This window comes from Corylus avellana, chromosome 9 (genome assembly GCF_965113065.1).
Source record: "Corylus avellana chromosome 9, dhCorAvel1.hap1.2, whole genome shotgun sequence".
Taxonomy (NCBI): Eukaryota; Viridiplantae; Streptophyta; class Magnoliopsida; order Fagales; family Betulaceae; genus Corylus; species Corylus avellana.
The window spans coordinates 11,967,244-12,039,332 of NC_142498.1; the positions used below are offsets into that span (position 1 = coordinate 11,967,244).

The window sequence follows — 72,089 nt, forward strand, 5'->3', positions numbered from 1 at the left end:
TCAATGGTTGAGCGGTAGATTCGGAGAAAGAGAGGAAGTTAAGAGATCCGGTGGCCTGGGCGGTTGATGAGAGGGAGAGATATATATAACTTACCGGCATGGGTGGTGGCGTCCAGCATCTAGTTCACAGCGGTGGCGGCGTCGGCGTGGTGGGTGGTGCAGCTTGGGGGTAGATGTGTGTGTGTGTGAGAGAGAGAGAGAGAGAGGATAAGTTGCCAGCATGGGTAGTGGCGCAGCGGCGGCGTGATGGATGGTTAATGTGAAAAGTAAATGAAGAGTTTTATTAGGGTTTAAATTTGGTATGATCAAGTGTTTTGTTCTCATTTTATTATCTTGTTCCAAGATGAGGTGTCAGCCTCTTATTGGTAGGCACAAAGGTCTTGGTTTGTGCCAAAACCTTATAAAAGTTATTCTCTTCGTCATGACATTTTTGCAACCGTCATGAAGAAATTCCAAAATTGAATTTCATCATCATCTCGTAAGGAAATAGAAACTAACATCGGAAATAAGGCTCACTAGCTACACGACCCTTACACGGAAATATGACTCGTACATGGAAATAGAATTAACATAGAAATAAAGTCCAACATCGACTACAACCCTTTTCATGGAAATCAGAATAACATGAAAATAAACAAAAGACGAACCCAAATAAGAGAGAAACGACCCTAGCGAAGCGTAGTGCCAATTTCTGTAATTGATGCGGCAGCCAAATTCCATGTTCAACTTGGCTGCGGCATAAAAGATCCACTCCAGTTCTTGAAATTTTCTATCTCAGCAACATCAAGCTATATATAGCCAAAACCTTATGGCTTCTTCCGTGAAATAAATATGTTCTCATATGGATTTCTTACGGTCATCTAGTATTTTAAGTGCTAAATCACTACTTTTTTAAAAAGCTTAAGCTGATAGAAAGAGGTAAATTTAATTACTTAACCATTATTTTAACACTCTCCCTCACGTGTGGGCTCAAACTCCCTTTTAATAGGTGAAATCCAACATGTAAAATATTTAATTAAATGGGGGGTGAATTGACGGAGTCAAGGTTCAATCCAGGACCTTTGACTCTAATACCATGTTAACTACCATTCATCCTAAAAGCTTAAGCTAGTAGAAAGAGGTAAATTTAATCACTTAACCATTACTTCAACATTAATTATGCAGAGATAATATTTTACAAAGTTTTCTAATCTGGGTTGTAGAAACTTCTTCCAATTTAATTTATAAAAATGTCATGTGTCCATTTACATATAAGATGCACATTGAAAATCACATTTTTTTTTTAATAAATTTTATTTTAGTTTTTGTATTGCTATTAAAAATGCATGCGCATCTCACATACAAATAGGCACATAACATTTTTATAGGCTAATAAACTGGTACAAACTTTCTTTATATTCACCTTAACGAAAAATAATAATAATAATAAATAAGTAAAATGACTTCAGACTGATTGTCGTATTCTTCAAATTGAAAATTCAGTGTAACTCCTTCTAGATTGAAGCCAAAAATATTAGGGAAGGTGAGGAGAAGAGAAGAGTGACCGAAATCGTAGAAAAGTTGTGCCTTCTCTTTAGACATTTGATTGCGTAATTGACACTTCTTTTTCTTTCTTATACTTTATATTTCTTTTCTTCTTCTTTTTTTCCAACTTTATATTAGTTAAATTTGACTTTTGGATCCATGTGGAACCCATAGCTGCGACTAAATTTAGTCGGAACCTAACTCTTGTCTGCTTTGAAAACACAAAGTAATACAAGACCATCCACCAGAATGAAGGAGGAGAAATAGTGATTTGCTATTGCTGGACAGCTAATTGGGATACTGCTATAGATATTCATAATAAGAAAATGGGCATAAGAGTGATTGTATGAGATTCAGTGAGAGATGTGCTAGTTATTTTGTAATCCCTAAAAAGTAATATTATGGGAAAAATATAAAAATGCTCCCCAAACTACCCGTTGTTTGTAATATAATCCACTAATGTTTAAAAAGTACTAAAGTAGTACCCAAACTACTAAAATGTATCAATAAGGCCACTTTTTTTTTTTTATATTCCTATAATACCTATATTCTTTAACAAATAAAATAATAAAATAATTGTAAAAAAAAAAAAAAAAAACAACAACAATTTGTTTAAAATACAAAAAAAAAAAAAAAATCAATGAACGAATAAATAAATAAAAAGTTTTTGGAATAAATAAATAATTTAGGCCAACTACAGTGATTATTCATATTGTATTAAAATAAAATCAAAAGTACGGTTCTTGAGATATTCCAAAAAAAAAAACAATTTAGTCCCTGGAGTCAAATTCTGTTAAAAAATTGTTTTTATTCGTCCATTGATTTTACTTTAATATGTCATGAAGCAAATTTTAATTTAGACCAACTATAGTAACTAATTATTTATTTATTTCAAAAAACTTTTTTTTTTTTTGTATTTATTCGCCCATTGTTTTTTTTTTGTTTGTATTTTTCACTAATTTTTTGGTTTTTTTTACAATTATTTTATTATTTTGTTTGTTAAAAGAATAGGGATATTATAGGAATATAAAAAAATAAGTGGTCTTTTTGATACATTTTGGTAGTTTGGTGGCTACTTTAATACATTTTAAACATTAAGGGGCTATATTACAAAGAGCTGGTAGTTTAGTGGGCTTTTTTATATTTTTTTCCTAATATTATTGATTCTCCTGTTGTAGATGAACAAGTATTAAAAACACTCCAATTAAAGGAGTCTATTATCCGTAATTTGTGTGAACCGGAATTTACCCTTTTACTAACACAATGAATTTTCTCTTTTAGGTTGTATTTGTTTTCAATAAATGGTTTCCGAAGAAAAATATTTTTACATGATAGTGCCAAGCGGAAGGGATGTTTGGATTCCTTTATGTGTCAACCTCCGGTGTGGGGATTGGGATGGATTTCGGGTGATAGGAGGTGAAAGACAAATGGAGTGACACCGGAGAGACTGGGGGACTGAGTTTCTTTGTGAAAATAGGTGAGGTTGAATGAGTAATTTTAAAAGTTCTTCTTATTCTTAAATGGACATAGGATAAACTTCTAACATTACTCGAAGTTGAAAAGTATAGAAAAGAGAAAAAAATAAAAAAAAAACAAGTTTCGAAAAATGGTTTACACCTCTTAATGGCTTATACATCTTAATCATAAGCCTTTTTTTTTATACCTTGAAAAAAGTATTGTTGACCCAAAAATTATTTTTCATTAACTAGTATTTTTTGCCCACACTATATATATATATATATATATATATATATATATATAGATAGGGACATAAGAAAAATTTCTAACATTACTCAAAGTTGAAAAGTACAGGAAAAAGAAAAAACAAGTTTTGAAAAATGGTTTACGCCCCTTAATGGCTTATACATCTTAATCATAACCCTTTTTTTCTATAACTTGAAAAAATTATTGTTGACCAAAAAATTATTTTTCATTAACTAGTACACTAAAAATGTATTTTACATAGAAACAAACACATCCTAGGTTTAAAATCTAGCAACTTGGGACCTAAATGCAATATGTACGAGAGATCCTGATTTTTTTAATTTCAATTTTCAAAATATAAGAAGAGGAGGACCCTATATATGGAAGCCGATTTGATACGAATAAAGAAAACTAATTTGTCTATAATTCTCTTTTTTTATATTTATTTTAAGTTCGGATGGTGAAGTGCCTTCTAGAGCAACAGGCCAGCGTGGACGATTATTCTTATAAGACAAGTGGTATTGACATACAAAAAGCGGCTTAAAAATTTTCTAGAAGATTTTCTTTTGAAAGTTTGACTGAGGAATAAAATACAACATAGTCCACAACAAACGTTATCGAAATAAATAAATCCAAATCCATTTAAAGAAAGATTAATGCTCAAACCACTTTCTTTTTTCTTTTCGTTTTTTTTTTTATCAAGATGATATGTATTATTTTTAATCAATCTTTGATCAATTTTTGATAATAATAATAATAAATTGATTAAAATAATTACAAAATAAAAATGTTAATTTCTAGCAAGAAAAGAAATTGTAAGCCCAAAATTCGAGCAGGTCTTGCTAGATCTCAGGTCCTAAGCAGGTCCGGTCGGGTCTCAGGCGAGCCACGAGCAGGTCTGGTCGAGTCCTAGGCGGGTCCTGAGCGAGTTTCAGGTGAGTCTCACTCAAGTCCCGAGCAGGCCTTTGCAGGGTATGTCAATTTGATAATGAAATGCTCAAAATCGGAAAATGGTTTACGGTTTTCAAAAATAGAAATCGTTTTCTAAAAATTAAAAAAGAATTTTTGGTTAAAGGGAAAATATTTTCTTTTGACTAATATTTTACGTCGCACCTAACACCCTAAAATACGAAAAACATTTTTTGTAAGTCATTTTACGACGAAATAAACAGAGCCTTAATCTGTAATGTTTTGTCTAACTAGAGATTGCATCAATGTCATTCAAATTATCAAAAATTGCAATTTATCTCAAATGACAACAATACCCTAACAAAATAAAAGTAAAATGGCAAAATGGTTCTCACGAGAAACAGAAAGATCCCTCCGCATGCCCAATATCAACTTTGCCTCTCTGGGACGTCAAAAATCGTAGAAATCAAAATAAAGCCATAATCAATCATTAGCATCACATAAGCATCTAAGACACAAAAATCACTTTGCCGACGAAGAGAGTACTTTTGGGCCTGTGAACTTTGATTTTTACCCAATTACATTTGGTCAAAAGAGATGGCTCAAAGGGGGGCGATTCCACCCTTTTAAATTTATAGTTTTTAATTTTTAATCTCTATCAAAATTAGATTTGGCCCATCATTAATTCATTGGTCCCTCCCAATAAGAAATTATTGTTCCATCCCTAGCACCCCAATGGTCGGTTTTGGGGTGTCCCTTAGACATCTAGGTCTTTTATATTTTGACAACTGAAGTGCAGTTCTTTTTGAACAAAAGGGCAGACAGGAGCGACCAATTATGAACTATATCTACTTTAGCTGGGCATGACCATAGTAATACTTGCCCGTTAGAAATTGCTCAAGAGTAGCATAGACAGCGTGAATCGTAAGCACTCCTTCATGACCAATTAAGACATAGCCTCCTGACCCAACTCCACCTTGATATCAATGGGACTCAATGCATTTAATACTAATCAGGCATGTGTGAGTGATTCTTCATTACGGAGAGTTAAACTCATGCCCTAGTACGTGCTCAACCACTTTAAAGATTTCTTTTAACCACTGGCACTAGTGGTAACTGAAGTGCAGTTTTTTTTTTAGATTGCTCATAATGATGTCTTCACAAATGCACCAAACACATTGAGATCAGCTACCATTTTGTAAGTTACCATCTCTAGCATGAAACTTTTTGCCTTTGACTTCTCAACTAGCTAATGTGTTCATCAAAGCACATCTACTGCTTATTCAATTAAAAAAATAAAATAAAATAAAAAATAAAAAATAAGCACATCTACTGGATGTCTCTGTTATCTTGTTTCCAAATTTAAGTTGGCTTTTACGTTACAACCATGAGTTTTAAGGAGGGATATTAGAATGCATTCATATATGTTCTAAATATATTTTGGATACCTTCCTCTTGGCCTAATATCATAATTCAATTCAGCTGTCATCAGTTGCCATTCATAAACCGAATCATATATTGATTTATTTTCTTCTTGGCCTTTAGGTCAAGAAGATATTGGAATATCAGACCAACTATTTGCCCATTTCCAGTTTTTTTCTTTTTTTCTTTTTTTCTTTTTTTTTTTTTAACACTGTAATATGTTTGTTGTCATCTCCCACCCCTTTCCTATATACTTCTTCTTATTTTATTTGTTTTTCTAGTTTTAATGAAATTTTACTTCTCATTAAAAAAACAAGAGAATAATAAATATATAATTCAAGTAAAGATATGGCACATCAGTTTCTAATTAAGTTTTAGGGTAAGTCTAAATACCATTCTCAGACTATCACCCAATTGACAATATCCCTTCAAACTTTTAAATGTGACAATGTCCCCTCCTAAACTACCAAAACATTGTTAATGTCCCCCTATGACTAACTAGTAAAAAGATAAAAATGTTCATATATAGTTCTCAATAAGACAAAAATAGCCCTATAAATTCGAAAAAAAATATAAAAAATATATATATTTTTTATATTTTTTCGAATTTATAGGGCTATTTTTATATATTTTTTAAAACGAAAATTTTAATTAAAAAAATATTTTTTAAAACAAAATTTTTTAAATTTTTTTAAGGGAAATTTTTATTAAAAAAAACGATTTTTCTTTTTTTTTAATTCTGTTTTAAAAAACGATTTTTTTTTTAATAGTAAATTTTTTTTTTTTTTTTAAACGGAAGTTTTTATTTTAAAATAAAATTTTAAAAAACAAAATAAAATAAATCTTTTAGGTTTTTTCTAGAAGTTTTAGTATTTTTTTTTGTTTTTATTTTACTAAGAGTAGTTTCGTCAATAGGAGAAACATTGACAATGTTTTACTAATTTAAGGAGGGCATTGTCACAATTAAAAGTTTGGAGGATATTGTCAATTTGGTAGTAGTTTAAAAGGGTACGTGAACTTTACTTCTTTTTTTTTTTTTTTTTAATTTTACTAAGAGTAGTTTCATCATTTGAAGGGATATTGATAATATTTTAATAATTTGGAAGAACATTGTCATAATTTAAATTTTGAAGAATATTATCAATTAAAGTAATAATTTGAGAGGGGTACGTAAACTTTTCCTTAAATTTTAAAAAAATATGTTGATAATTATCCCATATATTTCCTCTATTTCTAGTGTATGTCAAAAAGTAGTCAAGAGTCCGAGTATTCATTGTTTAGGTGGAGTTTTGATAGACCTCAACATGTTTTAAATATGGATCCGTGTTTGAACAGAAAACGTTACCGTTTGACCGCAGACTCCCACTGCCCACCCAATCGGATTTAAATCCCAAGACCCCAAATATCTCTCCGCAAACCACGTTTGATATTTGACCGTTGCCCACCCTTTTCCCGGCAATACACTACTCAGCCGGAGCAACCAGAAATGTCCAAACTACCCCTCACATTTCCCAAAACCCCACTCCTCCTTCTGCTCCTCATCCTCATCCCCGTACTCCTCCAAGTAAATTCACAATCCCTGAACTCCGAACGAGCCACCCTGCTGAACGTTAAACAGCAGTGGGGTAATCCACCGTCCATCCAGTCCTGGAACTCCTCATCCTCGCCTTGCGATTGGCCGGAGATCATATGCGCCAACGGCACTGTCACCGGAATCAATCTCTGTGACAAAAACATCACCGACAAAATCCCGGCAACTATTTGTGACCTCAGGAACCTCAACGTCCTCAACCTCACTTATAATTACATCCCCGGAGAGTTTCCGAGAGTCCTATACAATTGCTCCAAGCTCAAAATTCTTGACCTCTCCCAGAACTATTTTGTCGGCCCAATCCCGGACGACATCGACCGGATTCCGACTCTCCAGTACATAGACCTTGGCGCGAACAATTTCTCCGGCGATATCCCAAAGGCGATAGGGAGCCTGCCGGAGCTACACACGTTGATGCTCTATCAAAATGAGTTCAACGGCACGTTTCCAAGGGAAATCGGGAACTTGTCCAATCTTGAAGTTCTGATCATGGCCTATAATGAGTTTGTGCCGGCGCCGATACCGGTAGATTTTGGACGGTTGAAGAAGTTGAGGTTTATGTGGATGACTATGACAAATTTGGTCGGAGGAATCCCAGAGAACATTTCCAGTCTTTCGAGCCTGGAGCACTTGAATTTAGCAAGGAACAATTTGGTAGGTGCGATTCCTAGTGGGTTGTTTTTGTTGAAGAATTTAAGCTATGTTTATCTCTTTCATAATAGATTGTCCGGGGAGATACCCAGATTGGTTGAATCGACAAATTTGATCGAAATTGATCTTTCTATGAACAATTTGAGAGGTTCAATTCCGGAAGATTTCGGCAAGTTACAAAATTTGAAACTATTGAGTTTGTTTACTAATCAACTTACCGGCGAAATCCCAACAAGTTTAGGCAAACTTCCGGGACTGATTGATTTTCGAGTTTTTAGCAACAAATTGACCGGAAATTTGCCGGCGGAGCTAGGCCTGCATTCGAAGCTCGAAGCAGTTGAAGTCTCGGGAAACCAACTAAGCGGTCAATTGCCTCAACATTTATGCGATGGAGGCGCTTTGCAAGGACTTACTGCTTTTTCTAATAATTTTGGCGGAGAACTGCCGAAATGGGTTGGAAATTGTACTACTTTGCACACGGTTCAGTTTCAAGAAAACAACTTCTCCGGTGAGATTCCTTCTGGTCTTTGGACATCGCTGAATCTATCAAGCTTGATGTTAACTGGCAACTCGTTTTCCGGCGAGCTTCCAAGTAAGTTTGCTAAGAATTTGTCGAGGCTAGAAATCGGAAACAACAAATTTTCAGGTCAAATTCCTGTTGGAGTCTCGTCCTGGGTGAACTTGGTTGTGTTTGAGGCAAGCAACAATCTGCTCACGGGGAAAATTCCAGTGGAATTAACAAGTCTTCCTCATCTTAATTCTCTTTTGCTGGATGGTAATCAACTTTCTGGCGAACTCCCATCGGAGATCATCTCATGGAAATCGTTGACTACTTTAAACCTCTCAAGAAACAAGCTTTCCGGCCAAATCCCTGCCGTGGTTGCGTCTTTACCTAACCTCCTTTATTTGGACTTATCGGAAAACCAATTCTCCGGTGAAATCCCACCGGAAATTGGCAATTTGAGGCTTACTTCACTCAACTTGTCCTCCAATCAGCTATCTGGAAAGATCCCATATCAGTTTGAAAACTATGAAAATAGCTTCCTCAACAATCCCAATCTATGTGCTGATAATCCAATTCCAGGCATTCCAAGCTGTTACACTACTCAACTTGGTAGCTCCAACAAACTGTCCTCTACCTACGTTGCCATGATTATTGTTCTTGCCGTTATAGTTTTCCTAGTATCCGTTTCATTAGCCCTGTATAAGTTGAGAGGCTGCCGGACGAAAAAGCGCGGACGGAATGTGGAAACATGGAAGATTACGTCGTTCCGTAGATTGGATTTCAGGCAATTGAACATTCTATCGAATTTGACGGAAAATAACCGTATAGGAAGCGGTGGGTCGGGGAAGGTATACCGGATTGCCACCGACCGTCCGGGCGAATTTGTTGCTGTGAAAAGAATTTGGAGTGACAAGAAGGTAGATCACAAGCTGGAGAAAGAATTCATGGCGGAGGTTCAAGTGTTGGGCACGATTAGGCATTCGAATATAGTGAAATTGTTGTGCTGTTTTTCGAGCGAGGACACAAAGCTTCTTGTGTACGAGTACAAGGAAAACCAAAGTCTGGATAAATGGCTCCATGGGAAGAAGAGGAAATCAACGGCAGGGATGAATCCAATGCATCATATGATCTTGGATTGGCCAAAGAGGTTGCAGATTGCAATTGGGGCAGCACAAGGCCTATATTACATGCACCATGACTGCTCTCCTCCGATCATCCATCGAGATGTCAAGTCCAGCAACATTTTGTTGGATTCTGAGTTTAAGGCAAGCATAGCAGATTTTGGGCTGGCCAGGATTCTGGATAAGTATGGAAAGCCCCAAACGATGTCCATCGTCGCAGGCTCTATCGGTTACATCGCCCCAGGTAAGAGCAATCTTTAAGTCTTATCTAAAATGAGTATTGTTACATGTACAACTACTTTACAATTGTTGAACGTGTGATTTGCATTGCAGAGTACGCTTATACATCGAAGGTGAATGAGAAGATCGACATATACAGCTTTGGAGTTGTACTGCTCGAACTCACTACCGGAAGAGATGCCAAAAGCGGAGACGAGCACATGAGCCTAGCGGAATGGTCATGGTGGTACTACAAGGAAGGAAAGCCTATTATTGATGCCCTAGACAATGAAATCAAGAAACCATGTTACTTGGAAGAGATGTCGAGTGTTTTTAAGCTAGGACTCATGTGTACTGGGAGATCACCTTCAACTCGGCCTTCCATGAAGGAGGTTTTGCAGATTCTTTGCCGCTGCGGCCCTCCCAGAGATTGTGAAGGGAAAAAGAAGGGAATCGAGTTTGATGTTGCTCCTCTCCTCGGCAGTGTTACATATCTTTCTAGTTACAAGCAGAGTCAGAAGGTATCCGAGGAAGATGCTGATAACTTTGTTTAGAATTGCACGCACTCACTCATACAGTGGTGCCCGGGATTCGAGAGCACGACACGAACTTGTAAAAATCAAGTCATACATCTAAAGGATTTTAGATACTTTGAAGATCCAAGGAATTTTGATATAATACAGGAATTAAAGGACCACTTTTTTTCGCAGAGTCCTGATACAAACTTGGCAAATCAATTGCAGCAACAATAAATCTAACTTCTAGGCACATTTCTTTGTGGATGATGGAATTACATTGCAAAAATCATAGCATCTGGTAAACCAACCTTGAAGAACATCAACAGGAATAGCAACTAGTGCCTTGAGTAGAATACCCAGATAATTACTGATATGTAATTTGCGAGAGGGAGAGAACGTGGTGGCAAAATAAACCACAATGATTCAACAAAACTGTCTTACAAGGCGGCAAATCTACAAACTTACAAGGTTTGGAAAAACTCTTAGAGTGGAAGCTACCCAACAAGTACAACAGTTAATGTAGGGTTATAAATGCCTGAAAAGGCACCCCACCGCCCGCCCCAAAAAAAATAAGAAAAAGAAAAAAAGAGCAGCCCAATTTCCTCTTGTGAATAAATATTTCGAACGATTCTTTCACCAACAGAAGGCTACGAAACATCCCACATCCACAAAGGAAAATAAAGAACAGAGGACCAGTTTTCAGAGCACCTTTGTACTTCATAAATTAGTAGAGCCTTCTGCACTGTTCTCAGCTTCATCGGCAATCCGCAGCGAAAACCTAAAATCTATGCCAAACAGCCAAGCTATGTACACGTCTTTGCATTTCTGATCCGAGCTCCCAGCTCACAAGATGTCTTGTAGCGTGCACCTGGAGAAACCATAAAGAAAGCCAGCAATTAATGTGCCACTTACCAAGGTGCTGGCTCCTTTCATGGAAGTGACTCCCTGTTTAATTATAGTCACCTTCCAAACATTATGCTGCCAAGTTGAGTCAACCTGCCATACAGGAACCATGCACAAGAAACAGAACAGAATAAAGATATAATGATTGCATTAAAAGAAAAATTGATGTTTCAAAAACATGCCTTATCACTGGCTCTTGCATAGATTCTGACCTAGCTCCATCTTCCGAGTTTACAACACTCTCGAGTGCAGCAATATTTGGCTCTAGAAGACAAAGGCCCAAAGAACAAGTTAAAACTCCCAATAAGATATTAGAGACAAGAAACAAAAAGGGAGGGTCATGTATCTGAGCCTTAGACACAAAACTTAGTCAGGTTCTTATGCACAGTTACTTGAAACATAGCACGTATAGTGGTGCAGGACCTGCCACCACATATGCACCAGTTAGGAGATTGTCTGTGCAAAAATTTAGCATTATAAAATGAATATAGAAAGATAGACTTGTGAAATTCCATAAGAATTATGGCATATGAAGGTGAATCGAATGGGAACCTACGAATAGGCTTGCTCTCTTAAAAATGACCCAAGCAGAGAAAGAGAGAGGAAGGAAAAGATTAGTACGCAAGCCAGCTAACAAAAAAAGGTGGAAGATAGGTGTAAGAAAGTTGACCTCAAAACCTCTATTTCCTCTTACAGGTTGTTGGGGCAAAAAAGGGCATGTAAACCAGAAATTATATATCTATAAAGGCATAAACTTAAATCAATAAAGATCAGAAGTTTAGATTCAAAACCTCCAAGTCTTCAGACAAGCCATTTTGAAATACTTCGCTCACATTGAAACACTCATTTTGCAAAAGCAAATTAGGATCTGCTGCACATACATTGCCCTGCAAAGATCCCCGAGTCTCTCACTTATCTCCAGAACATCCATTTTTCTCATTGCCATCCGCTACAATGCCTAATCCAAGGTCTTCAAACGGAGAAACTTACCTCGCAACTGAGGTTCCGTGTATTGCAACTTGGTTCTAATACACTTTCAGCATTTTCTTTACCCATTGTCTGATTACATGGTTTGGCCAACTCTTGATCAGCATCAACAGCATCCTCTGTCCAATTCAGCATTCTGCAGGTAGATCCAGTTTCTGCACTCTCCATGTAAGCTATCCCAACTTTGTCCCCATTCAATCCAATCTGACATGTCTCCCCAGAAACAGAGTTAGGTAGTTTGTATGAAGTAGGTGACTCCTTCCCTGGTGAAGGTTTCTCCACTGCTTCAGTTACCATTACCTCATTCCTAACTTCTGGCGAATTATATGAACTTACAAAAGCTTGTTCAGTCTGGTTGACACGGTTTTCATTAACACCAGTTTCACCCATCTGCACAAGATTTCTTATGATACCCTCTTCACTCCCCAACAGTCCACCGGATGACCTAACCTCAGACTTGCTATCTACATGCCCAGTTAAACACTCTAATCTAACCCCTTCACTGAAGCTGACCTGAGAAACTCCACCAGACCTACTTGTACTACTTTCTGGAGTAGCCAACTCCGGCGGTTGTGGGCTAATAGAGACTCGCTTCTCTGGTTTTTCAGGCTTAACATCTACCATTTCAGGATCATTTTTCCTCTTGAGACGTCTTTCAGCAGACCCAGACCAAGACCCCACATCATCCTCACAAGTTTTTTCAGCCTGCTGGCTTACGTGCCTTGACAATCTAGAACGTTTATGACCATCAGGAAAAACAAAAGCAGGAAGCTGCTTTCGACGAACATGAGAAACAAAAATATCCATCCCTGGTTTCCAAAACATGTACATATTGATCTCTTGCCTGAACTCATCAACTGTTCCACGAATATCAAATTGCTGGCCTTCTTGACCTCTAACACCCTCTTTCCTTTGCAAGCCCATGAAGAAAGCACAATGCGGACACGGCTTGGAGGCGTCCACATATTCATTTGGATAAGGATGGCACTGCAGCATCCCATTTGTGTCCCTTTCTATCTGCACAGTGATGAATGAAAAAGCACTAATAAGAAAAAATAACCATACCTCCCATCTCAAGAATGTAAAATATTTAATGACCAATGAATGCATGAAAAATAGTAGCCTATAACACACTGAAGTTCACTCCTGCATCCTAACAATATCTTAAAGACAGATTTAACCTTCAAGGTAAGTTGTCTAAGCCGAGACTCCACCCATCCCTTCCAAGCTAGCAAATCATCAGCATCTGCGGCAACTATATCCACCTGTAAATAGTTTTTGTATGCCTCAAAAAATAGATATGGCTCAAAGAGAGCGCTCCATTGGGCTTTTTTCAGCTCAATCTCCTATCAGTGGACAAAATCACAAAGGCAGAGCATCAGTAATTAAATGAAGACAAGCCGATAAGAAGGTAGAATGGGGGAGGCAGGAGCAAGTTCAAACCTGACAGATCCTGTGACCATGGTGGAACTGCTCCATTATAACACGAAGAGTACTTGTTGAGACATTGTAGCTAGAATTCATGCAAGGGTATGCAGGAGTTATTATTGGCATGTGATGAAATCGGTCCCTAGGGTTTTTTCGGGGATCCCATACAGGAAACCCAAGTTCATTCTCTTTGATTGAACATAGCATCACAGGATTTGGCCAACGCCACTGGGTATAAACTCTGAAGAACCGAGAAACCAGCATACTAGGAATTGCATTGGGGTAAAGCTGGCATACCCGAGCAACTAAAAGAGCCCAATTTACACCACCAAGGAATCCAGTCACCTACATAAAAGAAAATGAGAAAATGAAAACCATGATATGTAAATTGAAATGCTGATAGCAACGGAAAACATAAAAACATGCATATCTTACATTTGAATAAACACCTCGTGTTTTAGCCCAAAACTTCAGACATCTGAGCGTCATGCGGAAGTGCTACAATTTCATATAGGATTAAAGACAGAAAACAATAAATATATATATACAGGGTGGAGTATAAATCATGTTCACCTCAACATTTGGAACAAGTTTAAGAATTTGATCTGCAACCCTGCAGCCATTAAGACTTCGAACAGTTTGCTCATCAACATTGTACAGCACAGACCCATGTGAGATGTCCAGGTCCTATTTATAAGTTAGTTCCAGAAAAATAATGATAAGAAACCAACACAAGCAACAAATATGCACCCTTTATATCACAAAATCCGAATCAAAGAGTGCAGTCTAAAAGGGTATGGCATAGCAGAGAGCAACTAATTCATCATGCATTAAATGAAGATAGGAGAAAAATTATAGCATTGGAAAATAAGAAACATTTAGGACATTAAACCCCCCCCCCCCCCCCCCCCGAAAAAAAAAAAAAAAAAAAAAAAAAAGTAAGAGAGGAGGCATTTAAGATCAAATTAAAACGTCACATCAAAATATACAATTGGAAGCAAATACACCTAAGATTTTCTTGAAAAATCGAGATTATAGTTATCACATACAACCCAAGTTAGCAATCAAAGTCACTGTAATCGTTGCTTAAGCAAGTGACTATCAGAACTCTAGAAGGCGCAGCTTACCAAAGAAATGAAGAAACCAACATCATGCAACTCATAACGATTAGGTTGCCCTTTTAAAGGGTTATGAGGCATGCAGAGAGATAGAATATATAAACATTACTATGAAATGTACTCAAATGAAAAGAAAGAGAGAGAAAGAGAATAATATAATCACAGCTCAAAAAACTGCAGTCCAAACTTACTTCTGGAACAACCAAAAGGGATATACTTGCATAGAGAAGATCGATCGACATTCCCAGGAACTTGAATTTCATTACTGGGACATGAGCATCTGGGACTGGCTGAAGCTCGGTAACTTCTTCCATTTCAGACAGAATATTATGCAAAATAATAAAAAAATCTTCCTGGGAAAGAACAATCATATATTAGGTAAAGCTTAATTGCATCTAAAGTCAATAAAACTGAATGACAAGATCATATTTGACTCACATCTCGATTCACATAAGATGGCCCAACACACAATGTGTCTATGTCAACCCCAGGCCCATGTACCTGCCATGATAGTAATTTGTTGCTATATAGTACTTAAAAAAAAAAAGTAGTTCTTTCACTAGAAGGACATCAATAGTATGTATGTATACATGCATTTATGTGTGTATGCATGCATCTTAAGAGAAGGAGAGAGAGAGTGTTACAACACAGCAACATGATTGTCAGAATCTAAAGAGATTAACATTTTGTAGTCTTTGGCTAGACCAGATCCAATGGCAGGTAACAACTGAAGCAAGACCAAATTCAGGACAGCAGCACTATCCATAATTAGTTTAATGATAAGAAATTACTGACTATTGCAAAATAACTTGATGCCTAAGATAACTGTACTACTTCACACACGGACAACCTATTACAGAAGCCCAACAACATTCCAACATGGATGTTAAAATAATAATACCATCATCATCTCCAATGCCACCACCACCAGCATTGCCACGCTCACACTATGAGAAAGGAAATACCAGTTAAGAACCATAAAAAAAAAAAATGAGCTCGGTTATTACTAGCAGAAGTCCACATATAATCAGGAACTGGCAATTTTGAAATAATAATATGATTTTCCATTCTCCTGGTAACAAGCTAAGCAAAGGCCCATGAACCCTACATAATCATGATAAATTATTCTACCTAAACAAGCATTCCTCTCTTTTTCCTCCAGATTGATTGAGCAACAATTGCCAGATAGTTTTCTTGCCATTTATATATCAGGGTACTTCAAGGACGAATTTGGTTTTCCCCATTCCAAATATATCTCCGTGGTGATGTAAGCTACCAAAAAAGATAGTTGCATTCTGGCAGGTAACTGAATTCTTAATCCTGAACTCAATACGATCTAAGTTGATACTCCAGTAAAAAGTGGAAAATCAAAAGATTATCCATGCAAAGATCACTTGATTGATACACCTATCAACTCTAAAGACATCTGCGAGACCCAACCAAATATACCTAGGAGAAGAACATACGAAGCAGAAGGGATTGCTATCATCATAAAATGAGCATACTGAACTAATAGTTACCCCCAGACGATAAGAGCCAAAAGTAAAAATGACAGCATTTGCATCCTCCACCATCTGATCTGTGTAGCCTCTCAGGCGGGTTAATTGCTTCACCCAGTCTTTCACAATCTACAACAAAGGTTAACTAGGTCACAAATATTACTTCATAATAGATAATGCATCCCATGGAAAAGATAGAAGAATGCATAATCGACAAACTAAAATGGCCACCTTTTAGTCTCCAAGATAAGTTAGCAGTGATGTATGTAAAATTAATTATGCATGGATAAATACAGATGAAACTGATTAGAGTATCCACATTAAAGAGGTTGTAAAACTTCTATTATATACACAATAAAATAGGAGCAACTTACAGCCAATTTAACACTTTTCCTATAAAGTGAGAACAGCTCATTATATAAATTTAATAAAGTGGAAAAAAGAAAAGGTTGGTAAACTCCAACCAGAATATTGAACAACAATATATTTTGCTAGGAAGCATCTAGAATTACAAAAACACAATTAGTAATACCTTTACAACTTATAACCTATTCACATTAGTGGTAAACTCCAAAACCTTACAGCCACCACCAGAAAACATTTAAATAATCAAGAATCAGTAACTGCTTTGCCCTTCAAAACCTAACTGCCACCAATCGAGTGAGCTTTAGGCATTGCCGACATCACCAATTTCCCCATTCATAGCATGTAAATCCACCAAAGATTGAATAGAAATAGTTTTGTTCTCGCGTTTCTACCATCATTTCTGTCAGCAATTTCCCTTAATTCATATAAGACAACAGTTTGAAACTCACACAGCCAGCAAAATGAAAACTTCTTTACAATTAAAGCATCCACCAATGCATAAAATGGTCTCCCTTCTCCATATCCAATGTAAACATCTCGGACACATTTTTTTTCCTCAAACAGGTAGTGAGAAAAAAAAACGAAACCAATCAATTACCTCATCTATGCGGCCTAGGACCTCCTTTCTCCTCGCAGCTTCTTCCTCACTCTCATAAAGCCCCGAATCAATCAAGAACTACGAACAATAAAGTCAATTATTTATATAAGCAAATTCAGTATAATCCGAATCTAACCAAGCCAACAAAGAGAAAAGAAATCAGAACGAATCTTTACCTTTTCCAATTCCATATTGCGCTGAAGATCGGCGTCGGTGGGTCCGGCAAGAGAGATTGGCTTTGTGATGCCGTACTTCTTCGCCGTCGGTGGCGAAGAACCGTTTGGACTCTCAGAATCCACCATTTTCAGCTTCAATAAAAACAAAAAAGCCCAACACCAAAACAAACGAGTCTAAAAGCAATGATGGCGGAGATCGAACCTATTTAGCAAATCATATAGCAGATTATGTCTAGGATCAAGTTTGAATCGCGAAACTGAGATTAGAAGAAAATCGAAGCGGAGATTTCAGAAGTTGGAAACGGGAAATAGCTAGAAACCCTAATCCTTCGACGAAGGAGAGGTTTGCGGGTCAAACACGGTATGTGAGAGAGAGATCTGATTGGATTGTTAAGTTTGACGGAATGAGAGCAGATGGAGAGAGAGAGACACACACAGCTGGTGTGCGAATGATCGAGAAGGGACAAGGGTGCCTTTTGTGACTTTGTCTACTGTTACAACCAGTTTCTCGTTTTTTTTTTTTTTTTTATTACTTATTTTTTTAAGTTTTTAATTACCTTTTTAGTATATGTAACAACAACGCACATTTACAAATAATGTTTCAAAAAGAAAAATCCTTCTTTTTTCTTTTTTGTCTTTAGTCATTTTCTTATTCTCCCATTTTTTAAAATTACAATTATATCATAAGGATAAAGTTGTAAATAAACCAAGTCGTTCGACAACCCACTCAGCTAAGCTTGACCTGAACTCGAGCTCGATACTATAGCAACCCGCTCATTAGTATAAAAACTCGCTCAATTAGTTAATACTACATACCCGACTTGCTTAGTAAAGCTCAATAGTGGCTCGTGAGTCTAGTTCATTTAAAGCTCGATCGATCTACTCGCCTGACTCATTAATAGGCTCGGGAGCCTAGCTTATTTAACGCTCATATAAAGCCCAACTCGACTCGCTCGTCGGACTCATTAGCTTAGCTTGATCAATTATATAGGGAATATATATATATATATATATATATATATATATATATATATACACACACACACACACATAAATTAAGTAACAAATTACAATAGTCAATATATGATTAAGGGCCCGTTTGAGAGTGCGATTTCAATAAAAGCGATTTTAAAAATTGCGTTTTTAAAAATTACTTTTTTAAAATTGTTACTTTTTAAAATCGCACAGACATTTGGTAAAACATGCTAAAAAGTACTTTTTTTATCAATTGAGTGTTTTGATAACATTAGCATATACTTGAGGTTTCATGACCAAATTACCAATAAGGACATTTCTTTATAACAGTAAATAACTAACAGTGTCTATAAGTCTCCATTTTTAATACCTATGCAAACAAAAATATGACTTATAATTCGACATTAACTTTGAGTTTTCTACTTAGGCAATTATATATTGCTATATTCCTTGTTTCTATATGCTTTTTTGTTTTTATATTTTTTTTGTCTTGAAACATATTCCAAACAAACATATAATAAAAAATACAAGAACAATCCATCAAATTAAACTAATAATGTTTATCAAATTTAACTGTTACATAATTCACCAATAATTTAAATTAGTACTTGATAACTGTTTATTACCCATTAAAAATATATATATATAAAAAATTATCACTGTTTATTACCTATTAAAAAAATATATATAAATAAAATATCACCAACTGTTACAATGCAATACCCATTAAAAAATAAAAATAAAAATCCATCACAAATTGTTACTGTACAATACCTTTAAAAAAAAAAAAAAAAAAAAAAAAAAAAAGGCCATAAAAAATCGTCACTGTACACATCACTATGCAGTGTACAGTGAACTGAGAAAAATCATCATCTTGGTCACTGTACAATTTTTAAAAAAAAAAAGAAAAAGAAAAAGCCTCACAAGGTTATTGTGCACGCACTATCACATTACTGTGCATGTACAATGATCTATCACTGCATACTATGATGGATTGCAGATCAGTATGCATGCACGGTAATCTAAATAAAATTTTGAAAAAAAAAATCACAACTTTACTCTATAGAAATGGTCAAAGAACATAAGTGCATATATAAAAAAGAACAGTAATCATACAAACCACATAAAATAACATCAAACACCAAACAGTGGAAAGTTTTACAAAAGCAAATGAGTTATAAAGAGAGAAAGTAAACATTAGGGAGAGATTATTACCTAGTAGAGGGGCAAAGAGATGGACAACAACGACGCACACTGCTACAGGGCGAAGAAAGGATTAAGAAAAAAAAAGAAAGAAAAGAATGGTTTTAATATATTTTAGGTGGGTATTCTTGGTATTTTGTCATTCCCGCTCAAAAAAATGTAACTATTGCGCCAAATATCTTTTTAATGAAAATCGTGATTTTGTTTTAAATTCGTACTTTTTCAAATAAGCACCCTCTAATCAGCTTATAGAAATCGCAGATTTTTTTGCGATTTTAAGATACCCACAAACATTTTTAGCACTATGTTATTGACAAACATGAACTTCTAAGCAAACACATGGTGTTTACATCATAAGTAGGTTTAATAAACTGAACACCACAATCATATCATCAGGACATCCAAAATTACTTCACTCATAAATGGAAATTTGAGACAACACATGCTCCATTAAGTGTAAAGTGAGATTAACATAGAATCATGATGCTTCAATCTACTCAAGGTTTTTGTTCACTTCAAAATTCATAAGAATTCTATCAGATGAAAACAACCAAGGCTTAAGTCAAGATTTGCTTCTTTTTTTGTGTAGGTTGTGCAAGGCTCGGCTCCCTTAAGCTTTCTAATTGACCTATGTACCAAGTGTTGGGCCAGTGACTCCCAAACCATATGGTTTTAGAACACTAGATGTAAAGACATCCCTAAGGGCTTAATGACTCAAGTCAAAAAGGCTACAAAGCCAAACCAGCCATACAATCAACCATATTGAATTTCACATATTTTTACATGAACACTCAATGCTTAATGAGGCAAGAGGTCTAGTTACTCAATGAGAAACTCAAACTAATTTTTTTTTAAGCCAAGGTTTCATCAACAAATTCATCCTACAAATCTCAAAATACACACTATCCAATTCAAATCTCATACCTCACAGATTCTATGCTAATGTGCTTGTAATGATCAACTCAAACATATGAAATCTCTCTAATCCAAAAATGAGTCAAAAGACTCAGATTCCTAATGATGATGATAGGTTCAAGATGTTAAACAAGCCAACGCAATGCAAACAAAGTTACAGTGTAACTCATGCTCAATCAACAACATAACACAGTTTTTTTATTTTTTTATTTTTTTATTTTTTTATTTTTTTTATTTTTTTTTATTTTTTATTTTATAAAGAAGGAAATAAACACAAAGAACACAAGATAAATAGAAATAGACAGTAATGTCTTTTCCACCCCCAAACTTAAATGACACATTGTCCACAATGTGGCAAGAGATACAATACCATGAGATGAGGAAACCGGAGTGTGTAAAGGCCAAGGCGTCCTCCAAACTTGAAGACCAGAACACCTGTAAAAAAAAAATAATAGCAAAATTTTCTCACAGAACAAGCATCATTAGATCAATTGCTGTTAAAAGAGAAAATAAATTAATGAGAAATAAAAATGATAAAGGAAAAAGAAAACATGAATTGAAATGCGGAAAATAAAATGAACAAGAAAGTTTACAACGCTTTCTCCGATCATTCGGATGTCCAACCAATCCCTTCCACCCTTTAAAATTTCATAGCCCTCTGAAAGGATATTCCGCCATCTTAGGTAGCCAACCTTGTTGCTTAGAAGGATCTTCTTAGGACGATGGTTCCTAGATTTGCTCGCTTGTTTGCATAGATCTTTGAGAATCTTGGCATAAGATGGCTATTTGAGACATTGAATAAATGAAGCTTGTGGTTCATGATGTGTCTCAAGAGGGATTGTGATGAATGAATGGGCTTTAGTACTCACTTCCTTGTCATTGGGCAAATTTGGAGTTAAAGGGGGCTCAACTTGCTTTGTGTGCTCCACTTGCTCATTTTCTCCTTACTCCTCCTTTTTATCAATAATGAGAGGCTCAGCTGCTAATGAAGATAAATTAGGGAAGGATATCTCAGTGGTTTTCCCATTCTCAGGTCGCATCTCAGGAGTGGAATCTAATAAGGCCTCAGCTTGCTCAAGTAATTTGTCTAGGTCTAGGTCACATCCAAATTGAGCAAAGCACTCTCCCAAAGGATCGTTAAGACTTGGCTCATTAACGATTTCCTCAATAATTTCCTCTCTCCCACGTGTGGTGGCGGCTTGGACATGCTTATGATAAGGATTGCTGGTGTCATCCTCATCAATCATGTATTGCCCTCTCGCCATCTCCTGACTTTGAAGCTCCTCTTTCTCAATTCTGTTGAACTCAACAACCAGATGATCAATCTAACCTTCCAACCTTGCAATTGCTTAAGTGTTGTCCACGGTGGCATCCTTGAGTTCTTGAACGCTTGGTTATTGACCATGGTTGAGGTCTTAAGCTCTTGTATGCACTGGTTAGCTATTTGCCTGAACGCATTGAGTGCGTTTTCCAATGATGAATCTTGTGGAGGATAATTGCCACATGAAGGACGGGAAGCTTGGTTATTGAACTACAGATATTAAGGATGGTGTAGTTTATGAGATTAGGGAGCATAATTTCCCATAGCATGAGCTTGTCACAAGAAATCAGAATGGTTACTCCTGTCCGAGGTGTAAAAATTTGAATTTCATTCAAACCTCGGGCTGGAGAAATTAATGTTCATCTACTCATATGAAAAATTGGATAATTGTCCCCAGGATCGACAATTACTAGGAATTATGATACGAATTAGAACAGTATGAACATGGTCTATGTGGGTGAAGATTATGAGAGTAGTTGGTAGGAGCTGGCGTCCTACCACTATGAGAAGCATAAAATTTACCAAACGAAAAATTCATGTTTCACCCTCACTCTTTAAACAAAACACACTTCCACATGAAACATTAACCAATATATATAGAAAATTAAATGAACAAAAATACGAAAAATTAAAAACAAAAATCAAAACTCACAAAACGGACCAAACATAAGTTTGGCAAAATTTCAGGTAGTGGTCTGTTTTGGAGTAGTTTGCAGAGGTGCGCTCGAGCGTAGGCTATGGGATCGAGCGCAGGTGCGCTAATATGTTAGTGGTGCCGCTTGCTGCGTACATGCGCTCGAGCTTGCGCAACAATGGGTCGCGCGTAAATGCACGGTTTTTGCTGGTGCTGGTGCGTTCGAGCCGCAATGAATTGCGCTCGAGCGTGAGTGTGCAATGCGCTGGAGTACAGGTACGGAAGTGTCAAGCGCAAGTGCGGCCCTCTTGCTGCCTGTGTGCTCGAGCGTGCTGAGGTGCACTCTCTTGGCAGGGACTGGTTCCTTCGGCAGAACTACAACAAAATTGAAAATACAACAAAAAACACTCTTTTTTTTTGTTTATTTGTTTATGTTAGATAATAAAGCAGAATCAAATAAAAATAAAAATAAAAATAAAAATAAAATAAAATAGCGCAAATAAAACAAAAAGAGCTGATTATAACTAGTAGAAAAATAAAATTAATTTAGACAAAAATATTTTCACAAACAAACAAGTCCCTAGCAACGACGCCAAAAACTTGTTGTACAAATTTTCATATACTCGCAAATGCACGAATCATTTGCAATATAATGTTTTGCAAGTGCAAGGTCGAACCACAGGGAATTGTGTCGAGAAAATAAATTTCTATCTAAACTGATTATATTTTAACATAGTTCCGAATTTTTGGTTTTTTTTGAATAAAAGAAAAACATAAACTAAATAACAATAACAATAATCAAAAGATGAAATACTAAATTTGTGGAATCCACACCCACCAAGTCGGAACAACACATTCCATATTCATCAATAAAATCTGGAGTTCTCACAAATAAATCCTATGTATGTCTTACTATGCTTCACAAATCAATTAAAAGATCTAATATATCCATCCATTATACAAATCATAAGAGATATCTGTATTAAACCAAATCATCAATTGTATCCGTCAAACAAATCACAAATAGATATCCAATTTTATTTTAATAAAGATCCAAACAAATTACATGAAACCCTCCTAAAACATCACATGTACCCGAAAATCACAATAGATATCAAGAGTAATTTCAATAATTGAATTAAAGTAAAACAATTGAAATCTTAAAAATCAATAAAATATGATAATATTGACTCACATGAAAGTGTGTTGTTCTTCATCGGCGGGGCTCCATCCTCAACCTTAGTTGAGAATTTAGCTCCACATGATTATTGAAAAATAAATCTAAACCTATAGAAACCTAAAACTAAAGGGACAAAAACTGTAGAAAATTTTGGACTTTGTCTCCGCCTCCTTTTCTTGAAGCTTAATAATGTATTTATGGGGGCTTCTAGGGTTTAAAACCCTAAAAACAGCGCTAGGTCATATCTGGTAGACGAGTGCGCTCGATCGCACACTAGGTGAGCTCCATCGCACTCGGGCATGTAGCTCTTCCCTTGCGGTGTTGTTAAGTGCCAAAATATTCATATTTTAGCCCTTAACTTACATTTGTTAATTCCTTAATTTTGGTTAATTTATGTTATTAGTAGTTCTTTTATGTGTTTTCTTTGTTCTTGTAGGACTTTGGAAGAAAATGAAGCAATCTTGGAAGTTTTGGGCTTAAAGAGTTATTTTGAGAAAGTATACAGGCTCTGGTAGTGCGATCGATCGCAATGGGAGCTACGATCAAGCGCACTACAGGTGAAGACCACTAGCGCAAGGTGTGCGCTCGTGCGCACCAGAGGCAGCACTTGCGATCGAGCGCTAGCACGAAGGATCGATCACACACGGGCTGCAATCGAGCGCACCCGTGCGTTAGGAGCAAGCCAGCCGCCAGCCTCTTTATGGAAAGTGTGATTTTAAGATTTTGTAGCTTCGTGTGAACTAGGACTCAAACCCTACGATTTTTAGGGTTTTTAGAGTATCTCTAAGGCTTATAAATAGACCCTTAAACCTCTAAAATAGACATACAATTGCGAAAGAGAAGAAGTGGAGCGCTTCATGTTTAAGTTTAAAGTTAATTCTTTTCCTTTCTATTTTTATTTTATGAAGATGTTTAATATCAAACTCATGTGTAACTAATTTACGTAGTAGGGCTAGATTGAGGCCTTAATTATATTTAGTTAATATTTCAATATTGGCGCCTTTGTGATAATCATGTTGTGATATTTAACTTGATTAATTCCTGTTTTTATGAATTTCTCATATGTGTTTATCTGATCAACATATGCATGTGGTATGAACTAGTTAGTTGAATCAATTTGGATGACCGAGTCCTGGGTTTAATAAAAGTAACAAAAGAACTCCACACCGGGTTCTTGGGTTAATCTACATGGAAAACCAGGAGTATACACCCATGTGTTTGTCAATTTTCATAGAATTATGCTTTCTTAAAGAACAACTTAGTATACACCCATGCTAAATCCTTTAAGAAAGAAAAGAGTTAGAGTAAACACCCATGCCTAACTTGTTGCTTAGGGAAATCTATAGCCTAAGGAGTATACACCCATGACTTTAGGTTGACAAACATTAGATATACATAACATGATCAAAACATTGGCATATTGTTATATTATCTAAATATAATTAGTGTTGGATATCAAAGCCCTACCTTTTATTATTATCAATTCAAAATCAATCTTTGTTTTGTTTTACTTATGAAATTTATTTTAAGCAAAATTTAGTAATCCTCGTGAGAATAATCCTGTACTTGCATCATATACTACTATGTTGACCTTGTGCACTTACGGGTAAAACGTACAATTATTTGCCTATTAATTTAGGTAGATATTTGCACAACAAGTTTTTGGCGCTGTTGCGGGGGATTGTTTCAAATTTTGTTTAGAATTATTTTCCTTTAGTTTGGTTATTTTAATTTTTAATTTTAATTTTGTTTTATCAAAAATCAAAAGAATTTTGTTTTGTTTCTTTTTACTCCCTTGTGTCTATTCTGTTTCAACTCTGCGGTGCCTACATTTTGTTACTGCGATCGAGCGGAGGCCGAGTGCGATCTGGTAAAACTACCTAGATCTTTTAGCTTTGGTGGTATCTTTCTTAATAGCACCGCACTTACCTCCTCCGTTCATGCTCCTAAAACTTCCTTTTATGAATGCAACAGTCCTTTAAAAATTTAGCATATGAGGAAATTTGTTTAATTACATCCAATAAAGGAATATTAATCTCTACTTTTCTCAAAGTCTCAAAAATGTCAAGAAGCTATTTTTCTTTCTTTGGCTTTACTAACCTTTGAGGGAAGGGTGGTGCATTAACCTGCTCCATTTTACTTATCTTGGATGTTGAGGCTTCATCTGAAGATACTTGTCCTGGCTCATTAACTCCTATGATCTTACCATTTCTGAGGGTTGTGACTGCTTTCAGCTGCTAATGACTCCCTGGATTGGGTATTGTTTGGGATGACAATTCACCCTATTTTCTTTCACTCTGCTCTTTAGCCATTTGTCCAATTTGTACTTCTAGTCTTTGAATAGCTTGCTCGGTCCTTTGAATGGACTGATCATACTTGGCATTGGTTTGTTGTTGCGCAATCACAAATTGTCATACAAGATCCTTCAGGTTATCCTTCTTTGGCTCTTGAGCTGATTGGATTGCTTGTTGTGGATTGCCTTGCTGTCCTTGAGGGTTCAGAATATTCCGACTGTTACTCCATGAGGAATTGGAGTGGTTGTGCCACCCTAAATTATAGGTGTTGGAGTGTGGATTATTCTTGGGAGGATAATTGTGATGTTCTACATAATTTGCTTGCTCCTGATCTGCATATGAATACAGAGGGCAAGTCTCAGTAGTGTGATCTAAATGAGAACAAATGGCACATGATAAGTACCAAATATTTCATATTTCGACCCCTTTATTTACATTAGTTAATCCTTTAGCTGTGTCATTATTTAATGTTTTGTGTTAGTTTTGCGTTTTTAGTGTTTTGTAGGTTATTAAAGAAAAACTACAGCTTTAAAGGGAAAAATGCAAAGTTCGGAAGAAAGCATACTTTGAGAAGACCTAGATGAGGTGGTTAAGTTTAACCAAATCCAAGAAAAGGTTAAATCGGATTAAAGATCGAATATGATTAAATTTCATATTGGATAAGATTTCGGAGTGGATTCAAATTTAGATTTTGTATATGTCTCAGTATTTTGACCATAACTTTCCACTCAAATATTGTATTGAAATGATTCAAGCGGCGTTAGAAAGCTAACTCAAAATAATACAATTCATTGTGAAATAAGATTTTCCTAATTCGGACGGTTACTATGCCAAAATCACCTCGCAATAAAAGGACACAAATCTGGACGAATCCTATTCCGATTTCAGACTTCTATTTTGACTCGAAGACAGACCTCCAAATTATCTAGGTTTAATAGGGCTTCTAGGACTTCTCTAAGCCTATAAATAGACTTCTTTGCATTCAAGAAAATAAATAGAATTCCAGAGAGCAAAATTCTACAGTTTTTCTCTTTTTAGTTTAGGTTTTCTTTAGATTTAGGTTTTCTTTTTTTATGTGGAACTAAATTCCCAACTAAGGTTGGGGATGAAGCCTCACCGATGAAAAACATCAATACTTTCATGTAAGTCTTTATTTATATGATTTTATTAGGTTTAATATTTCAAGTGTTTTACTTTTTTTTTAATGTGTGGAGTGATTCTTCGATATCTTTTGTGATTCAAGGCTACATTTCATGATTTAAGATAATTTCATATAATTTATTGCTTGATTTTATTTGCCTAAATAATTGGATATCCATTGTGATTTGTTCTGTGAATACATTTGATGTTTCAATTAAAATTGGATATCTTTTGTGATTTACAGATACATCTAATGATTTAATTGATATTGGATTCCTCTTGTGATTTGTGCAATGAATAGATACATGAGATGATTTTGATTAATTGTTGAAGTATAGTAAAACATATCTAAGATTTTAAGTGTGAGAATTTCAGATTAATATTGATAAGCATGGAAGTATGTTGTTATGATTCGATGAGTGTGAATTCTCAAACCTTAGTCTTTTATCTCTTAGTTTATTTTAATTAGTTTATGTTTGTCTTTTAATTTTTAAAACCAAAATTCAAAACCCTTTTGGAACTAGGTTAGGATTTAATTAGTTTAGATTTAAATTGCTCTTTCAAAAATACAATTCCCTGTGGGTTCGACCTCGCACTTGCAATCCATTAAACTACAATCTATTCGTGCACTTTCGAGTTAAATAAATTTGCACAACAGCACATACCTAGAGTTAGGTGGCTGGCTGAATGTGAGAGATGTTTTGAGTAGTCATGAAGTTTACAAGCATATTTAATGTCTTCTGCATGGCAGCTATCTGATTTTGCACTCCGCTATTTTCTTTATACCTGCCTTTGCTCCTTACACCTTACCTCCCTCTGGATAGGAATTGTTGGGTGTGTTCATTCAACGTCTCAAAAATCTCTATGCCTTCTTCACTACTTTTTTCCATTAGCACACCTCTACAAGCTGTATCAACAATACCTTTGTCAAAATCATCTAACCCTTCATAAAAAATTTGTACATGATCATCTTGAGGTATGTTGTGATTAGGACACTTAAGAAGCAATGCATTGAAGTGGTCCCATGCTTCAAAGAAAATGTCTCCATCTCTTTGTTGGAACGATTGCAGCTCCCTTCTAAGCTGCCTTGTCTTTTGAGCTGGGAAAAACTTCTTCAGGAACTTACTAGACAACTCTTCCCAAGTATAAATGGATTTTGCAGGCAAGGAATTATACCACCACTTAGCATTGTCTTTCAAGGAAAATGGGAATAAGACTAACTTGAGTTTCTCTGGAGTTAGGCCTTGAATGTGCTGAAGCTTGCAGAGATCAAAGAACTCCCTGAGGTGCAAGTTTGGATCCTCAGTAGCTGTGCCTCTAAAGTGAGTCAAAACACTGTGTATTTGTGGGGAGATATAGTAATCGCCTTCCACCTCCAGTTGATAGGCAATGCATGATGGCTAGTTGAGGTTTCTTGGGATGAAAGACTATTTCATGGGCCTTGGCACAGGTGGCGGGTTTTCTAGCAGATCTTCCATTGTTACCTTAACTTCTTCTTCTTCTTCCGTGTTGGAGTTGTCCTTAGGCCTTTGTCGAATGGTCCCTTTAATTTCTTGCATAAGAAGATTTGCCCCTGCAGTCACAGTAGCTTTAGTGCTGCTGTCTGGATACTCCTTGAAACTGCGCTCGATTGCAGGTTATCTTTTTGAAAAGGCACTATTGGATCTAGGAGCAGGTGTCAACTTGCTACGTTACACTGTGTATGAGAAGCTGGGTTTGGGGGAGCTTCAACCAACATCTATCACTTTGCAATTGGCAGACAGCAGCATCAAAAGACCAAGATGTATACTTGAGGATGTCTTGGTAAAGGTTGGTGAATTTATTTTACCTGCTGATTTTATTGTATTAGATATGGAAGAATCACCTATGACATTGCCTTTGCCTATCATCTTAGGAAGACTCTTTATGAGAATTGCATATACTAAAATATGTGTGAAAAAGGGTATTGTGAGTATGAAGGTAAATGGTGAGAAAATAGAGTTCAAAATTTTCGATGCACTAAAATTATGTCAAGATGATTTAAACTGCTTTAATGTCTGCATTGTCCAAGGCATTGTTGAGAAAAATTTTCAGGCCCATCACATTGACCCGTTGGAGGCCACCCTCACCCATAGTTTCACAAAGCTGGACACTGAACCAAGATCTAAGGATGTTACTGAAGACATCCTTAAAGCCGTACACCTTTTTTAGGCCTCTTCACCCATAGTTTCTGTGTCTTCAAAGCATCCAGGTAAGTATACCCCTCCCTTTGAGACTCTTGAGCCTACTAATACAACTCGTCCCTTCTATTGTCCAGGCACCAAGATTGGAATTGAAGCAATTGCCAGAACACCTGACATATGCCTACTTAGGAGAAAACAAGACATTACTAGTCATAATTGCTACAAATCTAAGTTCTGTAGAAGAAGAGAAGCTGTTGAGAGTTCTTAGAGAGCATAAAATTACTTTGGGATGGACCATTGCTGACATCAAGGGGATAAGTCCAACTAAATGCATGCATCAAATCTTCCTTGAAGATGAGGCAAAGCCAACCAGAGATGCACAGAGAAGACTCAACCCACACATGAAGGAGATAGTCAAGGCAGAGGTAGTGAAACTGTTGGATGTGGCAATTATCTACCCCATCTCAAACAGTAAATAGGTAAGTCCAGTCCAAGTAGTTCCAAAGAAGAGTGGGATCACAGTGGTAAGAAATGAACTGCTACCTACACGAATAACTACTAGTTGGAGGGTATGCATTGATTACAGAAAACTGATCAAGGTGACAAGGAAATACCATTTTTCCTTACCTTTCATTGATCAAATGCTAGAGAGGCTAGCTGGCCATAGCTACTACTGCTTCTTGGATGGGTATAGTGGCTACAATCAAATTGCTATAGCACCAGAGGACCAAGAGAAGACCACCTTCACATGTCCTTTTGGCACATTCGCCTACAAAATGATGTCATTTGGATTATGCAATGCACCAGCCACATTCCAAAGATGCATGATGAACATTGTCTCAGATATGATGGAAAAATTTATTGAGGTATTTATGGATGATTTTAGTGATTTTGGGTCTAGTTTCGGTGAATGCCTCAATCATCTGAATAGTGTCCTCAAGAGATGTGAAGAATGCAACCTAGTGCTCAATTGGGAAAAATGCCACTTCATGGTTCAACAAGGCGTTGTGTTGGGTCATTCTATTTCCAGCAAGGGCATTGAGGTGGATAAGGCCAAGATTGACATCATTTCCAAACTTCCCCCTCCTATGACAGTGAAAGGGGTGAGAAGTTTTCTTGGACATGCTGAGTTCTATAGAAGGTTCATCAAGGACTTCTCCAAAATCTCTAGACCCTTCTGTGCACTGCTAGGCAAGAAGGCCAAGTTTGAATGGACTGAAGAATGCATGACTGGGTTCAACTGAAAAAGCTACTCACATCTGCACCAATAATAATGGCACCTGATTGGAATCTACCATTTGAGCTCATGTGTGATGCCAGTGACTTTGCCTTGGGAGCTGTCTTGGGTCAAAGAATCAATAAGGTACCTCATGCCATTTATTATGCTTCTAGAATATTGAATGATGCTTAACTAAATTATTATATCACTGAGAAAGAATTATTAGCTGTCATATTTGCTTTGGAGAAGTTTAGATCATACCTAATTGGTTCTAAGGTTATTGTATTCACTGATCATGCTACTTTGAGATATTTGTTTGCCAAGAAAGATGCAAAGCCTAGATTGATCAGATGGGTATTATTACTGCAGTAGTTTGACCTTGAGATTAGAGACAAGAAGGGCAGTGAGAATGTGGTAGCAGATCACCTATCTAGACTACTCCATGACGAAGAAGGAGATGAGCTTCCATTTAATGAAAAATTTTCAAATGAGCAGTTGTTTGCAGTTGAGGTCCAACTTCCATGGTATGCAGATATTGTGAATTATATAACTGCCAAGGTTTTTCCTCTAGGTATGTCTAGTCAAGAAATGAAGAGGTTGATGGCTATATCTAGACAATACCATTGGGATGACCCCTATCTATTCAAATTCTGCTCTGATCATATCATTAGAAGGTGTGTCTCAGAAGAGGAGCACTTAAGCATTTTGCAGCCTTGTCATCAGTTTGCTTGTGGAGGACACTTTGGGGCCAGGAGAACGGCTCTTAAGGTATTACAATCTGGTTTTTATTAGCCTAATGTCTTTAAGGATGCCTTCTTGTTTTACAACTCTTGTGATAGATGCGAGAGGACAGGTAACATCTCATCCATAAATCAGATGCCATTGCAAAATATTCAAGTGGTAGAGCTCTTCGATGTCTGGGGTATTGACTTTATGGGTCAATTTCCTAACTCATATGGTTATTTATATATTCTTGTGGGTGTGGATTAAGTGTCTAAATGGGTCGAGGATGTCGCCTCAAAGACTAATGATCACAAAGTGGTTGTGAAGTTTTTGCAGGATAACATTTTTACTAGGTTTGGGACGCCAAGGGCGATAATTAGTGATGGAGGTAGCCACTTTAACAATTATGCCTTTGCTTCTTTGATAAAGAAGTATGGAATCACACATAAGATTGGCACTCCATACCATCCTCAAACCAGTGGTCAAGTGGAGATAAGCAACAGAGAAATCAACAGCATACTAGAGAGGACAGTGAATCCCAACAGGAAGGATTGGTCGCTGCGCTTGAATGATGCACTATGAGCTTATAGGACTGCTTACAAGACACCTATCGGTATGTCTCCATATCGGTTGGTCTTTGGGAAAGCATGTCATCTACTAGTGGAGTTGGAACACAAAGCATATTGGGCCATCAAGCAGTTTAACTTTGATATGAAACAAGCTGGTGACAAGAGGAAGCTACAACTCAATAAACTGGAGGAATTGCGGCATGATGCATATGAGAACGCCAAGCTCTACAAGGGAAGAACCAAAGCATACCATGACAAGCAACTGGTCAGGAAGGAATTTCATGTAGGGCAGAAGGTGTTGATCTATAATTCCAGATTGAAACTTTTCCCTGGCAAGCTTAAGTCAAGATGGTTCTGACCTTGTATTGGTACCCAAGTGTTCCCTGATGGAGCTTTGGAGGTTCACAGTCCGAAAAATAATCAGACATTCAAGGTCAATGGACACAAAGTCAAGCCATATCTTGAAGTGAAATTAGTACCAAGAGATGAAGATTTGGCACTCTAGTCTGTCCAATATGTAGCACCACCATCAGAAACATCTTCTTCGGAACGGCACTGAGAGGGGAATCATAGTCTTGCTGAAGACATTAAACTTAGTGCTCATGGGAGGCACCCCATAGTTTATGTTGTTATTTTGTTTTAGTTGTTTTTCCCTTACTCTTTATATTTATCTTTAGTTTTGTTTTGTCTCATTTTACTTGTTTTCGTGTTTTCTTATTTTGCAGAGACAAGTGTGCTTCGATTCAAGTTTAGGGGTCTGCTATGAGCCATGCTCTTCCAGACCGCTTTGTTCATCTCCCGGGTAAATTATTTTCCTGTTTTAGACACATTGGGGACAATGTGTCATTTAAGTTTGGGAGTATGGGAACACTTTACACACACTTTGTCCCAGTTTCGTGTTGTTTGCTTTGTTTGTTGTGTTGTTAAAAAAAAAAAAAAACAAAACAAATTATGCATGTTCATGTTTGCCTTAAAATTTTGATTAATCTAAAAAAATTGTGGTTTGATTTCATTAGTGAACTTAAAATTTTGAATACATGATCTAATGATAGAATTTGTTAAGTTTGGTTACCTGATTAGGACAGTTGAGAATTCACATGTTTGATCTGATCACACAAGTACATTAGCACATAATTTGTGGGATATGACATGAAAGTCTGATGTGTGTGTTTTTATATCTTGGGTGAAACTAGATGACTTATTAGATAGATACCTTGACATATATATATATATATATATATATATATATATATATATATATATGTGTGTGTGTGTGTGTGTGTGTGTGTGTGTGATAAAAAAAAAAAAAAAAGATAAAAAAAATCATTAATAAGTTTTTCACTAAGTAACTGGACCTCTTGCCTCAAAGTATTGAGTGTTCACGTCAAAATGTGAAGAATTTTGATTTGATTAATGTTATGGTTAGTTTGGTTTTGTAACCTTTTTGACTCGAGTTAATAAGTCTTTATGGGTGTTTTACACCTAATGCCCTAAAACCACTTGGTTTGGGAGTCATTGACTTAACACTCGTTACATAGGTCAATTAGAAAGTTTAAGGGAATATACCTTGCACAACCTGACCCAAAAAAAAAAAAAAAAGAAGAAAAAAGAAATAGATGCCATAGTTATTCATTCTAATAGGGATTTCAATTAACTTTGAGATATTGAGACATTGCACATTGAATGTAATTGAAAGCTTCATATTTATGTGCTAAGTTCACTTTACACTGTTTTCAAACTTGTGAGGTTTTAGCATGTCCTTAGTACGTAATTAAACTTTGAGATTCCAATTCATTGTGAAGATGGAGTTTATCTTTTTAAGCTTGCTAATGAATGAAAATCATGATCATGAGTTTACCTTAATTTTTGGATAACATAAACTTTTGCATGATGTTTGTGGGTAGCATTTCTGAAAAACCCTCACGCGACTCCACTCGTCCTCTAGGGAATCCCTAGGGGTTTAAAAGGCTTATTGCATACGCTAAATGCAATCGTACATCCCACGAAAAATGGATTTATCTTTTTATTTTATGTTTTTCCATTTAGTTTTTAGTTTTGTATTGCTAAGTGACTAGCAATATGTAAGTTTGGAGGTGTGTTAAGTGCCAAAATATTCATATTTTAGCCCTTAACTTACATTTGTTAATTCCTTAATTTTGATTAATTTATGTCATTAGTAGTTCTTTTATGTGTTTTCTTTGTTCTTGTAGGACTTTGGAAGAAAAAGAAGCAATCTTAGAAGTTTCGGGCTTAAAGAGTTATTTTGAGAAAGAATACAGGCTCTAGAAGTGCGATCGATAGCAGTGGGAGCTGCGATTGAGCGAACTACAGGCGGAGACCACGAGCGCAAGGCGTGCGCTTGTGCACACTAGAGGTAGCCTCGATCGCACCTACGATCGAGCGCCAGCAAGAAGGATCGATCGCACACGGGCTGCGATCGAGCGCACCTGTGCGTGAGGGGCAAGCCAGCCGCTAGCCTCTTTATGGAAAGTGTGATTTTAGGGTTTTGTAGCTTTGTGCGAACTAGGGCTCAAACCCCACGATTTTTAGGGTTTCTAGAGTATCCTAAGGCTTATAAATAGACCCTTAAACCTCTAGAATAGACATACAATTGTCAGGGAGAAGAATTGAAGCTCTTCAAGTTCAAGTTTCAGGTTTATTCTTTTCCTTTCTATTTTTATTTTATGAAGATATTTAACATCAAACTCATGAATAACTAATTTACTTAGTAGGGCTAGATTGAAGCCCTAATTATGTTTAGTTAATATTTCAATATTGGCGCCTTTGTGATGATCATGTTGTGATATTTAACTTGATTAATTCATGTTTTCATGAATTCTTCATATGTGTTTGCCTGATCAACATATGCATGTGGTATGGACTAGTTAGTTAAATCAATTTGGATGACTGAGTCCTGAGTTTAATAAAAGTAACAAAAGAATTCCACACCGGGTTCTTGGGTTAATCAACATGGAAAACTAGGAGAATACACCCATGCCCCAGGTTCTGTGTGTTTGTCAATTTCTATAGAATCATGCTTTCTTAAAGAACAACTTAGTATACACCCATGTTAAATCCTTTAAGAAAGAAAAGAGTTAGAGTATATACTCATGCCTAACTCGTTGCTTAGGAAAATCTATAGCCTAAAGTGTATACACCCATGCCCTTAGGTTGACAAACACTAGATATACATAACATGATCAAAGCATTGGCATATTGTTATATTATCTAAATATAATTAGTGGTGGATATCAAAGCCCTACCTTTTATTATTATCAACTCAAAATCAATCTTTGTTTTGTTTTACTTACGGAATTTATTTTAAGCAAAATTTAGCAATCCTCGTGGGAATGATCCTGTACTTGCATCATATACTACTATATTGACCTTGTGCACTTGCGGGAAAAACGTACAATTATTTGCCTATTAATTTAGGTAGATATTTGCACAACAGGTGTGGCACTTGGGCTCTTGCGACGTGCTGGTGGACATGAGTGCGCTCGAGCGCGACCCATCTGAGATCAAGAGCACATGCTCTCGAGCGTGGGATGATGCGCTCGATCCTACTTCGATGGCACTTTTTCTAGCTTTCTTCCAAACTGTGTATTTTCCACTTTAAATGCCTAGTTTTCCTTCAACAGCCTAAAAACACTAAAAACGTAAAACTAACAGAAAACATTAGATTACGATACAGCTAAAGGATTAACTAATGTAAATTAAGAAGTCCAAATGTGCAATATTTGACACACATCACCTACCAACCCAGGCGGGATGTTAAAGTTTTAATTTTCTGTTGTTTGAACGGAGGCATTTCAATTTGTTGATGGCTACCTGACTCCATTTTAACTAGTTGCATAAAGGAGTACCGTTTTATGAACATGGGGTATACCCTTACCAACCCAAGCAGGATGTTGGCTCAGCACCATTGCGTGGTTTCATGTATGCGAAGTTACCTTTGATACATTGGTGTGCCTTCTTTCTTTTGATGATAGCGAGCGAGAGAGAGATAGAGAGAGAGATAGAGAGAGAGAGAGAGAGAGATTGTGGGACCATTGAGTGGTCTGCTTGGAGTTATTCTTGGGATAGGGTCCCCGAGTTACCAGGGACTCTCCAATGCTTATGTTAGTTTGATTTTACAAGGGGTTGGTAGTTTGGTAGCCAATTTTTAAAGAAGCAACGTTAGTAATTACATTTGAGAAAGCGTATAATAGGATGTTGGGGAGAAGTAGGGATCGAAAATTTGAAGAAAAACAAAATAGAACATGTTAATAAGGCCGCTGAATTTGGTAGGTGTCCGCTGGACTTAGTAGTTGTCCAATGACCTTAGCGATCCATTGGACTTACTAGTTGTTCGACGATCTTCCCCGATAAGAACAGAGCTTACAGTTGTGGTTGAAGACGCCAGATAAACAAATAGTGGTTCACTTGGTTCTGCTCTACTGAGGGGTGAGGTATGCTGTGGAACGATTTTTTCCTCTGTGGGTTTGTACGTCCCTCCTGGACCACCGGCTGTCCTTCCTTCTTTCGGGAGACTTCTATTTTTTTGCTTGTTCTGCAAATGCTTTAATGGTTTCCTTTTATAAGCCTTCAAGAGTTTTGCTGTAGTCAAGCTAACTGTAGTGGTTGTAGTTGTTAGATATGCAAAATTTTGCCTTCTCCTTCTCCTTTGATGTTACCTCTTTGCTTAGGTTGGTTCCTACAAGGTAGTCCACAACGAAACCAGAGATTTTTCAACGTTCAAGTCAGCTGTTGATGAGGTTGTTGGACTTGACGGGTATCCAACAGGTAACACCCCTGCTCCAAGTGGTATGATATTGTCCGTTTTGAGCTAAGCCCGCACGGTTTTATTATTGAGTTTACCCCTAAAAGGCCTCATACCATTTAGAGAGAGTATATTCCATATAAACACATCATATTTTCCATGCCCAGGCAATGTGGGACGTCACAATCACTCAATCTTAGGACTCAGCGTCCTCGCTGACGAACCTCATGGGGCTTGTGCACTCTCCCCCCATCTCAGGCTGGGCTATGGCTCTGATACCATATGTAACACCCCTGCTCCAAGTGGTATGATATTGGCCACTTTGGGCCAAGCCCACACGGTTTTATTATTGGGTTTACTTCTAAAAGGCTTCATACCATTTAGAGAAAGTATATTCCATATAAACACATCATATTTTCCATGCCCAAGCAATGTAGGATGTCACACGACAGACTTTGCAGAGTTTGGAATGAGAGGTTCATGCCTTTGTAGGTAGTATTGGACCCCCGGGAAGTGGGTTAGCCAAAGTTTTTCAGTGGTGAGAGCAAATACTAGATGAAGCTCGTTGGTACTTCCAAAGGTCCCCTTAGCACTTTGAGGTGGTCTTCAAAATTTGGAATTGTCCTTTGAGAATTGTACATACCGATGAAAACTCTGACGTATTTTGAAAGTAGAACCAAGTGGTCCTGTCCAGCCTTGGTGTACTCGAATTATAGAATGAGAAGTTTCTTACTATCTTGGCATCTCATATCTTATGTGTACTGCAATCTAAGAGACTTGGAAAGTTTCTTACTTCCAAAGCATTAATAGGATCATAAAATATATTAAATTATTAGAGATATTGCTAAAAGATTTTCTCAATAAGCCATATAAAATATTAATAAATATGATAAACTAAACTTGGGTTGTCATTATCATGTCTTGGAGAGTCTTCATTCACATGACCACATTTTGTTTTTATTTCACAAACAAGCACTATGGACCCAATTTCTGGTGTGGCAGTCTCGACCTTTCCCTTTTTATTGATTTGCAATAATTTGGCAAAAGAGAGCATGTGCACCCAAGTAATCTCAATGATATTTCTCTATTTGTGAGATGAGAAGCAAGAAAATTAATACCAATGATATTGCACTTACACTATTATAGTAGGTACATATGTTAATTAGAAGGGGAAAATACACTTTACCCTCATGAACTATCCACCCATTTGCACTTTTAACCCCAATGTTTAAAAAGTGATACTTTACCCCCCCAAAGTATTTGACATTGACACTTGATCCCCATGAAGTACACTTTATCCCCCTGGATTATTTTGAGTTAACACTTTAAACCCTGAAGTAACTAAGTTTTTAGGAGGTAAAGTGTCAACTTATGGGGGTAAACTGTCAATTTAAAATACTTAAGGAGGTAAAGTGTACTTTATGGAGGTCAAGTGTCAATGTTATATACTTTGGGGGGGAGGGGGGGGAGATAAAGTGTCACTTTTTAAACATTAGGGTTAAAAGTGGGGATAATTACCTTTTCCCCCATCAACTACAACACATTGTCGCTTTGCCCTCAGAAATTGACAACCCTACTGCTCAACCCTATCAAATTACTATTTTGTGCCCAAAACCTCATTTCCATCAATCAAAGGTGTTAACTTAGACGGTCAACCCGTCACATGCACCCCATATGCCATCTTAAAATTTTTTATCCTACATTTTTCCCCCATCAACTACAACGCATTGTTACTTTGCCCCCATCAACTGACAACCCTATTGTGAGCAAAAGTGTGATAGAAATTTCAAGATGGCATGTGGGATGCATGTGTCAGGTTGACCGTCTGAGTTAATGCCTTTGACTAGAGGAAGGGGGGTTTTGAGCACAAAATGGTAGTTTGATAGGGTCGGGCAATAGGGTTGAGAGTTCATGAGGACAAAGTGACAATGAGTTGTAGTTGATGAGGGAAAAAGGTAATTACCCTTTAAAGGTGCAAATTGGTGGATAGTTCATGGGGGTAAAGCGTATTTTCACTAATTAGAAATAAAACATCGATCTCCTTTATTTTTGTTTTGACTTCCGTCAAACATATATGAAGGAATAGAACTTTCAACTTCCATTTACACCATAAATGTATTTATTGGGTAAATTGTGCTCTTCCGGCTCATTACACCTTGTTTGCTTTTGTAATCAAAGACTTAGAGATTGAAACTTAGTTTTGTAGACATGACTAGTCAAGGCTTTATAAAAAATGAAAGCCTTGTGGAATATGTATTTTCTCAAAGATTTTTAATTATTCTTAAAATTGCAAGGAAACCAATCAGTAATAATAAAAATATTGGTATTTATGCTCCAATTTGTTTTGGAGTGAAGTGCTTGTGAAAAGGCAGAAAACTTATTGAGCTGTTAAACAGCTAAAGACACAGTTTTATATCAGATCTTATGTTCGAGTATTTTGTTATTATTATTCTTGTATATGCACAGTGTCGTAGACGACAGCTTGATGGTTGCTGTTAAGTGCCAAAATATTCATATTTTAGCCCTTAACTTATATGTGTTAGCTCCTTAGTTTTGATAGTTTATGTTATTTTAGTTATTTTATGTGTTTTCTATGTTTTTGTAGGCTTTTGGGAAAAAAAAAAAAAAGAGGAAGCAAATCTGGAAGTATTGGGCTTTAAAGAGTAAATTTGGGAAAAGATGGAGGCTCTGGTAGTGCAATCGATCGCAGGGGACGTGCGATCGAGCGCACTACAAGCAAAAGGACCAGACAAGTGCAGCCTTGCGCTCATGCACACACAAGGAGACTCGATCACAGACATGCGATTGAGCGCACACAGGTTGCGATCAATCGCACCTGTGCGCTGGAGAATAGTCAGCTGCGGCCAAATTTCCTTTTCCTTCCATAATAGGGTATTCCAAGTCCCACTTGTAATAGGACTAAACCCTACGAATTTTTTAGGTTTACTAGGGGTTCTAGGATTTCTAGAGGCCTATAAATAGACCTCTTAGCTTCTAGGAAAGGAGGGAGAAAGAGGTACAAGCTCTGGAAAGGAACTGAAGGCAAGATCAAGAGGAGTTTGGGTTTTTCTTCTCTTCCACATTTTATTTTCTTATGTAGTTTATATTTTAATTGGGGTTAGATTGAAGCCCTAGTCATGTCTATTTAGGATTTCAATATTGACTTATTTGCTACAATTATATTTTGATGTATTTAACTTGATTAATTCCTATTTTCTTGAATTTCTTATATGTGTTTGCCTGATCAATATAGGCATGTGGTATGAATTAGTTAATTAAATCAATTTGGATGATCGAGTCCTGGGTTTAATAGAGTAACAAAAGAAATCCACACCGGGTTCTTGGGTTAATCAACATGGAAAACCGGGAGTATACACCCATGCCCTAGGTTTTGTGTGTTTGTTGATTTCCATAGATTCATGCTTTCTTAAAGAACAACTTAGTATACACCCATGCTAAATCCTTTAAGAAAGAAAATAATTAGAGTATACACCCATGCCTAATTCGTTGCTTAGGAAAATCTATAGCTTAAGGAGTATACACACATGCCCTTCGGTTGGCAAACATTAATTATACCGCTATGATTGGCACATTGGCATATTGTTATCTTAATTAGTTTGATTAGTGGTGGATATCAAAACCCTAATCCTTTTTAGTTTTAGTTTATCTTTTATTTTATTTCTTTATTTTAATTCAATCGTAACAATTGAATTTTATCTGTTAATTAAATAGGAAATCACTTCTAAATATAATTTACCAATCTTCGTGGGAATGATCTCGTATTTGCTTGCTATACTATCGTTTGATCTTGTGCACTTGTGAGTAAAACGTACCAATTATTTGCCTATTAATTTAGGTGGGTATTTGGCACAACAGTTGCCAAACGTAACTGTATTGACTGTTATTGCCCGTGTCACAATACAGAAGTAGGAGGTACTCCAAACAAGAGACTCTCATTTGACAAGTCTCACGCACACATCTTGCCCAACCACTCAATTGCGATCCACGATTACGGCTCCTAAGACGCGCCAAAAACTTGTTGTGCAAATTTTAATATACTCGCAAGTGCATGAATCGTTTGCAATATAATGTTTTGCAAGTATGAGGTCGAACCCACAAGGAATTATGTTTTTGAAAAAGCAATTTATATCTAAACTAATTAAAATAAACTAAGAAATAAAATACTAAGGTTTGAGAATATACACTCACCGAATCATAACAACATACTTCCATGTTTATCAATATTAATATGAAGTTTTTACAATTAAAATCTTAGATATGTTTTACTATGCTTGAAACAATTAATCAAAATCATCCCATGTATCCATTCATTGCACAAATTATAAGAGGAATCCAATATCAATTAAATCATCGCATGTATCCGTAAATCACAAAAGATATCCAATCTTAATTAAAACACCAAATGTATCCGTAGAATAAATCACAAAGGATATCCAATTATTTAGGCAAATGATATCAAGCAATCAATTATGTGAAATTATCTTAAATCATCAAGTGTATCATTAAATCACAAAAGATATCAAAGAATCACTTCACACATTGAAAAGAAGTAAAACAATTGAAATTTTAAACCCTATAAAATCAGATAAATAAAGACTTACATGAAAGTATTGATGTTCTTCATCGGTGAGGCTTCATCCTCAACCTTAGTTGGGAATTAGCTCAACATAAAAATAAAACCTAAACTAAAGAAAAACTAAATTAAAAGAAAAGCTATAGATTACATTCTGTCTCCAAAATTGTATCCCAAAACTAATCTATATTTTCTTGAATGCAAAGAAGTCTATTGATAGGCGTAGGAAAGTCCTAGAAGCCCTATTAAACCTAGATAATTCGGAGGTCTGTCTCTTAGTCAAAATAGAAGTCTGAAATCGGAATAGAATTCGTCCAAATTTGTGTTCTTTTATTACAAGGAAATTTTGGCATAGTAATCATCCGAATTAGGAAACTCCTATTTCACAATAAACTGTAGTATTTTGAGTTAGCTTTCCAACTCCGCTTGAATCACTTCAATCCGATATTTGAATAGAAAGTTATAGTTAAAATACTGAGACATGTGCAGAACCTGAATTTGAATCCAATCCGAAATTTTATCAAATCTGAAATTTAATCAAATCTGATCTTTAATCCAATTTAACCTTTTCTTGGATTTGGTTAAACTTAACCACATCATCTAGGTCTTCTCAAAGTATGCTTTCTTCCAAATTTTTCATTTTTTTTCCCCTTTAAAGCTGTAGTTTTTCTTCAATGACTTACAAAATACTAAAAACACAAAACTAACACAAAACATTAAATAACGACACATCTAAAGGATTAAGTAATGTAAATAAAGGGCTCCAAATATGCAATATTTGACACTTATCAGTTAGGTCATCTAACCAACGAGTTCATGTTAGAAATTTCTTGGCCTTTTTTAGCTTTTCTTGATGTAACTTATTCTTGTTGTTGTTAATTGAAGGCATATTGCAACCGAAGTTCGGCAAGACATCCACTCAAAGCTGGAAAAACTTAGAAGATGCCTGAAAAACAAGAAATTACCAATGAAATTTAAAAAAGCCTGAAAGACTACAACAAAAAATCCTCAGTTTTTACCCATCTCATTTGCATTTTCAACGTTTTTCCTAATTTGGCTGGGGAGAGTGCACACTGCTTTAGGCTGGAACCAAAAGAGAACTCGTTATTTCCTCTTATTTTTTTGGTTTGAGGACCGTTGAGATGCTTTTTTTTTTTTTTTTGTATTGTATACGGAATATGATTTTTTAACAAGATTGCAGAGTATGAGAAGAAGTTTTTTAGGATTAAAAAACAGATGACTTTGGAAGAAAAAAAAATTGCAGCAGAAAATGCTTTCTTCAACATTTTTTCTGATTTGACCGGACGAGATGCAGATTACTCTATTCGGTGCTAGAACTGGAAGTCAGAGCTAATTGATTAAAGCATCTCATATGCATCTCCACGCCTTTCTTGATTTGACTAGGAGGAGAATACCGAGACAAGGGTTTCCAACCCACCGTTGCAATGCACTGTGGATCCATCATAATTACCCTACAATACACCATACATGTGAAAACTACACCATATATAGAAATTACCATAGGTAGTCCTCACAAGTCGTAAATCCGCCCTGAATAAGTGAAGAAAGGGTGTGGCACGCGTGTATGCAACAATCTAGCTTCAAAGGAAATTACCATACAACCCTTACTTCGCTTCAAGTGAGAATTACGAAATTGCCATTAGGCTCTCAGAAAACACTGCCTTCCTTCCATTGGTTTTAGTTTTTGTTTCCTTAGTGCTTCAACAATTTTTTCTCTCAGTAATTTTGTAATTCTCACTTGAAGGGAAGAGAGGGCTATATGGTAATTTTCTTTGAAGCCGACTTGTTGCATACACATGAGCCACGCCATTTCTTCAGTTGTTCAAGGCATATTTACAACTTTTGAGGGCTAGCTTTGGTAATTTCTCGGTATGGTGTAGTCTGCACATGGATGGTGTAGTCTGCACATTATAGGGTAATTACGATGGATCAACAATGTATTGCAACGGTGGGTTGGCAACCCTTGTTTCGGTATTCTCCTCCTAGTCAAATCAAGAAAGGCGTGGAGATGCATATGAGATACTTTAATTAATTAGCTCCGACTTCCGGTTCCAGCACCGAATAGAGTAATGTGCGTCTTGTTTGGTTAAGTGAGAAAAAAAAAATTCAAAGAAAGCATTTTCTGCTGCAATTTTTTTTCTTCCAAAGTCATCTATTTTCTAATGCTCATAAAAGTCTTTTCATACTCTGTAATCTTGTCAAAAAATCATATTCCGTAAGCATCTCAGCGGTCCTCAAACCAAACAAAAAAAAAAGAAGAGAAAATAATGAGTTCTCTTTTGGTTTCAACCTAAAGCAGTGTGCACTCTCCCTAGCCAAATCAGGAAAAATGTTGAAGATGCAATTGAGATTGGTAAAAATGGAGAATTTTTATTGTAGTCTTTCAAGCTTTTTTAATCTGCATCGTTGATTTCTTGTTTTTTAGGCGTCTTCTAAGTTTTTCCCACTTTGAGTGGATGTCTTGTCGAACTTCGGGTGCAATATGCCTTCAATTAACAACAACAAAAATAAGTTACATCAAGGAAGCAAAAAAAGGCCAAGAAATTTCTAACATGAACTTGTTGGTTAGATGACCTAACCTTCCAAGATAGCGTCTTAAGAGCCGTAATCGTGGGTCGCGATTGAGTGGTTGGGCAAGGTGTGTGCGTGAGACTTGTCAAACGAGAGTCTCTTGTTTAGAGTACCTCCTGCTTCTTGTGACACAGGCAAGAATAGTCAATATGGTTGCGTTTGGCAACCAATAAGCTGCCCTCCACGACACTGTGCATTTACAATGCAACTTCATGTACGACTAAAGTTGCCTCTGCGCCTCTTGTACTTGACCATGACTAAAGTAGCCTAACTTCTGGAGAGGTGTGTTGTGCCAAATACTACCTAAATTAATAGATAATAATTGCTATATTTTAACTCGCAAGTGCACAAGATCAAAACAGTAGTATAGTGCAGACTCACGGAGATTGTTGATTTCGCTTAGAATTAATTAAAATATCTACTTTGTCATGAAATTGATATTGATATATTGAAAAGAAATAAAGATAAATAAAAGGTAGGGCTTTGATATCCATCACTAATTATGATCAAATAATATAACAATATGACAATACTTTAATCATATTATGAATATCTAATGTTCGCCAACCTAAGGGTATGTGTGTCTACTCTTTAAGCTATTGATCTCCCAAGCAACGAATTAGGCATGGGTATCTACTCTAATTCTTTTCTTTCTTAAAGGATTTAGTATGGATGTCTACTAAGTTGTTCTTTAAGAAAGCATAAATCTTTGGAAATCAACAAACACATGAGGCCTAGGGCATGAGTGTCTACTCTTGATTCCCCATGTTGATTAACTCAAGAACCTGTGGTGAGGTTCTTTTGTTACGCTATTAAGCCCACGACTTGATCATCCAAATTGACTTTTTAATCCACACCACATGCATATAATGGGCAATCACACACATATGAGGAATTCAATAAAATAGGAATTAATCAAGTTAAGCATCACAATATAATTATTACAAATGCGCCAATATTGAAATATTAAATAAATATAATTAGGGCTTCAATCTAGCCCTACTAAAGGCTTAGTTACACATAATTAAAATAAAACTAAAAAGAAAAGGGAAAGAAAGAACCAAAAACGACTCATTGCAGTAGCCTCCAATTCCTCTCCCCAAGAGTTGTGTCTAAAGATCGTCTCTGGAATTGTGAGGCTTAGAGGCCTATTTATAGGCTTAGGAATACTCTAGAAATCCTAGAAACCCTAGTAAACTCATAGGGTTTAGTCCTAGTGCAACTAGAACTAGAAAAACCCTAATATGGAAAGCAAAAGAAGTCTAGCCATAGCTTATGAAATTCTCTAGCGCACGGGTGAGATTAATCGCAGCCCGTGTGCGCTCGATCGTACGTCTGAGATCGAGTCTCCTCGTGTGTGCATGAGCGAACGCCTTGCTTGCTCGTCTGAACCTCTCCGGAAGTGCGCTCTACCAGAATGCTTTTGCTTGACTCAAATCTTCTAACTTGTTCCCAATTTTGTCCTTTAAGCCTGATACTTCCATAAATGCTTTCTTTCTTCCAAAAACCTATAAAACAAAGAAAATACAAAAAGGAAATAAAATAGTATAAACTACCAAAACTAAGAAATTAACAAATATAAGTTAAGGGCTAAAATATGAATATTTAAGCACTTGATAAGGTGACTCTTTGCAAAGGCTGGAGTATTTGAAGTTGTAGCTTCTAGGTGAAATGACTTGCAATGGCAGAAATTTAACCAATTTTGAAAATTTTGACAACTTAAATTACACTTATACCCTGCGCATTGAATACACAAAATCAAACAATAACGCTTCTTTCTTTCAACTCGTTTGTTTCCTCAGAAAACTCTTCATTCCTTCAACTGGTTTTAGTTTTTGTTTTCTTAGTGCTTCAGCAGTTTTTTCTCTCTAAGAGCCCTGTGGTAATTTCGTAATTTTCACTTAAAGGGAAGTGAGGGCTGTATGGTAATTTCCTTTGAAGCTGGCTTGTTGCATACATGCGAGCCACATCCTTTCTTCAGTTGTTCAAGGCAAATTTACGACTTTTGAGGTCTACTTATGGTAATTTTTAGGTATGGTGTAGTCTGCACATGTATGGTGTAGTCTGCACATTGTAGTCTGTAATGATGGGTTGGCAACCCTTGTTTCAGTACTCTCTTCCTAGTCAAATCAAGAAAGGCATGGAGATACATATGAGATACTTCAATTAATTAGCTCTGAGTTCCGGTTCTAGCACCGAATAACGTAATGTACCTCTCCTCCGATCAAATCAGAAATAAAAAAAAATGTTAAAGATAGCATTTTATGCTGCAATTTTTTTTTTCCAAAGTCATATGTTTTCCAATTCTCAGAAACGTCTTCTCATACTCTACAATCTTGTCAAAAAATCATATTCTGTATACAATACAAAAAAGAAATAAAGCATCTCAACGGTCCTCAAACCAAAAAAAGAAGAGAAAATAATGAGTTGTCTTTTGGTTTCAGCCTAAAGCAGTGTGCACTCTCCCCAGCCAAATCAGGAAAAGTGTTGAAGATGCAAATGGGATGGGTAAAAATGGAGGATTTTTTGTTGTAGTCTTTTCAGGCTTTTTTTAACTGCATTGATGATTTCTAGATTTTCAGGCGTCTTTTAAGTTTTTCTCGCTTTGAGTGGATGGCTTGCCGAACTTCAGGTGCAACATGCCTTATATTAACAACAACAAGAATAAGTTACATCAAGGAAGCAAAAAAAGGCCAAGAAATTTCTAACATGAACTCGTTGGTTAAATGACCCAACCTTCCAAGATCATGTCTTAGGAGCCGTAGTCATGGATCACGATTCAGTGGTTGGGTGAGAAGTGTGCGTGAGACTTATCAAACGAAAGTCTCTTGTTTAGAGTACCTCCTACTTCTTTATTGTGACACGGGCAAGAACAATCAATATGGTTGCGTTTGGCAACGAACAAGTTGCCCTCCACGACACTGCGGCTTCATGTATGACTAAAGTAGCATCTGTGCCTCTCGTAATTGACCACGGCTAAAGTTGCCTAGCTTCTGGAGATGCGACCCTCAACAAAGGTTGGAGTATTTGACATTGTAGCTTCCTGGTGAAGCGACTCGCAACTACAGAAATTTGACCCATTTTGAAAATTTTGACAGCTTAAATTACATTTATACCTTGCATCGAATACACAAAATTAGACAATAACGCTTCTTTCTCTCAACTCGTTTGTTTCCTCAGAAAACGCTTCCTTCCTTCCACTGGTTTTAGTTTTTGTTTCCTTAGTGCTTTAGCAGCTTTTTCTCTCTAAGAGCCTAGCGGCAATTTCGTAATTCTAACTTAAGGGGAAGTGAGGGCTGTATGGTAATTTCCTTTGATGCTGGCTTGTTGCATAAACGCGAGCCATGACCTTTCTTCAGTTGTTCAAGGCAGATTTACGACTTTTGTAGACTAGCTTTGGTAATTTCTCGATATGGTGTTGTCTGCACATTATAGGGTAATTATGATGGATCCACACTGCATTGCAACGATGGATTGGCAACCCTTGTTTCGGTATTCTCCTCCTAGTCAAATCAAGAAAGGCGTGGAGATGCATATGAGATACTTTAATTAATTAGCTCTGACTTCCAGTTCTAGCACCGAATAGAGTAATGTGCCTCTCATCCGGTCAAATCAAAAAAAAAAAAAAATGTTGAAGAAAACATTTTCTGCTGCAGTTGTTTTTTTCCAAAGTCATCTATTTTCTAATGCTTAGAAACGTCTTCTCATACTTTGCAATCTTGTCAAAAATCATATTCCGTATACAATACAAAAAAGAAAGAAAGAAAGCATCTCAATGGTCCTCAAACCAAAAAAATAAGAGAAAATAATGAGTTGTCTTTTTGTTCCAGCCTAAAGCAGCGTGCACTCTTCCCAACCAAATTAGGAAAAACGTTGAAGGTGCAAATGAGATGGGTAAAAATGAAGTATTTTTTGTTGTAGCTTTTCGTGCTTTTTTTAACTGCACCATAATTTCTAGTTTTTCACGTGTCTTTTACGTTTTTCCTGGTTTAAGTTAAGAAGGGAATATATAATAGGAAGGTGTACGTGGATTTGGAGATAATAGTTATTGTTTTAATAAATAATTTAAATTTTTAATTAAGAAATCAATCGTAAACGATGATGGACCAATGGCTCACAAATATATATATTAGAAGTGTTGCACATCCCAAATTTTTTTTCCAAAAGTTGGTTTCCAAATAATGTGTCACCATCTCATGAAATTTATTATTTTGAGAAATGTGTCACCAACTCATGGGATGGTGACACATCATTTGAAAACCAACTTTTGCAACAAAAGTTTGGGATGTTTAGCATATATATATATATATAGCAAGACCAATTAGAAAAGGAGACTACTTGTGGGAGACATTGACCAATTAGATAACAGGAAGAGCCTTCTAAAATATAGGGGAGATTTCTGTTTAGTTTAAAATTCCCAAACCAATGTATTGTTCAAGAAATTTAGGATGAAACGTGTCCCTCTTCCCTCTCTTCGTTTGCCACGTCTCAGCCATACTTCAGCCTACTCTGATTTTCGAAACCATGTCTCAATCGTGCCTTGAGCAGGCAATAATCTCGTGACACGAGTTACCTCTTTCTTTGATTATTTAGAAACCCAAAAGTCCTCTCATCTCCCTCACGCACTTTTTTTTTTTCTTTTTTTTTTCACACTCCTCTCTTTCTCTGTATCACAACCCTCACCTTCTGTTTTTTCCTTCTTCTTTTTTTTTTTCTCATCTTCTTCCATGACAACTCATAATACAACATCATGCACTCACGCACTCATGCCCACATCTGACCCAGCCTCCCTGGGTAAGGAAATCGCTTCATCACTTCTCTCTTTCTCTGTTTGATGTTTTATCTTCTTGGAGAGATTGAGATTATTTTTCGTTATTGTTTGCTTTTACTGGGTTGGATGTAAGCATGACATAGAAGTAAAACTATTTTCTACCCATGATGATTTTTTGTGTTACCCATATGTACACATTAAACTCTGTATTTATGAGTTATCTTAGGCTGAATTTCTGTAAGCCCCATTGGGTCCCTAGCTTCTCCTTTATTTGATGATTAATTAGTTGTGAGTACTCATACTCCTAGTTTTCTTCCTTGTAATGACTTGTAGTAGAATATGGCTTGCATATGTATATATGTAAATGTTTACGTGTGTGTGTGTATATATATATATATATATATATATCAGCTCTATGTATATATAGGACTATACCTTGGAAACCATAAGATTAATCTAACTCCTTTTAATGATTCATGCCTTTATAAGATTAATATTTAAGGATACCTTGATTTAATTTTAGACTTTGAAATTGCAGAATACTCTTCTAAGCATATCCTTACAATTTATCTAGGTAGAAGAGCAACCCAATGCTACCCATCATTGAATTCGGGTAAGAGGATACAACCCTAAAAACCCCCAATAGATTTTATTATAAACTTTTGGAAAAGGTTGGGGATTTTATAATTCATCCATTTATATACTTTTAAATTGCACTTCCTTTCATATTTTATTGCCTAGTTTTATTCATTCACATGTCATTGTTTAAAGATTCTTATGTGTTACAATTACCTTAACACTTTTATGATTTGTACATGACTATGAGTGTGAATGAAAAGAGCTCTCAAGGTTTCATGGTGTATTATACAATTATCAATGAGTTCGCAAGATTATATGAATGTTACATGTGCATTCATGTTTATAAATGTTTAACCCCGAGGCACATGAGTAGCATGGTAAACACACCGAATGACGGTTACGAGAAAGTGTGTGCTATCAGTCGGGTGGCCTTCACCTAAGGAAGTTCCCAACCCAGTAGCTCTTTCCTGTGACAACAAGATGAGCCTATGCAATCCTTCGGGACAAGCCAACGTGCAACCCTCATGGTAAAATTGTGGAGTCGAGTCAAAGGGTAAAACAATTTTTTTTTAAAAGAAAAACAAAAGAAAGTACTTATTCATTTTATCATCTTCTAATTCCCATGACGCTTCTTCAATTTCATGATTTCTCCATAAAACTTTTACTAGTGGAATGTCTTTCGTGCGTAACTCTTGGACCTTGCGATCTAGCAATTTTACCGGAATTTCTTCATAAGCCATATTTCCTTGTAACTGCAAAGGTTCATATTTAATTATGTGGGAAGGGTTTGGGATGTATTTCCTCAGCATAGAGACATGAAAGACATCATGTATATCTACAAGTCTTGGGGGCAATGCTATACAATAGGCCACGGGGCCTACTCTCTCTAGAATTTTAAAAGGTTTGATGTAGCGAGGGTTCAACTTCGCTTTCTTACCAAATCTAGTAACTCCCTTCATTGGTGCCACTCTAAGAAATACCTTGTTGGCTTATGCAAATTCCAAGTTTCTTCAGTGCATATCTGCATAGCTCTTCTGTGGATCTTGAGCTGCTAACAATCTTCGTCGAATTAATGCAACTTTATCTATGGTATCCTGCACAATATCTGGTCCTAGAATTCTTTGTTCACTAAGCTCATCCCAATAAAGCGGGGAACAACATTTTTGTCCATACAACACTTCATATGGGGCCATCCCAATACTTGCTTGATAGTTGTTATTGTAGGTGAATTCCACCAAAGGAAGGTAGCGTGCCCAGCTACCACTGAAATCCAATACGCAGACTCGTAACATGTCCTCTAGTGTCTGGATGGTCCTCTCTGACTAACTATCTGTCTGAGGATGATAGGCAGTGCCAAATCGCAATTTAGTTCCCATTGCTTCTTGTAAACTCTTCCAAAATCTTGATGTGAAACGAGAATCTCTATTCGACACTATTGATTTAGGTATCCCATGTAAACGGACAGTTTCCTATAGATAAAGTTCTGTCAGCTTCTCCATTGAATATTTCACCTTTATTGGTATAAGATGAGCGGCTTTAGTTAACCTATCCACAATCACCCATATTGCATTGTGCCCAAGCTGAGTTCGTGGTAATCTCACTAAGAAGTCCATGGCTATTGCTTCCCATTTCCATATCGGTATCTCTAGAGGTGCAATGGTCCTAGAGGTTTTTGATGTTCCACCTTGACTTGTTGACAAGTCAAGCATCGCTGTACGAATTCAGCAACGTCCCGCTTCATTCCATTCCACCAAAAACGCCCCTTAAGGTCCCAATACATTTTAGTGCATCTGGGGTGTATTGAGTATCGTGAGAAGTGTACTTCCTTATCTCCTCATTATTAGGTACATAGACTCTATTCTGGTATTTGAACAATCCATCTGATGTGACATAAAATCCCAGGGCCCGACCTTTGTTGGCCCTCTCCTTTAATCAAATGATCTCATCATCTTTTTCTTGGGCTATACGGATATTCTCCAGTAGTGTGGGTTTAATCTCGAGTTTTGCTATTTACAATTGCACCTCTCCTATCACAATCTCCATATTGAGCTTCTCATGAGTGCGAAATGCAGTTTTTGGAATATCATTCTCCACAACTCTGATGTGGTGATAACCAGATCTTAAATCCAGTTTAGAAAACATCTTAGCTCCCCCCGCCCCCCAATAATTCATCAAGCAACTCATCTACAACCGGTATACGAAACTTATCCTTAATAGTTACTTGATTTAGAGCTCTATAGTCTATACACATCCTTTAGCTGCCATATGCTTTTCTTACAAGTAAAACTAAAGAAGAAAAAGGGCATTGACTGCTTCTAAGAGGAATGCTAGGTATATCGAAAGTTTTCCCGAATCTGGCTCCCGAATGACGTGGCTGTAGTTAACTAAACTGCAGTTACGTTTTTTTTTATTTTTTTTTAATAAAAAATAAACCCCCTCACCCACCCACCGACCCATGCTATCCCTTCTCAGCTCTCTCTCCCCAACACGGCAACACCATTACAGGTCTGCTCTCTCTCCCCCACCCACGCCTTTGGCTTCCAGTGAGGCCCACGCCGACGCCGACCCACTGCACCAGATAGGAACTGCCGTCCACTATCCGGTGCTTCTCTCCCCACGACTCCTTTTTTTTTTTTTTTTTTTTTTTTTTTTTTTTTTTTCCATTGCTTGCTTAATTTTCTTAGATGATGGGATCTATTTAATCCGTGTATTTTTAAGATGGGCCCAAACTTGACGAACGCCCAGCAGCACCCAACGCCACCACCTACGACCGGCACAACCCCCAACGACGACCCACCATCCAAACCAGAAAAAGAGTTTTTTTTTTTAATTTTATTTATTTATTGATTTCATCTGGTATTTCTCAAAGACCTGCATTATTTTTATGTCCCTGAGATTTTTCGATGCTTCTTTGAAATTGAGGATGGGAAATGGGTCTAGAGTGAGAGCTTCCTTTGTATTCGTAGGTTAGATACTTGTTAAAATGCCTGAGTAAGATACAGTTTTGTTTTAGTCATATATATTTTCTGTAAATTCTATTATTTGAATTAATTTTACTTTTCTCTTGTTAATATTCGTTCAAGAAGAAATGTGAAATTTCAGGCAAAATGTTCACTGATGACCTTCGTTTTGTTTGTAGTTGAGCAAAACCCAATCTTGTGATAGAGTTTTTTTCGAAGTGTAATACCAGATGCCCACAAGAAGTAGTAACGTAATCTCAATTGACAATTTGCAACGTAACTGGCAAAACTGCAGTAGCAGTTATAAATTTTCCAAGAAGAAATCAGAGTCCTACAGGGAGTTGTAGTTGGAGTATGAATGCCATTCACTGAAGTGGTATTTAATTGAAAGAAGTCTCCTTATTCTACGAGAAGTTGTGCAAGGGAGCCTTGGCAAATTGACCATTGATTCAATTATATTAGTAGTTTTATTATTTATTTCAATATGTGGATCTTTATTTAAAGATGTGATACTCCAATTATCCATTATTATAAAATTTGCATTCTAAATAATTAGCCCATAGTGAGGATACTCCCACTCGTATAAAATTTCAAAGCTCGAATATGTTACTCAAAAAAAAAAAAATTTGCACCTTCATCAACAAACGGATCCACCAATTAGGAAATGCCCCCATTAATAGAAACAATCTTCCAAGTCCAAGACATTGCAAATATGTGGAACTCAACTCTCCATTGGATGTAATACCAGTAAGCTAATTCTAGAAAAAGAAAAAGATAAAAAGGAAGCCAAATTTGGAGTCAATATAACACCATTTACAAATTAATTTCGCTTTAGGAATCAATATAACACCATTTATTTCCCGTAAGACAGGAGAATTAAGGAATCTAAGGAAACAAAATAGGCAAATAAGCATGCAATCTTCAAAACATAAACAAAACCATCTTCTAGCCAACCGACTAGATGATGAAAAGTAAAATTTCCATAGAGGCTCATTGCCTTCATCCCTTTAAATACCACTTTCAGAACAACAACCTACAAGATAAAATGAAATTAGTCAATAGATTATGCAATAACTGAGAATATTAACAAGAGAAAAGTAAAATTAATTCAAATAATAGAATTTACAGAAAATATATATGACTAAAACAAAACTGTATCTCACTCAGGCATTTTAACAAGCATCTTACCTACGAATACAAAACAAGCTCTCACTCTAGACCATTTTCCCATCCTCAATGTCAAAGAAGCATCGAAAAATCTCAGGGACATAAAAATAATGCAGGTCTGTGAGAAATACCAGATGAATTCGAAAAAAAAAAAAAAAAAAACTCTTTTTCTGGTTTGGATGGTGGGTCGTCGTTGGGGGTTGTGCCGGTCGTTGGTGGTGGCGTTGGGTGCTGCTGGGTGTTCATCGGGTTTAAATAGATCCCATCATCTAAGAAAATTAAGCAAGCAATGGAAAAAAAAAAAAGAAAAAAAAAAAGAAGGAGCCGTGGGGAGACTAGCACCGGATAGTGGACGGCAGTTCCTATCTGGTGCAGTGGGTCGGCGTCGGCGTGGGCCTCACTGGAAGCCAAAGGCGTGGGTGGGGGAGAGAGAGCAGACCTGTAATGGTGTTGCCGTGTTGGGGAGAGAGAGCTGAGAAGGGATAGCATGGGTCGGTCGGTGGGTGGGTGAGGGGGTTTATTGTTTATTTAAAAAAAATCAAAAAAACGTAACTGCAGTTTAGTTAACTACAGCCACGTCATTCGGGAGCCAGATTCGGGAAAACTTTCGGTGTACCTAGCATTCCTCCTGCTTCTAATGAACCTGACTACAACAACTCTTTTACAATCTTCTCTATCTCCTTCTTTTGGTAAAAATGGTATCTATATGGCCTGATTGAAATTGGATGTTTACTCTCTTTAAGAGTATAACATGATCATAAGACCTATTATGAGGTAACTCTATAGGTTCTACAAAGATATTAGCACATTCTTCCAAAATCTGGGCTAAATGACCATCTTTCTTGTTCTTCTCACCCTTTCCTCCCCTTTCACTATTTTGTTGCATAGCAGTAGTATTACTACTAATAAGTTGTAACAAAACTCCTGTGTTTTCCCCACAAACTAGATTAAAGGATTCATCATCCTCCAAACTGAAAGCCAAAGATACAAATTGAAAACTCTAGGACGCTAACACTATCTATGACATACTCAATAGCCTCTAGGACTACTACAAAACAACATCTTAAAAATGTCATCATCACAATCAGTATATAGATATGCAGTATTAGCCAATGAATCATGTTTTTGGTCGTTGTCTCTTTCATTAATGACAATTCTTCCATAAACTTGATAACTCTTTCGTTATCAGTCAATAGTTTGCTCACAGAAAATAACAAGAAGAAAACAAAAGACCTACTTCTTAATCAAAACTTTAGAAAACAAGAAATCCAAGACCTACTTCATCAAGAGCAATATTAGACTTGTCTTTATTCATAAGCAAAAATGAAAACACATAATAAAAAAAAAAAAGTAAAAAACACCTCACTCCCAATGATGATGTCGCTGACACTGTCCCACACAACGATGCATGGTCAGTAGAATGATGCATGAAGGCCGGCGGCTAGAACAAGGTGTGGTCGACGAGCAAGGTGAGCAGTAGCGTGGATGAACGGATCTAATGGAGAAAACCAAATCTGATTCTGAAGAAAATAGATCTAGAGACCCATTAGATCCGGTGGGATGGTGATGTGCAAAACGTGACATAGAATCTGGCGGATTTAAGTAAAGGAGGAAAGAAGAGGGAAAAATAAAGGAAGAGGGGGGAGGAGGAGGATTTCATCCTCCCCTGCCACCAATAACATATTGATTGATAAACATTTTGTTTGTTATTACTTTTTAAATGATTTTTTTTTTTCAAAAAAGTATTATAATGTGACGTAAAAGTAAAAATAATTTTAAATGTTTTACATTTCGAAATTATTTATTAATATGTTATTTTTTTTAAAAAATTATCATGAAAATTTTTCCTGAAATAAAACCGAAGCCGCTCGAGGGAACCACGCGCACTTTCGCGCACTCTCGAAATTATCTTGGAGTGGTTTGTACTTGGGGACTGAAAGCCTGTCGTGAGATTCGTTCACGTCACAGTCACTTCCCAACGCACAAAACCGACGCGAGCAAACCTCACATTTCTTCTTCAAATCCTCCTCTATATGCTCCCCCGCCTCTCCCCTCTCCTCCGCCCCCTGCACCCGCCTCTCCTACCCTCCGCCACTCCTATGGCGCGTGTCATCCCACGCGCCTCCCTGGCCCATTTTAGCCCCTCTCCAAACGCCGTCGCTTCCATCTGCCTTTCCCCGCGTTTAGGTTTCGATACCAATACAAATCGCTTCGGCGTCTCTCCGTCTCTGAAATCTTCGCTTTCCGCTCGGGGATTCCACGCTCTGTGCAGAGACGATGGGAGGGGATTGACGCCACTGGGAAGGGTTTGGGCTTCGCAGCAGAGAGAGTATCGGAAGGTGAGGAGGCGGGCCGTGAAGAGTAAAGAGAAGGAGTTGGAACTCAATGTCAGTATTTGCATCGAAGAAGATTTGCCTGACGATCCTGAAGTTCTGGTACACTTCCCATCCCTTTATTTCATTGTAATATAATTGCATAATGTATAGCTGGAAGTATTCTAATTTGAAGGGTTTAGTTTTGATTATAGAAGGCGTTGTTTTTGTTCAAACAAAGAATGGTGGAAGTGGATCGAAACCCAATGGTGGTTGTGTTTGTCTTATTGCCTGCGCGCTCTCTATGTTAAGTTCACGTGGAAATGTGTCAATTTGGAGTTGTTGGTTCTGAAAATGGCTCTTTTTAGTGAGATTAGAATCATGGATGAACAAATGCCTGGACCATAAATATGTACAATATAATTGCCATCATTTTTGTGTAGAACGAGCTGTTCTCCACGTCTTTGTAGATTCCTCTTCTCTTTTCATCGAAAAAGAATAAAATTGTAGACTTATCATGTAAGGTTTTAACTTCAAATTTGGGTTGAACATGGTTACTTTTAAATAGCAGTTGGTAGTCCATAAGCAGCAGTTGAGTTATGGACTTGCAAGTTCTGTGTGATATTATAGAGTTCTCTTTTTGATTGATGATTTTGCTCTTCTATTTGTCATTTTGTACATGCTGCAGAGTATTTCAGAGATGCTTCGTTTAAATGTTCCAATGGCAATGAAGGTAGCTTTTGATGGTTTAAAAGATTCATTTTATAAAACAAGGGATACTGCTATAAGTGATGTTGGTGGGTTTGAAAGTGTAGAGTTGTCTTTGCTTCTTTGCAATGATGAGTTTATTCGCAAACTTAATAAAGAATGGAGGGATGAGGATCATGCCACTGATGTTCTCTCCATGTCGCAACATGCCCCTGAACTTAAGCTTCCAATTGTAAGAACTCCAAGACATTAACTGAAGAATTTATCTTTAGTGATACAAAAACTTGACATTTTCACATGATTGCAGCTTATGTTAGGTGACATTGTAATTTCTGTCGAGACAGCTGCCAGACAAGCTGAGGAAAGAGGGCACGCTCTTCTTGATGAGATACGCATCCTCATGGTTGGTCTAGGGATATTTGTGCTATTTTCTATTTTTTTTTTTTTTTTTTCAAGTTTTTCGTATTTTACTACCTGGATCTCTGTTCTCTTATGATTGTCTTCAGGTTTTGTGCTGCTGCTTTCCCATTTCATATATAGTACTTTCTCTAGTTGCTTGAAATAATATATATATTTTTTGTTTGATAAGTTACACGCACCTGGTGGGACTTGAACCCACGACCTCACCTTTCACCTTGCTACAAAGGGAGGAAGTATCACTTGAGCTAAAGCTCATTGGTTAATTGCTTGAAATAATACCCATGAATTTTTGCTGATCCCTTAAAAGACCGAATATCATTTTTGTCAAAACTGAAATTAGAAGAATCAAGATGCTGGGAATATGAGTTTGAGGTAATCTTGAATTCTATATTCTCTGTTGCCATTAAATGACAACTGTTATTCCATTTTGGTAACAAAAAGCAAATTTTTACCTGCCTGTAACATTCCACAATCAGAAAGTTGAAGTTATATGCATCTTTTCAGAAATAATTGCAGCTATCCATCCTAAATTATGGGGTCATTTTTAATGTTCCCTTAAACTACAAATTTATGGTCAACACTGTTATTGAAGATTAAATTGCAATGTCCATCCTACCTCTCAGGTTGGTGTCAAAATTAACAGATTAGTGAGGTGGCGTGGGATGGAGATTGCTTTTTTTTGTCTACTAGTCTGTTAATTTTGACAGATTAGCGCACACCCCAAACCTACCTGCCTACTAATATTTTTATTTTGACACTAATTTGGATGGTGGGATGAGCATTTCAAATTAATTTTGAATTAAGGTGATGATCGAAAAATTTGTAGTTGAGTAGGACCATTGCTAATAGTCCCTTAATTTCTGTGGATATTTGTAATTAACCGCTTTTAATTCTTTGGGGGATGGAAAAAATGTGATAAGTTTCCTTTTTTTCCTCCAGGAGGATTGTTAAATCTGATATTTGGATCCTAAATTTCCTTTAAGGTGTGCAGAGACAAAACCAAGGATAGAGGACATATAGAAGCATACTACTGTTTTCTTCTTCTAATGATTCCTCCAACCTAGCCTATAAATTTTCCATGTATAATTTAGTATGTGAAAAGCACATGGTTTTGAATTAGTATGGTTTCTCACATGCTAATTTTTTTTTTTTTTTTTTACCTATCAAAAAAAAAATTAGCATGTGAGAAAAGAAACGGTTTTTTAATAGAACTACTAAAAAGGCATCTGCTTCTCATATGCTCAAGAGGCACATGACAAAATTGTTATGTATGGATAGATATAGTATGCTATCTTAGAACATGCAACTTGATATCCCTGCAGGTTCATGGGCTTTTACATCTTTTGGGATTTGATCATGAGATTAGTGAAGAGGCTGAAGCAGAGATGGAGAAGGAAGAGGAACTCCTTTTGAAGAGTCTTGGGTGGAAGGGGAAAGGATTAATTCAGAGTGCATATGATGCTGAAACAAATGCAAACTTTCCTGAGGAAAAAGCAGATGGTAATTTCGCTGTTGATCAATTATGCTGTTTCAGCATTCTTCTTCTGGAAATGATGTGTTGGATAAATACATTCATTTTCTTTTAGATAACATGCTATATAAAAGTTTATATGAGATAATCTTACAGTTGGATTGTTAAAAGACAGGAAGAAAGAAGGCCGTCTTCGATTTTATAAACCGAAGTTCAACTATATCTTCTGTGATATGGATGGTGAGATAACACTTGTGGTACCCTTAATGTTTTGCGTTCTCTTCTTAGCTTATAGCAGATTTATTTTTCGTATTGAAGGTACACTGCTAAACAGCAAAAGCCAAATTTCGTCAGCAAATGCCAGGGCTTTAAAAGAGGCTGTCTCAAGGGGTGTGAAAGTGGTGATAGCCACCGGAAAAGTAAGAACAATTGAATTCATTGACTATCATGACATTATAAAGAAGTGTATTTCAATATCATTTCATATCCTGGCAAATACATCTTCAATACTTCTTACCTGTGATCTGTTTAGTTATCCATCTTTTTGTGTTTAGCAGGTGGCTGATTTATTTCTTGCCTGTTGGATTAATGCTGTTTTCTAATTGATCAGCAGTTGTTAATTTTATTTTTGTGTACAGGCTCGTCCAGCTGTGATAAGCATTTTAAAGATGGCAGATTTAGCTGGAAAAGATGGCGTTGTTTCAGAATTTTCTCCTGGGGTTTTCTTACAGGTTTATCTTTTCCCCCTTGTTATTTCATCTTTTAGTATTTTGCTTATCTTCAGTAAGGTTAGTCCTTATCTTGAAGTTGAATGTGTTCAGCAATGGGTTATATCTCTGGCCGGAGACATGTTTGCTCTTCTGCTTAGAGAGCTGTAACCGCTCATGTTTTTTAATTTGGACATTTTTATGCCCAAAAGTATTTTTACATGTATATCTGTTCAAGTATTTTGTTCATAACATATTTGATCTACATTAAAACTTAGAAATACTACCTTTTACTGTATGTCCTATAATGAAAATGTGGTTCATCTTCTTTATATACAAGCACGGATCTTACTCCCGGTCCATCTCCCAGCCCTCAGCAACCTTCTCAACGTTGATGCAAATAAAGTGAGGCTTCAGTGTTGTTATATTGATTAAAGGAATCTATAAGAGCAGGTTTTCACCAAATCCGGGTGATGGTTAAGGTGGCTTAAGAGATTCTCAAACTGCCTGGAAGATAGAAAGCAACTTGATAGGAACTAGGTAAACTTGTTCTCTTCATTGTAACAAGTTTGCGATTTGGGATTTAGGCAATGATAATATGATATTATTTCATAATCTGGATATTTTCTGGGATGTTCCGAAAAATAATGGAGAACTTAAGGAAGTCAATTATGTATTCTGAACTCCTCAAGGGTCTTTTGGAAAATTATTTGTTATCAATTTTTGGAAATTCACGATAAATTAGATGGTACGAAGTAATCTAATTTCTGTATGGTTCTCTTAGCTTCACTGTTATAACCTTGGCTTGGTAAGGATCTATCTTTACAAGTAAGTCCGTAAAATTATCACTGATGGGCTTTCTATAGTCCTCTCTCTCTCTCTCTCTCACACACACACACACACATTTTGCTTTTATTAGTTCTGTAGATCTTCCCTCTTTTACCTTCTTCTTTTCATTGATGAGTTTCCTTTAGGCTAGTTGTTTATTTTATGTGCCCTGCTCCCATTAAAATTAGCTATCTTGTAAAGAGGCGAATATTATAGTGCTGTGCTACTTTTAAAGATAATTGTGGTGCATATTCATTTGTCCATGTATAAACATGTGCTACTAGAGATGTTGACTTCTTTGGTCTCCTTCTAGGTTCTTTTGATGTAGGACAAACAATAAACACAAAACTCACACTGTGAAAGTAGGCAAAAGAGAGAGAAAGAAGCTAAAAGAGGAGAGAGAAAGAAGCTAGAAAGAGAGAAGCCGGTAAATAGAGAGAGAAGAGAGAAGAAGAGGGGGGAAGAGAAGGAGATGGAGAATCAATTCCTCATATATATATATATATATATATATAGGGCAACGTCTATTTATTGGATTGCCTAAAATACTTTTGGACAATCACCTATTTATTGAATTACCAAAACAATCTAGGACCATAGTTAATACCATTGACTCTTGAAAATGAAATACTAAGAAACTTGTTTCACATCATTCGCCCTTGGTTGAAAAAAACTCGACCTCAAGTTTCGAAATTCTAAAAGGGTAAAAAGATATGCTTAAAATTTTTTGGATCCAAGCCCTAAGTCTTGAAAATGTCCAATCCGCCTCTGTTTGAGAAGTGGGCAGCATTCATCCAACACATTTTTTTTTTCAAAGCAAACTCATCCCTGCTGTCATGCGTTGTTGTCTCTCTCAATATTTTCTTGCTGTGTTGACCTGCTGACCAAGAGAACATAAATAATTCTTGTTTATTTGTGTCTTTCGAAACCCAACGAAATACCCAAGGTTGAAAGACAAGAAAAGCTCTTCTGTGAATTTCTGTGATATACGCAACGAAATACCCAATCACCCACGGTGCCAATCATAATGGAGTAATGCGTATGCTACCCAGTGACCGAAGATGGTTTATGGCAGATGGGATTGCGAGGGCAGCGGGACGGTGCACCGGTGGCTGACATGGAAGGACCAAGTGCTGGTTCTCTCGTTCGCACACCGTGGGTAATTGGGCAAAGTGGGTCTGTTGATACGGTGCTGTCTGGACGGCAGACTGAGGATGAGCATGACCAACAAATCGAGGCACGGGCGCTGTGGTCGGTGGTGTGTCTGGGATACTAGGTATTTGGGTGGTGGTGGCTGGTAGCGCTGGTGGCCGGATTTTGCTGGAGTTGGTTGTGGTGAGTGGTATGTTGGGATTTTCTTATTGCTCTTTTTTTTTTTTTTTCAAAAAAAAAATATTTAACAGTGGTGATTGTTGATGCGGTGGTTCCGATGTGGGTTTTGAGTGTTTTAGGTTAGATATTTAGGTGGTGGAAGAAAGGATTATGAATATGTGTTGTCTAGGAACGATGGAGACGATGACTTTCAGTGGTGTGAGATTGATGGTGCTAGAGTTTGAAAGCAAGGGACGGTAAACTTGTGGATTGCTTGATTGTTATGGGAAACAATCAGACCTGGCCTTGATACCAATTTGATGTAGGACAAACAATAAACACAAAATTCACGGGGTGAAAGTAGGGAAAAGAGAGAGAAAGAAGCTAAAAGAGGAAAGAAAAAGAAGAGAAAGTAGAAGCTAGAAAGAGAGAAGCCGGAAAGAGGGAGGAGAGAAGTTGTGGAGAGAGAGAGAGAAGAGGGGGGAAGAGATGGAGGGGGAGAATCAATTTCTCATGTATGTGTGTGCGCGCGTGTCCTAATCCACAAATTATGCTTCCAATGGAGTACAAAGTATGCTTAAATGCTCACAACTAAACCCTAGGGCAACATCCATTTATTGACTTGCCTAACATAATCTAGGGCAATACCTATTTATTAAATTGCCTCAAATACTTTAAGACAATCACTTATTTATTGAAGTACCAAAGCAAGGGCGACAATTATTACCATTAACTCTTGAAACTTAAATACTAATAACTTGTTTCACATCCTCGTTCCATGTATATCTCACAGCACATAGGATTTGGGGCAATTTGATGAGGTGCTAAAATAAGTGGTTCTTGGAGATTTGAGGTAGCCATCGGATGGCCCTCCATGAATATGTGCTCCTGGATATATAAACTCCATGGCTGTCCTACCAGGTCCTTTCTGTATATGTCCTACAACCACAATCTTTTTACTGTTGTCTAAACCAATTATGTCCAAATATCCATACCACTTGTTGAAGACCTCATTCAAATAGTTATATGCTTCAAGTGCTCTGCTATGTTTGAACTAGGCAATTTAAATTCACCAGTGAATTGCTAAGTAGCTTCATTGGATCCATCTATATTTCTATCTCCATATATATGTATATGAGCTTCTCCAATAGCCGCATGTGAACTATTAGGATGAAGATAGCAAATTAGGCAAAATCTTCTTGATTGGAATGTCAATGGAATCTTTGGAAGGTTGGTTCAAGACCCATAACGTTGGAAAGGGATCGTGGCAAGAGCATAATTTAACGATTTAACAGATTAACAATAATTATCTTCTCACATGACCCATAACGTTGCGACTTAAACTGAGACTTCTCCCCTCTCGTTTGTAAACTTGAAGGTTTTAACCATATATGAGGCCTTAAATATGTCGAATCAGGTATGGATCTTCACTTGGAATATTAATTCTACCAAATTTTATGTGTATTAGATAAACCTCTGAAAGGCATATTGATTGAATAAACAAGGAAATAAGTGATTTCATTCAGTGCATTTATTTTCTGTAGAAAACAGTAGAGCACAGAAGAGACATGTAGCTTATGCTCTTAAAAGGGTAGTACATAAATCATATATTTTGAAGAATCTATTCCCAAATATATATATGGTAAATTTCGACTTGGTCAATTTATGTGGTTACTTATTGACTCAATCTCTATTTCCTTTCTCTTCGGTAAATTTGAATCAAACTCTATGTTACTTATTCACAGGAACCTTGTACAAAATGGAATGACATTTTGATCTTGCATATGCTTTTGAAGTCTTAAAACTTTCTCTGTGTTTGGTTATCATTCAGCCTCAATTTGTTTTTTTTTTTTTTTGTTTTTTTGTTTTTTTTTTGCCTATGTTGCCACTTACAATCTGTCATCTACTTGATTCCAGGGATTGCTTGTTTATGGTAGACAAGGTCGGGAAATATTTAGAAGGAATTTAGATCCAAATGTTTGCAGAGAGGTAATATTCTTTGTACTTTGATGGTAAATCTCATAGGTTATTTGTAATGATTGGCAATTTCACGAATGGTCTCTCTCTCTCTCTCTCACTAGTGCGTGTAAGTGCGTCCTGACATTCCTAACCTATGTGTTTGTATTCGGGGAATGACGCCATCTTAATTCTCCTTTTAGGGTGTTTATCTATGGGAAGGAGTGTAAATGAACAAAGCTACCCGTGAGCTCGCTTGGGATCGGCTCGATAAAGCTCGACTTGTGGCACGACTCGAGTACTAAATGGGCCGTTCGCGAACACGAAATATAGGCTCGATTATTAAATGAGACATACTCGTATAAAACCCAGCTCAGCTCGAATAACGTTTGTGTGCAGGATTGTATAAAGCTCGACTCACTTAAATCAGAGTCAGTCCATGCTGGAGTGGTAGGAGATGTTGGTGGTTTGGCTAGTATCCTTGGTTGTAGGGTATCCTCTTTGCCTATAAAGTGTTTGGGTCTTTTGTTGGAGTAGGCTTCATATAAGGCTAAATCGATATGGGATGGTTTTATTGAGAAAATAGAATGTCGGTTGACTGGTTGGATGATGCTTTATTTGTCCAAGGGTGGTAGGTTGACACTAATTAGAAATACTCTTTTCAATTTACTTTCGTATTATCTGTCCTTCTCCATCCTCATTGGTGTTGCTAACCGTATTGAGAAACTTCAACGGGATTTTTTATAGGGTGGAGTCGGCGACGAGTTTAAATTTCATCTCGTCATTTGGTGTAAGATTTGTTCTCCACTTTCCACCTGTGGTTTTGGGGTTAGAAATTTGATTCTTTTAACTGAGCCTTATTGGAGTAAGAGAGAGAGAGAGGCGCTGGAGAGAGAGAGAGAGAGAGGCGCTGGAACTGGAACCCCAGCGGTGGCGCGTGTAGGCGCGTCCCGCTAGAGCTCGGTTTTCTGTTTTCGTGGGATGCGTTCGTGTAGATTAGGATGGAGCGACGGTTTTCGGTGGAAGCTAAAACCTTCTTTTTCTCGACGAAGGCTTCGAAGCTTCGTTTGGAGGAAAGAAGGAAGGGTTTTGTAGGGCTTATTCTGGTGGGTCAGCGAAGTGCTTCCTGGTTGGCAGCTACGGTAGAAGAGGCGTCTCAGTCTCAGGTGAAGGAAGATTTCGTCAAAAAATTTAGCGAGGAAGGGAAGTCTTTGTCGGTGAGCGGGGGTAGTAACAAAGCTGGGAGATTCCTGGAGGTGGTTGCCTATCTGGAGGACGAACGGAAAGGTATCATCTGGATCCCAGAGGCCCGCTCTGGGCGGGGTTGGCGGAGGTTCGTGGTTGAGCTGCGTTCGTTGATGGCTGCGCAGGCGAGTTCTCCAGGGTTTTCGAATTCTGAGAGTTTCTCTCCGGGGACAAAAGATGGACGGTCTTTCGCCGAAGCGTTGCGCTCTTCTTCCTTCGAGGTGGCGGACATTGCTGGGGCGCGGCTTCTTTCGTCGCAAGAGATTGACTTGTTCCCGGTGGCGAGCTGTTTCGAGATGGGGAATGCTGGAGTGGAAACACGATTCGCGATGGATTGTTACGAAATAGAGAAAGCTCATCCCTTGATTGAGCAAAGCTTCTCGTCTCCGGTGGCGGCGGCGGCGGCAGCAAAGTTTAGAAGGAACAAGGCGATGAGGCGATTAGGGTTTTTCTGCGATAAGTTGGACCGGATCCTTCGCGGGCTGGGTGAGAAGCCCAAAGGTAAGCGGATTAGGGTTGGTTCTTTGGGTTATGATGGGCAAAATTCCGGGTCGGTTTCCGGGTCAGTTTCCGGGTCAGTTTCCGGGTCGGTTTCCGGGTCGGTTTCCGGGTCGGCTGTGGTTCAAATTCCCGTTTGCGGCCCTGTTTTGGATCCCGATAGGTTCAGCGATGAGTTTTTGTTGCATTCGGATAAGTCTTCGCCGGAGTCTCCTGGGTTTGCTGAGTTTGGACGGAAATCTGCCTCGGCGACTCCTGTGTCTCCGGCGAGGCTTTGGCGCAGTTTGAGGGATGACGCTACTGCTCCTACGGTGGTGGCTACTGTTTCTTCGGTGGCTTCTGTTTCGCCTGTGAATCATTTCTCTTTTCCTCCGGCGATTCCTGCGGTTGCTTCTACTTATCCGGCGAGGCTTCAGTGCAGGATGAGGGCTGAGGCTTCTGTTCCTCCGGTGGTGGCTACTGTTCCTCCGGTGAGGGCTATTGTTTCTCCGGTTTTCTCTTTTCCTCCTGCACCTGCCAAAGCTTTGATAGTTAACCAAGTTTCCAAGTGTTATACACGGAGAGCGAAGGATAAGGAAGCTAAACAGCTTCATAAGAAAAAGATGCCGCTGGGGGTGAAGAATTTGGAATGCTCCGATAACTTTGAGGCTAGGGGCAGTGGCTCGAGTAGGGCTAGGGATGTGGGGTGATCATGTGTAGGGTTAGCCTTTGTGTAGGGTGTTTTTTGTGTAGGGTGTTTTGATTTCGGGGGTTCTTGGGTGGATCTTTTTAGGTTCCTTGTGGGTGCTCCTTGGGAGCTTAGGGTTTTATTCGGTGTATAGCCGCACTCTTTTATACTCCCTGTGTAATCGTGTTGCGCCCTGTTGGGTTTTTGATATATACATATTTACCTATCAAAAAAAAAAACTGAGCCTTATTGGAGAAATGGTAGTGTTTTGCCATAGAAAGGGAATTCTTGTGGAGATTGGTAGTGGAATTTATATATGACAGCATGTGGGGAGGGTGGTGTTGTAGGGTCCTTCGGGGTTGGGGTATGGAAAAACATTAGGAGGGGGTGGGGAGGTTTCTTTAAATTTGTCAGATGAGGTGGGAGATGGGTCCAATATCAGATTTTGGCATGATCTATGATGTGGGGACTAGATTTTGAAGGCAACTTTTCTAAATTTGTTTAATATTGCTCGCTGTAAGGAGGCTTTGGTGGCGGATTGTGTGCAGTTTTTCGATGATATTCTTTGATGGAATATTTCTTTTACCAAACTAGTGCATGATTAGGAGATGGAGTTGGTCACTTCATTCTTTAGTCTTTTGTACTCTCTTAGGTTGAGACGAGGTAGCTGTGATAAAATTTGTTGGATTTCTTCCAAAAAGTGGACCTTCGTGGTCATATCTTTTTATCATGCACTCCCCCGCCCTGCTACAGCTTCATTTCCTTGGAAGAACATTTGGAGAAATAAGATTCCATTGAGAGAGGTATTTTTTGTGTGGACAACATCGTTAAAGAAGATCTTAGCTTTGGATAGCCTGAGAAAGAGGCACGCATAGTGATGGATTGGTGTTGCATGTGCAAGCAGAGTGGGGAGACCATAGATCGTCATCTACTCCATTGTGAAGTGGCTAGAGCTTTGTGGGTATTGATTTACCGTCTTTTTGGATTAGATTAGGTCATGCCCCCAAGGGTGGGGTTGTTGGCTAGCTGATGAGGTCAGTTTGGAAGTAGCTGTAATTTAGAAGGCTGGAAGTTGGCCCTTTGTGCTTAATGTGTTTTGTTTGGAGGTAGCGTAATGCTCAGAATTTCGAAGATTTTAAGAGATCGGTGTTAAGTTCAAAGCTATTATCTTCAATCTCTTTATGGTTGGGTGGCGAGTAACAACAATTTTCATTTTTCTTCTCTTAGAATTTTTAGGTTTCTACTATTTCTCTTTAATTGGGGTCTCTTTTGTATACTTGTGTATTTGAGATGTGCCCCTCTATACTTTCTAATAAGATGAATTACTTATATAAAAAAATCTCATCGGTTCATGTATCATACACTTTTTTTTTTTTTTTTTTTTATAATGAAGAATCCTTCCAAGGTAGGGCCATTTCGTGTACCCAGGTAAACCTCGGACCCGTGCAAACCACTCTATCCATACGGATCGGGTAATACTTCGGCTTTGTCGGTGAGCTGGCCCAAGGAATTGTTTGTAATCAAGGGGATTCGAACCCTAAGCCTGATGGGAATGCCACCAAAACTAAGACCCTTACCACTTGAGCCAACCCCTTGGGGTTCATATATCTTATTGAAAATGCAATAAAAAGGTAAAGAAACTTATGACATGTAGATTCAAAAAAATTTTATGTAGCCTAAAACACATTTGTTTCCCTCGTAAAAATTTTATGTAGCCTAAAACAAAGCAGTAAAAATTTCTGTGGCTTATGGCAAGATATTTAGATTTTATGAATTATTTGCTTTTCTTAAAAAAGAAAAAGAAAAATTGGATTTTAGTTTTGGAAACTAAATACTTCAGACATGCAATATACTATTGATTTACTGGAGGATTCTTATTCACTAATGCTAAAACAAATATTTATGTTATTTAAATTGCAGGCCTGTCTTTACTCTTGGGAGAATAAAGTTCCTCTCATAGCTTTCACCAAAGATCGATGCTTAACTTTATTTGATGACCCGCTAGTTGACTCACTGCACACTGTATATCGTGAGCCAAAGGTGACTTATAGACTTGACTTTTTATCTTATGTTATCGTCATTGTGTAGAGGCTTCTTCATTTGTATAATTTACCAGAAAAATCTTGACAGGCAGAGATCATGCCGTCGGTTGATCATCTCTTGGCTGCAGTTGACATACAGGTATGCTCTTGGCAGGAATATAGGCCCCATTTACCAACAGCGCGGAACGGCACTGTAGCTGGAACGATACTGTTCCAGCTACAGTACTACTCTCATATGTGCAGCAAAAAGTGTACACAGTTTTCAATAACAACTCAATTTTTTTTTTAATTTAATATTTTTATATTTAAAAAAAAAAAAAAAGGAGGTGAAAGATCAGGGTGGTTCCAGCCACCCCTTGGCCAAAATGGGGTGGCCGGACCACCCCATTTTTGGCCAAGGGGGTGGCTGGAGCCAACCCCCTGGCCGATCTGGGGGTGGTCGAACCACCCCCTTGGCCATGGGGATGGTCGAACCACCCCCATACCGGCCATGGGGGTGGCTCTAGCCACCCTGATCTCTTTCTCCGTTTTTTTTTTTTTTAAGAAAAAAAAAAACAAAATTTAATGTCCAAAACGACACCGTTTTGGGCTGGGGTGTTTTTTTTTTTTTTTTTTTTTTTTTTAAAGTTTTTTAATATTTTTCATTTTCATTTTCATTTTTTTTTAAAGAAAAAAAAAAAATAATTTTAGGTTGTCATTGGTTACTTGTTGGGGTGTGTGAAGTGTGAATAATTTGAGTTGTTATTGAAAATTGTGTACACTTTTTGCTGCACATATGATAATGGTACTGTAGCTAGAACAGTACCGTTCCAGCTACAGTGCCGTTCCGCGCTGTTGGCAAACGTGGCCATAGACTCTCTCTCTCTCTCTCTCTCTCTCTCTCTTTGTGATATTGAAGTGTTGAGAAGTTAGGTAAGGTTCGACCATTTGTTAAGATGCTGGCATTAACTGGCTATTTTCTTCAGTGTGAATTCCGTGAAAGATGCTGTCTTTTACAAAAGCGATCCCCTAGCTCAGTTGGTTACTTATCAAAAAAGAAAGATGCTGTCTTTTATTTTCATTGCAATTGTTTCAAGAGTATATATGCATGCACTTAATATTTAAAGCGCATCCCTTAATGTGAAAGTTATTTGGATTAAGATTTTCCTGTCAATAATAATCAAAATAAGTAGTGATGTTACGTTCTGCTCTAAATTTCAGAGTATATGCATGCACTTAATATTTAAAGCGCATCCCTTAATGTGCAAGTTATTTGGATTCAGATTTTCCTGTCAATAATAATCGGAATAAGTAGTGATGTTACGTTCTGCTCTAAATTTCTTGTGATTCAAATATGCTTTCTTTTGGGAGAAAAACTTAATGAAGTGCCTTTGTTTGCCTTTGCAATTGATTCACTTGGTCTCAAGCAAACAACCCAACAAAACAATACTCCTTTTCCTGTTGCCTGGGTTCTTGTTATTCCAAAACAATCCAGTAAGTACTCTGGGAGCACCATGATCCTGACTCATATGAATGCAGCTCCTCATGTCAGATCCACATTTATGTGATTGAGACGCATGGCACTCGTGGTGTACCAAACTTTTGGGAAAAAAAAGAAGTATACTTCTGGTTTACCGATCAGTGTCTCCTTGTTATGACACAAATCTTTTGCATTCACAGAAAGTGATCTTCTTAGACACTTCTGCGGGAGTGACCACTACGCTGCGGCCATACTGGTCAGAAGCAACAAGAGATCGTGCCACTGTTGTTCAAGCTGTGCCAGACATGCTTGAAATTGTTCCCCTTGGGACCTCAAAAGGGATTGGAGTGAAAATGCTGCTTGATCATTTGGGAAGCACTGCAAAAGAGGTATGCCGTTATATATGTGATAAAATCTTGTGAAATTTCTATTCTCCACTACATTTTGACAATTAAAATCATTGGACTGGAAGGGGTGTTTAATCCTACTGTAGTACTTTTGTGTATCCTATTGGCAAGGCTTGCCACGAGGCACATGTGATCAACATTAGACTCTCAATTCTTCATTGTTGTGGAGCCTTCCCCACTTGATCTTGCATTTTCACATCATGAGGTGCAGCATGGATTTCATCAGACTGGAAAAAGCAGATAGTTGATATAATATTTAATAGTCCTACAAGCATAGTTCATTTGGAGCTTTCCCCAAGTGAGCTAAGCTTGTATCTTTGGAGGTTAACATTAGGGCTGTAAACTGACTCCCTCAGATTTGAAAACACATTCTTCCTACTTACAACTCAACTGGGGTCGGAATCTGATTTCTTCAACCAAACCAAACCATAAGGGGGTGGGTTATATACAGAATATTGACAGCACTGATGGGTGCTAGATGGTGGTTGGTTGGTTTGGATAGTTGGAATAAAGGCTTGCTTGAGAATTCTTTACTTCATTCCCACAGTTTTGTCGTTATATCATAAACGTAGCGCCCTTCTCAGAAATGCATCATCCTTCTCCAGATTGGCAGCCCTGATATCGAGGCTGTCGAATCTTTTCATTTTGGGAAACAAGTCACCTTCAAGTTCTCTGAATTTGGCTTGGATGCCGCGGTTGTATGCCATGTTGGAGCTTGAGTTTCCTTTGAATTATTGCCTTTGAGGATGAGGAGAGAACTGTATTGGACCAATTTTGGTCAGAAACTCTTAACCCCTGTTCGGAACTAAATATTTTGTCTGACCCGATCCCACCTTGGATGGGAGTTGACTGAATTTGGTTGGTTTTGGTGGGGCAGATTTGGGTGGTGGTTTTAATTTTTTTAACTGCTAAGCTAAGATGATCAAGTTTGATATATTTCCTTTATTGGAGATGTGGCCGTATCTGACTCTACACCTGACTGATTCTAATCAATTATCTCTAGATAATGGCAATTGGTGATGGGGAAAATGACGTTGAGATGCTTGAGCTGGCTTCTTTAGGCATTGCTCTTAGTAACGGATCAGAGAAGACAAAAACTGTGGCTAATGTAATTGGTGCCAGCAACGACGAAGACGGTGTTGCTGATGCCATCTACCGGTATGCATTCTGAGCTTCACTTCAAGTATGAAAAACTAAACTAGACTAAATAATAACCAGGGAAGCAATCTGTTGCTGCTTTCACCAAATTATTATTATTATTATTTTTCTCTCAAAAGAAACATTAAATGAGCTCAGCCAAAGGCGCGTGAAGTTTTATCAATTTTTACTCATTGAATTATATATAGGATGAATTTCATCTTTGGTGTTTCATGTGACCGATGTGGAATCATTCAATTTGTATCATATGAAATGTTTTCTATTTGGTTTCTTTATCCACATATAATTCCGTCCATTTTTTTTTTCCCAGCTTTCAGAGTATTCCTGTTTAGCTTATGGACATGCTTTCAGAAAAGTTGTGTTCATCATGATTGCTTTCAGAATCAGTAAACATGCTTAACATGCTTTTCCTTTTGTTTATAGGAGAAAATACACTTTATCCCTGAACTATCCACCCATTTGTACTTTTAATTTCAATGTTTAAAAAGTGATGCTTTACACTCCCAAAGTATTTGACATTGACACTTGATTCCCATGAAGTACACTTTACCTTCTTAAGTATTTTGAGTTGACACTTTACCCTTCCCCGCCCTCCCTGCCTTATCAAAATATCTGACATTGACATTGATGGATGTCAACTCAGGGGGGTAAAGTGTCTTCAAAATACTTCAGGGGTAAAGTGTACTTGTTGGGGTTAAGTGTCAATCTCAGATACTTTAAGGGATAAAGTGTCACTTTTTAAACATTAGTGTTAAAAGTGCAAATGGGTGGATAGTTTAGGGGGTAAAGTGTATTTTTCCCTTGTTTATATATAGGTAAAGCAAAAACGACGAGAGATTGCTTTATGAAATAAAATAGCAAACTCTCACCAAATCGATCTTTATCACTATCACTGTATGTTCATATTATTCAAATTTCACTTATTCAAGAATTTGCATGAATAAGACTTGGTCATATAAGACTTGGTCATTTAAAGCATAACTTAATTAATTTCAGATATCTTTTAATTACAGAGTAAGCTTAATTTAAATTTTACAAAACCTCCAAGTTTCCAAGCTCTATTATAGCATGTTACGCATCATAACTCAGTTTAATTTGTAATGAAGTGGCTTCTAGGAAGAAGAAGAAGAAGACAAAAAAAAAAAAAAAGACGAAGAAGAATAATGTGCAAAACAGCAATGTCCACTCAACCAAAGTTTTTATGAAGAGGTTAGACATAGAAACTTTGTCCATTGTTTGCCAACCAATATGCAACGTATACCAATTTTTTTTTTTTTTTTTTTTTTTTTTTTTTTTTAGAGCATGATAATCATAAAATTAAAAAAAAAAAACTACAATAGGAGGGGTGAGGGACCCCCAACAGCACTCGAAGCAAGAAACTAAAACTAAAACTAAAACGGGAAATGGATCCAAAATGATCTAAAATGTTCTAAGGCCTAAAGTTGCTTCCTTACACTATTTTAAGCACAAATCAGTCCTCATAGTGGCATCCAATCATTCAAGTCCACATCTTTTTATCAAAAGTCTAAACATTATTTTCAAAAGACAAGGCTTTCTCTTCAAAGATACAACGGATCTACACATCAACACCTTTAAAAGTATATCTACTGTTGAATAATATGGAAAACGAAATAGCTCAAAGCATCCATAAAGCTCAAACTCTCTAACTCTAAAATAATAATTAATCTGCATTAAATTACATTCACACTCTTCTAATCTTGCTTTCCATCCTTCCACAACCCATTCTTTACCATACATTCCCAAAGCCTCAAGATTTTCAAAGAAAAACTTGGGTCTTTTCATGGAGGAGACCTGCTCTACCATTCTCACCCAACACATGAACCCATTGACCAAATACCCACACGCATCACATAAATCTTGAAATAGTAGATCCATGTATT

At 37.2% G+C, this 72,089-nt stretch overlaps 3 protein-coding genes across 6 annotated transcripts; 2 read left to right on the top strand and 1 right to left on the bottom strand.

Annotated features, from left to right (window-relative positions):
* Window positions 1-7,011: 7,011 nt before the first annotated feature.
* On the top strand, window positions 7,012-10,941 carry LOC132190673 (kinase family with leucine-rich repeat domain-containing protein). The gene is made up of 2 exons (XM_059605711.2): window positions 7,012-9,671; window positions 9,761-10,941. The coding sequence occupies exons 1-2, from the start codon at window positions 7,046-7,048 to the stop codon at window positions 10,198-10,200; spliced, it is 3,066 nt and encodes a 1,021-aa protein (XP_059461694.2). The 5' UTR covers window positions 7,012-7,045; the 3' UTR covers window positions 10,201-10,941.
* On the bottom strand, window positions 10,557-17,670 carry PAPS2 (poly(A) polymerase 2). Its single transcript, XM_059605713.2, has 13 exons — window positions 17,240-17,670; window positions 17,064-17,141; window positions 16,121-16,228; window positions 15,039-15,101; window positions 14,792-14,953; window positions 14,056-14,169; window positions 13,918-13,980; window positions 13,498-13,827; window positions 13,236-13,400; window positions 12,058-13,071; window positions 11,859-11,954; window positions 11,250-11,331; window positions 10,557-11,032 (listed from the first exon to the last, which is right to left on the bottom strand). Exons 1-12 carry the CDS (start codon window positions 17,363-17,365, stop codon window positions 11,299-11,301), a joined length of 2,352 nt encoding a protein of 783 aa, XP_059461696.2. The 5' UTR covers window positions 17,366-17,670; the 3' UTR covers window positions 10,557-11,032; window positions 11,250-11,298.
* Window positions 17,671-54,903: 37,233 nt separating this feature from the next.
* On the top strand, window positions 54,904-70,452 carry LOC132189093 (haloacid dehalogenase-like hydrolase family protein). 4 transcript variants are annotated; one of them, XR_009441004.2, is made up of 13 exons: window positions 54,904-55,434; window positions 56,000-56,251; window positions 56,327-56,422; window positions 57,762-57,939; window positions 58,082-58,150; window positions 58,229-58,329; window positions 58,549-58,641; window positions 62,674-62,745; window positions 67,043-67,162; window positions 67,253-67,303; window positions 68,571-68,637; window positions 68,824-69,012; window positions 70,034-70,123. XR_009441004.2 is itself a non-coding variant. In XM_059603604.2 (12 exons), the coding sequence occupies exons 1-12, from the start codon at window positions 55,033-55,035 to the stop codon at window positions 70,199-70,201; spliced, it is 1,791 nt and encodes a 596-aa protein (XP_059459587.1). In that variant the 5' UTR covers window positions 54,904-55,032; the 3' UTR covers window positions 70,202-70,452. The 4 variants fall into 4 exon arrangements, 2 of the variants coding, with proteins under 2 accessions (XP_059459587.1, XP_088366705.1); XR_015909122.1 differs by lacking the exon at window positions 70,034-70,123 and having other exon boundaries at window positions 68,130-68,637; window positions 68,824-68,853; XM_059603604.2 differs by lacking the exon at window positions 68,571-68,637 and having other exon boundaries at window positions 70,034-70,452.
* The last annotated feature ends 1,637 nt before the right edge of the window (window positions 70,453-72,089 follow it).

Excerpts from the sequence above, each read along its gene's own strand:
- PAPS2 (XM_059605713.2), bottom strand. The coding sequence starts at position 17,365 with ATGGTGGATTCTGAGAGTCCAAACGGTTCTTCGCCACCGACGGCGAAG. Across the intron at positions 15,102-16,120 it reads TTGGCTCTTATCGTCTGGGG|GTACATGGGCCTGGGGTTGA; the intron begins GTAACTATTAGT and ends CTATCATGGCAG. Across the intron at positions 13,072-13,235 it reads TTAGACAACTTACCTTGAAG|ATAGAAAGGGACACAAATGG; the intron begins GTTAAATCTGTC and ends ATCACTGTGCAG.
- LOC132190673 (XM_059605711.2), top strand. The coding sequence starts at position 7,046 with ATGTCCAAACTACCCCTCACATTTCCCAAAACCCCACTCCTCCTTCTG. Across the intron at positions 9,672-9,760 it reads TATCGGTTACATCGCCCCAG|AGTACGCTTATACATCGAAG; the intron begins GTAAGAGCAATC and ends TTTGCATTGCAG.
- LOC132189093 (XM_059603604.2), top strand. The coding sequence starts at position 55,033 with ATGCTCCCCCGCCTCTCCCCTCTCCTCCGCCCCCTGCACCCGCCTCTC. Across the intron at positions 58,642-62,673 it reads CTCCTGGGGTTTTCTTACAG|GGATTGCTTGTTTATGGTAG; the intron begins GTTTATCTTTTC and ends ACTTGATTCCAG. Across the intron at positions 62,746-67,042 it reads ATCCAAATGTTTGCAGAGAG|GCCTGTCTTTACTCTTGGGA; the intron begins GTAATATTCTTT and ends TTTAAATTGCAG.